This window comes from Protopterus annectens, chromosome 9.part0, assembly GCF_019279795.1.
Source record: "Protopterus annectens isolate FY-2018-M chromosome 9.part0, PAN1.0, whole genome shotgun sequence".
NCBI classification, from domain to species: Eukaryota; Metazoa; Chordata; order Ceratodontiformes; family Protopteridae; genus Protopterus; species Protopterus annectens.
Window position 1 is genome coordinate 135,064,669 of NC_056743.1, and position 72,089 is coordinate 135,136,757.

The window sequence follows — 72,089 nt, forward strand, 5'->3', positions numbered from 1 at the left end:
AAGGACAGTGGCCGACTTAGTAAGTGGCCCTTGGAGTGTAAGGGGGGGGGTGTTAAAAACTAATTTCCAACACAGGTAGTCACGTAACTGACTAGATGTACTTAATACACAGGAATGTTCTTCAAGTTAAATTTGCTTACATTGTACAAAGTCAAAATTTTCAGTGAAAGTGTTTGGAAGTTGGCCCTTGTGGCAGAGCTTCAGCAGTATCTGGGTTGAATTTACTGAGCCCAGGTTCTGATCTGTGTGGAAGTTGGAACTATATATATCTGTCTGTCTGTCTGTCTCTCTCTCTTTATATTTATATATATATATATATATATATATATATATATATATATATATATATATATATGACTGCTGAAATAGGTCAACTTTCTGTGTAGTTGATATTTGTTTTGTCAACTTGGTTTGTTTGACAAAACAGGAAAGCGACATTTGTGTGAGATCACTATATTACTAGGATGTGCATTTTTTTGAAGATTTTTTTTTTTTATCAATGGTATTCTGTCAACGTTAATGACATCAGCATTTAAGAGTTAGGTATTTTAAGTACATCTATTTATTAAAGTAGAGCATGTGGCTGTCTGAATCTATGTCCCATTTATAGTCATATTTCTAAGTATCTACTCCAGAAAGTACCAAATAGGCCTTTAGCAAACATTCACATCATAACTCCTACTAAGAAACATTTGAACCGATGATTTAGACTCATATAAAACATCAGTATGAACACTATGTAATTTTCTTAAAAACTTCACTTTGGATATGACTACATTAACATGGGGAGGATAATGGCTATTGCCCTTTAACAATTTAAAGTACTTTTCCTAAAATGTTTAGTCTTGATAGACAATCCTGGGACACCAGATAACGTAAGGTCCAAAAATGGGGTCTATATTACATTGTCAAACATTTACATGTTCGAACGTCATATGGTGGACACCATATGATCGAACATGTAAATAATTGAACATTAAAATGGAAATATCCGTACAGTGCGGAAATTTAAGTTTTCCATTGTCTGCACTGCAGTGCGATCTCAGAGTTGGTATATTTAAAGAGCGGGATGTGTGGGGGTGCAGGTAGTTTTTTTTCTGTTTTTTTTTTTTTTTTTGATTTTCAAACTTTTAAGAGTTCAAACATATGTTGTCGACCATTTGGTGTTCAACTTTTAAAAGTTTGATAATCTTATATAGACCCCAAAAATTAATAGTATTTTTTCATTACTTCACAGGACAACTTACTCCTAAACCTATTATTCCTTATTTCTTTTACACAAAACTATCAAATCATCAGTAAAGTGTTAATAAGAGATATTGATGCCAGCAGAATTCAAAACCACATCTTTCTGTCATACTGCATTAGAATTTTTCCCAACAAATCAAACAAATCACAAACATAAAATTGCAAACGCACTACATCCTTCCTCCTATATTTTCATATAAATAGCCTGCCCTTGAAACAATAGGCCTCCAGGGAAATGGGTAGCTATGATTTTTGGGAGGCAATAAAATATAGCAAAATGGGTATTAGGGTTAAAGAATATGTTAGGTGATCAAGAAGGAACTCTGAGATTTGTCAGAACGTAGATTTCAGCTAAACAACTAAAGCATGTAAAAGTCAGAACAAAGAGCTTAGCTGCAGCTTGTATATTCTCTGCATTTTGTTGTAATTGCTTTTTCTTATCGTTACAGTAAAATGTATTTGTCTGGTCATAATGGTTTTAAATTAAGTTTAATTTTGTAGAAATTAATAGTTTCAGTTAAATAAGACAATTCCACAGTTTTGTCATGCAGAATGTCTTTTTTGCAGGTTTCTCTGGTAAATTTTATTTTTTTTAGACTCAACTGTTTTATCAGAACACAGATTTATGATTCTAAATAAACAAAAGTTTCATTTTCATGCGATACCCATGATTTTTAAATATAATTTCTGACCTTCACCATTTATTTCATTATAATTTTCTACAGCATCTGTATTTTTCATCCTTTGGATGAGACATAAACCTGAAGTCTCTTCTGCTTGAGTTGGTGGTAGCTCAGGTGGATGTAAAAGATCCCATGGCACATATCAAAAATCAGGGTATGTTCCCCAATGTCCTGGCCAAATTTCCCCTAGTAGTACAAATACCACTTTGGGTCTCCACTGAAAAGAGGTCACTAGCCTAGTAGGGCTAACCTGGTCAACAATGGATAAATAAATAAATAAATAAATAAATAAATAAATAAATAAATGCACAAAGTAAAGTAGATAATGTGCACAGAACACCGAATAAGGTAAAATAACAATATTATAAAAAGGAAATAGGAAAAGAAATGCAGATCATTGTGAATGAGTGCACTAGCCTAAAATGACAAATTCCATTAAAATCATGTATTTTTCCAATACTCAGACAGTCCAAAATTGGGATTTATTTGTATTTTTCCAGAAAAATGGAAAATAGTTGTTCCTGCATTTTGTAATTTCTGCAAACTTCTTTCTCTTTTGAATAAACAGATTAGTGTAGTCATGCTCAAAACAGTTTCCTGTTTTTAAAGAATATGCCATTTTGGTCATCTTATTATTATTATTAGTATTATTAGTATTATAAATGTTTGTTGTCATCAAAATTGTTAACTCTTACAATCACTGCTGATGGCCTTGCACCTGTTTCTGTTGCCATTTCTATCAATGGCCAGTGAGCACTTGTGCTAAATTTGATGCAAAAAAGTCAGCGTAAAAGTTAGTCATGCTATCTTTTTCTGAAACTTATTGTATTATTTTACCTGGCTCTTTTCTCTTGACCATCTAGTTTTGGTTTTAGGAAGGCATTTTCTCCCTCAATTCATTAACTTTCATTTCTAGATTGGACAGTCTATTGGATACTGAAATTTGTATGGATTTTTTAGTAACAGTGCTATTCTTGTTTTGTTTTTCTTGCCTAGCGGCTCTGTAGTTTGAGTTTCCTCCTGTATTCATCCATGGATCACAGACCTGTACATACTGAAAGGGAATGTATATTTTATTTCATCGCTGATGGATCCAAGACAAAGATATGTCTGCTCTAACCCCGCCACAAACAGTATCATATAACAGTGATATGCGGTCCCTGGACCTCACATAATCAGTTTGCCTAACCAATAATAATTGAATGACTATTTCTCTATACCTGTTCTAATGTTCAGCATTTTTGCACTAAAATGCAATAGAAAACATGGGGTTCCTGACTTCATGAACCACTGCACAAGTGCAAATATACATCCAGTACTGCCCTAAGATAACATTACATTAGAAACACGGTACTAGAGTACATTTTGATTCACAATACATTATTATAACTTTCATACTTTGTAATAATATAATAAGACATCTACAAAATACACATTTCTTTGGGTGCCATTAGGAGAGTAAAAACAAGTTGTATTTGAAAATCTGAGAGAAAATGTTTTTCTTCCTCAAAAGAATGTAAATAAAGCTTTGAAAAAGTGAGTAATTTATGTTACAATACAGTGTGAAATGTACAGTATTCGTACTTAGGCTATTTAATTTACACCTCAGTGTACATGAATATACCAATGCCCTTTTAATTTCAATTTACACTTCATTGTACATGGATATGCTGGTGCCCTTCTTATTTTAATTTACCCTCCAGTATAAAAGAATATGCCAGTACCATTTTCGTAAGTGTGATGTGGTAGCCAGGGTTGTGATTAGTACAGATAGTGCTAAATTCAGGGAGATTTGTAAAGTAGTTTGTTTTTGAGGTTATGTATTACAACACCCCTAGGGATGTGGAGCTAGAGTAATAGAAGTATTATCTGTTTAAGTAATTTAACTTTTTTTTTCAGATAGCATAGTTTGCATGTGCAAGTTTTAAGTCATTTCAACATGTTTTGGGGCTTCACAGTTTGTACGACATTATGGCACACATTTGTCATTTTATCAGATTAGTGTATATGAGGGAACATCACTGTTAAGTCCACATTAATGTTAACTGATTTACAATAGCTAGCCAGTCAACTCTTCTACAGTATAGAATTTTCAGTCCGTTACAGTGTAACTACTGCCATCCTCTAACATATACACTAAAGACAAATATCATTCATTATACTTTAATATCATGAAATACAATGTGCTATGCTCTAATAAATCCTCCATTTATATCACCAATAACCAAATGTGCTTTGCCAAAAATCGCATGGAGTAGTTCCATCGTTATCACTAGAAATAACTTTATCCTTCTTCAGATCCTTATTTTTTTACAACTTTATAAACATTTGAAAATGACATTTCCTGATACAAGAAAAAATGACAGACATCCAACAAGCATCTATAGAAAGTGTACTTCAAAAGAGTATACATCAAAATATACACCATTTTGTAAAGTGTGGTATTTAAACCTGAATGATAACCACCATATGTATAATTCTATTTTCCTCAAATATACATTTTAAGCTTAACGCCATATATTTTCTGCATAAATTTCTTTCTCTCTGTTGTATATTTTGTAAACAGAAACATTTGTAGAGTTGAAATATGTTGATTACTGTGTAACAGTCATACATATTGTTGGGTTATATATTTTATTGTATTAGTTGTATGACTTTTGGATGGATCATAGTGAAATGGGGACTCTGGGGCCATGGTTGATGTCAAAAGAAAAACTTCAAAGACCAATACACGTAAGGTTCAGTTAAGGTATATTTATTTACTTGCCGCAAGGAGACAAAAACATGCAAATACAAGGATTTGTCTAACTAATAACAGGAAGTATGTTTATTCTTATACTGTTTTACAAGACAAGGCCTTCTATAGCTGACGTAATCGAACACAACTTTCAGTATTGTTCTACAGCAGATGTTACTCAGGTTTTCTGCTAACGTGACTAGATTTGTGAGAAACTTTTGAGAAAAACAACCTGGCCTTGGTGGGCACTAATTCGTTTGCAAGCTTCCATTGTACAGTGTTACATTTCAAGGTACTCTTCTAATTCAGATACAAGCAAATGCTGATTGCAGTTCATATTTTCAAACAGGCTTTGTCCTAATTATCTATAGCTTCTACAGCTATGTATTTTTTCACAGCACAAACAGAACTTCTTGTCTAAGCTTCATACAAGTAGTATTGTTCTATTCATTATTTTCCTAACATAAGCAGGAATCATCTGCTTCAAAGTAAATTTCCAAGGCACAAGCAAGATTTTAGCTAACACTACAAGGTCAGAAAGCGTCTGCAGTTTGTACAGATTTATGCAGTATGAAATAGAATAAATGTGTTAACCCTTTTCAAGCTCTAAATGCACTAAGCATATGACTAATACACACATTAATACATATTTTTCTGACATTTCCCCCCTTTTAATACTTTTATTCTACTTTTAAAATAAGCATAAACAGTTTGTTTTCTTCTCCTAACCTCTTCCTCTCAGGATTTGCAGTTAAGAGAGTCATTCAGTTTAAACTTATGAAAGCATTTTTAATCTTTTAACAGTTCTTCATACTCAGTACTTTGATATAAGGTTTCAGAAACTAACATGTCTATAAAATCTTTTATCAGTCTTTTCATGCAGGGGATGCCACAACAAACACATACTTCCTGTAGGAGCATTCCTACACAAATGGCAATCAGGATGTTCATTAGGATGGTACCCCACCCCCCAAACCATTTCTGGAAAAAGTCCATCAGTGGGTTTGGGCCTGGTTTGGTCATGGCCGACACTTGCTGAATTACCTCAAGATGATTGTCTCTCTCGTGTTTATGGTCAGGAATATATGAACAGCATTTTTCTTGGATTAAAGTGCAAGTACCACCTCTCACCGCTAGGGTGAAGTCGAGAGCCATGTGGTTCTGAAGCACTACAGTTCTCATAGCATTCAGTTCATTAGTCACCAATTCGAGAGCGGAAAAAGTTGCATTACTTATTACTTCGAGAAGTTTTGACAGTTTTCTCAGCTCCCAGATCGATTTCACTGCTCCATACGCCGGTAATATGCCTGCCCACGATATAACGCTATCACTCAAGTCCATATGTGTCAGTCCCTTGCCTATGGAATGATGGTCTTTTCAATGCGCATCAATTTGTCCCACTGGATTTACAGGTTTCTTGATGACCTCTCGGACATTTTGAATTTTTCCTTGAGGCAAAACTGCAGTGTGTCGTATGGCCGGAACCAAGTAACCCAAAAAACAACTGCCGGACCAATTCTCAGGTAACCATTTGTATGCCTTTCTGCCACACATAAAATAACAATCCTCTATATTAGTAGTAACCTTGCTATGAATATACACTCACCCTGCATGAAACATTTTTCTGTATATTATAGACAGTTGTTTATAAAGAACAGAATTATGTTTTACTTCATCAAGTGTTTTGTGCATCAATCCAAGAAATGAATCATAGTTTGTATTACAATAAAGATCTACATTGTTACCTTTAGTGTAACATTTATAAGGGACAGTCACATTGCAATTGCTCCAACCCACCTGAACAGTATCATTTTTATAAAAAAAAAAACAGTTCTCTTTTGCGGAACAGACAAGTGCAATGCTATTTTATCTTGTGATGTAATGGTTGAGGTATTATAAATCAAGTTCTCCCAGGTCTTATTGACCCCTAGGGGGACTGTAGTCATTAATAACCCCCCGTATGCTGTCGGCAAAGCTGTGCAAATCCAGCAATTCGAAACACTGAAAGTCTTAGCATACACATATTTAATTGCCTGGTAAGTGTTAAAGTTTGGATGCCAGTCGATGAGTAACCCTTCACGTTTATTTAATTCAGTCTGTGTGGCTGGGAAAAGGAAAGGCCACAACAAAAGGATTATTGTCACTAGTACAGTTAACAGGATGATTATGCAATACTTTTGAGGAAAGGGTTGTTTTGCATTCCTGTTTATTCTGGACTCTATCATTTTTACTCTTGGCATGTGACAAGATTTTTGTCCATTTCAAAGTTTTTTACTAATTTACAGTGCGTCAGGTGGATTCAGGAGGCACGCTCGCTATCTTGACTGGAGTAGGTGTCGACAGAAGCACTTGATATGGACCTTCCCACTTTGATGATGCCCAATTCTTTTTCTTTACTGTCTTCACCCAAATCCAAGTTCCAGGGGACACTTCCACTTTTGACGGTCTGGTTCATTCTTTATCTGAAACAGAATTTGACTGCAACAAATGTTTAGAATTTAACAAGTTTCGCATGTACTCAGCTAGTGTACTGTCAGCTTCCTGGTCTGTGGGCATGAGAGATTTCCACTGAGGTATATAATAAGCCCTTCCAAATAATTTTTCAAAAGGAGTCAATTCTTTTGCATTCAGAACAGTTCTCATGCTCAACAGTGTCAGGGGCAGACAGTACACCCAATTTCCCAGCGTTTCTACTATTAACTTCCTTAGCTTATTCTTTAAAATCCCATTATGCCTTTCTACTAGCCCTGCAGATTGTGGGTGATATGCACAATGATTTTTTAAAGAAATACCAAAATGTCTACTTAACTGTTGTATGGTCTGGTTTACGAAGTGTGTGCCATTGTCACTGTAGATCCTTTCTGGAATGCCGAATCTAGGGATGATTTCTTTAACAAGGACTTTGGCCACAGTTACTGCGTCTGGATTTTTAGTCGGAAAGGCTTTCACCCATTTGGAAAACATATCTACAATGACAAGACAATACTTCTTATTTTCACATTTATTCAACTCTATGAAATCCATACAGATAGTATGAAACAGATACAGTGGTGTAGGGAAACTCCCTTGCTTGGGCTTTAATGCCCCTTGTGCATGATGTTTATTACAAACATGGCACATCGAACAGAATTTTTTAGTGTAATTTAAGAATCCATATGTCGTGAACACTTGGTTCGCCAGCTGTACCATCCCCCCTGTTGGGACACGGCACTGCCCATGGCTCAACAAAGCTGCATATCTAAACAAATTAGATGGCAATATCGGTTTCCCTTCTTTAGAGATGTACAGCCCCTTTTTGAGAATTGCTCCTCGTTTTACCCATCTTTGTTTTTTAACTTGCGTAGTAAGTGTCTGCATTGTCTTTAACATTTCTAAGTCTAAAATCTTAGAGGGTTGTAATTCCTCATTTAAAAGAAATACTTTTGAAGCTGTCTGCTTTGCAGCTGTATCAGCTCTTGCATTACCTTTTGAAATCCTGTCCTGTTGCTTTGTATGAGCTGTGCATTTACAAATAGCTACTTTCTGAGGTAACTGAATAGATTCTAAAAGATTTAAAATAAACTGTGCATGATTGATTGGTTTGCCACTAGATGTTATCATTTCTCGATTTTTCCACTGTTGCGCAAAAACATGTACAGTAGAAAAAGCATACTGGCTGTCAGTAAAAATGTTCACACATTTACCCTTTGCTAAGGTACATGCCCATGTCAAGGCAATCAATTCTGCTGCCTGTGCAGATAAATTGTGTTGTAAAGATTTCGCTTTTATAATTTCAGTATCAGAAACTACTGCATATTCTACTAGGTTCTGTCCTGCAGGACCCCTTTTGCATGAGCCATCCACATAGTATGTCACCTCGGCATCATCCAAGGGAACATTCCTAAGGTCTTTTCTAGGCAGTGTCTTTTGCTCAATCACTTGCAGGCACCTGTGTGGTGTGCCATTTGCAGGGGTTGGGAGCAAGGTAGAAGGGTTCAAAGTCATACATCGTTCAATTGTCATATGAGGTTGACTCAACAATATAGTCATACAGGAAAGATGCCTAGCAGGGGAAAGATATGCTACCTTTTTTTGCAGTAAAATAATCGCGACTGCATGAGGCACTGTCAATGTGAGAGGGTGGAACAAAACTACCGAGGCCGAAGCCTGTACTGCCATTGCAGCTGCAACTACTGCTTGTACACAGTGGGGTAAAGACCGTGCCACTGGGTCCAGTTGTGATGAATAATAAGCAATAGGGCTTTGCTTGTCCCCCTGCTGCTATGTTAACACTGATGTCATATAACCTTGTTTACAATCTACGGTTTGGAAAAAATGTTTATGATAGTTTGGTAATTCCAAAACTAATGAGGATGGCATTAACTGTTTCAGTTTGCAGAAAGCAGATTCTGTTTCTGGTGTCCATTGTAACAAATTTTGTGTGCCATAGGCTTTTTATAAATCAGGTTAGTCAACGGTGCAGATTCCAAGACATAGTTTGGAATCTAACTCCAACAAAAATTAGTCATACCCAGGAAGGACATAATTTCCTTCTTGGTAGTGGGTTTCGGTGCTTGCAAAATCGCTACTTTTCTGTCCTCATTTAATGTCCTACCTTCCTTGGATATTACATATCCTAGGTATTTAACTTGTTTTTTCCAAAGCTGCAGTTTATTTTTGTTTACTTTATGTCCTTCAGTGGCTAAAAATTGTAATATCGCTATAGTATCTTCTTTACAATCTTGCTGGGTGGGGAACGCCAGCAGGATATCATTAACATAAAGCAAAATTTGGCTACCTCTTGGTGGGGTAAATCCCGCCAAGTTGCTTGCCATTTCTTGTGAGAACATTGCTGGACTTTCACAATATCCCTGTGGTAGTCGCGTATATGTATACCATTTCCCCTGAAATGTGAATGCAAACCATTACTGGCTGTCAGGGTGTATTGGTATCGAGAAGAACGCATTGCTGATATCTACCACCGAAAAATATTTCTGTTGAGGTTTTAAATAATTCAACAGGGTGTGTGGGTCTGGCACCGTAGGTGCCCTTGGTATTACTGCATCATTTACAGCTTGTAAATCTTGGACCATACGCCACTTTTCATTTGCTTTTTTAACAGGAAATAAGGGTGTGTTACATGGTGAATCAGGAGATTCCACCAGCACCCCTTCCTTAAGTAAAGCTGCTATAATAGCTTTGATTTCTACCTTTGCATCTTTTCTTAAGGGATACTGTCTTTTTTGTGGTCTAAATGCTGACTTTGGCATTATAGCAACTGGTCCCGCTGTACGAATAAGTCCTACATCTGATTTTCCTGTTGACCAGAGAGTTTCTGGTATATTTTGTAAGGCATTCTTTTCCTCCTTCAATAGGAGTGCTAATCAGCTGTCCTTGCTAGACTGCAAGTGTACGGCTGGGTGGGTCTGAGTTATCCAATTCAGCTTCTGCATTTGTATTCCCTGTTCTGACAGTTTTAACTCTGTCTGTTTTTTCCATCTTGTGACTTTTTCTCCTAAGTCTACCCATTTTACATTCTTGCCCTTAGTTAAGCTAATGTGTGGTAATCGATTAGATTTATAGAGTGCAAAGAACTCTTGGGACAATGAACAGCTGGCTACACTGTTCCCTTCTGTGTCCCAGTACAGATTACGTAATATCAATCTGTTTGCACTATTTCTAAATAATTCTTGCTCATATTCCTTATTAGGTCTTGGTGTGTTACAATAATACAGAGTACAGTGCAACAAATGCTGTTTATTAATGTCAAGGGAGGGGAACTTGCTGATGGCTACGTCCTGACTGTACCAATAAAACATTTTACCCTCAGTTTGCACTGCAAAGGTATCAATTTGTCGCTGTGCTTCCATACCCTGCATAGTCGGAACTACTGCTATACTAAATAGCTGCATAAGGTCTCTGCCCAAGAGGTTTACTGGGCATTTTGCAAAAACAACAATTTTGCTTTTCTGGGTTAATCCTGAAACAGGATCAGTTATCACAATATTATGGGAGAGGGGCTTCCGATACAGCTGTCCATTAGCTGCTTTCACTAATATGTAATCAGGTGACTTTGAGTTCTCTGGCAGTTTGGAGGGGATGTATCAGGGTCCGTGATGCCCCTGAGTCACACAAGAGTCTGACTTCCCTTCCTTCTACCAGGAGTGTAACTTCTGGTTTTGTGTCTGCTAAATAGTGCTCTAAGCTCAATAAAGCCAAATCTAATATTTCTTTTTCTTCACTATCTGTGACTTCCTGCACTTCTATTTCTTCTGTCACATTCTTTACTCCCTCTATCACATTTTCATTTGTCCCTTCTCTGCTATCCCCTTCTAGTGATTCCTGACTACCATATAGTCATTCCTCACCCTCCTTATCTTCGGTGGTTGCTTTCTTGTTTTTCTTGCAATCCCTTGCCAAGTGTCCCTTTTTAACCGCATTTAAAACATTCACCCCTTTTCTTTCGCCCTTCAAAGTCCTCTGATTGCTGTTCAGATTGTTTGTTTCCCTGGGCATTTCTCTTGCCTTTCTTCCTGGACTGTACTACATAAACTTCTGCTCCATATTCTACAGAAAATACTCGGGCTTTCTTTTTCTTTTTGCTATTAAAATGCCTTTCGGCATGCCTAGCATATTTAAGTAATGACTGTAACCTGCTTGTACGATGATCTACCATGTGCTTTGTAATAAAGCTGCTTATGGGTGCAATACTGCCTTTCAAAAATGCATTCTTTAACTGCTGCTCATATGGGGAATCGTGTGTCTGATCTTCAGGAACCTGCATTCCACAATGGTTATTAAAACATTCTAATAGTCTGGCATAATATCTGTCAATAGCTTCACCTTCCTGTTGGATGCATTGATTAATGCAAGTCCAGTCTGCCCTAGGCTTCCATTTCTCAGAGATGCGGTCTGTAAGACCTTTCACTCTGTTGTCTAATTTTGCGCTGCTATGTGGGAGGGGCCTGAGTGCAGCGTCACGGGGATTCCAGTCGCTACTAATTATGTGCCAATCTGGTCTCACAATTTGTCTGACTACTTTTTTTTACCTCTTCTCCGTTTAAATTATAACTTTGCCTCATTCCTTGCAAATCTAAAAACTTTCTAAAATTAACTTTTGGATGGGGAATTCCCTCAGTGGCTTTCCGGATGTTTTCCGGAGTCCAGGGTTTATACAATAGAATAGTTGGGTCCTGACCTTCTTGCCCTGCCTGAGGATTAGGCACTTCTATAAGTGGGCATATTTCTTCTTCACTCTTAAATCATGAATTTGTACCCATTTGATATAACTCAATGTCCCCTTTTGAGTTTCCTGCCCGTGCTCGAGACCTGGTCTCGACGGGATCTCTAATAAACGGTTTTGCTTTTGTAGTGTCTTTACTTACAGTGACAGCTGGATATCACAGGGGTGGACTAACTTGTTCACTTGCCTCATATTCTGGTAAGGGAGGCAGAGGGGCTGATGCTATTACTAAGTTATTGTTCTTCTTATTTAAAAACATTGCTTTTGAATTATTACTCTTTTGTTCCCTTCGGTTTACTTCCTCAATCTACCTGTGTGCCTGAGGAATTCCTAATTGACGTTGCTTTTTTACCCGACCTTTAGAACTGGTTTTAAGCTGTTTGACAAGTTTGACAAGCGAGGATTTTTCTAATTTACCATCAAATTCATACTTATTAACCCATTTTGAGTAGTATTTAATATTATCAGCACGCTGTGACTGCATGTATTTCGGGTCTTTGGTTAACGGCGGATTTTGGGATCTTTTTGTACAATTATTACCCATTTTATTCTACCCTTTTAATCGTTATGTAACTCCTTAAATGTGGTAATGTGGTACCACGGATTTTGTTATAGTCTCTTCAGAATGACTGCCTACCTGCTCTGTTTCCCTGATCTGTGACAAGACAGTAATCTTTTTGTCCCTGACTTGTATAAACAAAGTCTTAAAAAAATAAATACAAATCTAGTCCCTGATCTAAAACAGAAAAAAAAGTAGATTCACCTTACCTGAACCTTCATGACTGATCACCTGGTTCGAGTAAACCCGTCCTTTAGTCGCAGATCAGAAAGTGGCTGGCCTCTTTTGTACGACAATTCAGTCGGAGGGCTTTTCAACTAAGAAGAACCGATGTGGTTTCTTCCCCGTACAGTTTCAAGCCACCTGGCCTGTCTGATCCGAGGCGAAGTGAGGGTTTCTGGTCCGAAGGTCCAATCTGTCAAAGGAAAAACTTCAAAGACCAATACACGTAAGGTTCAGTTAAGGTATATTTATTTACTTGCCGCAAGGAGACAAAAAATGCAAATACAAGGATTTGTCTAACTACTAACAGGAAGTATGTTTATTCTTATACTGTTTTATAAGACATGACTTTCTATAGCTGACGTAATCAAACACAGCTTTCAGTATTGTTCTACAGCAAATGTTACTCAGATTTTCTGCTGACATGACTAGATTTGTGAGAAACTTTTGAGAAAAACAACCTGGCCTTAGTGGGCACTAATTCATTTACAAGCTTCCATTGTACAGTGTTACATTTCAAGGTACTCTTCTAATTCAGATACAAGCAAATGCTGATTGCAGTTCATATTTTCAAACAGGCTTTGTCCTAATTATCTATAGCTTCTACAGCTGTGTATTTTTTCACAGCACAAACGGAACTTCTTGTCTAAGCTTCATACAAGTAGTATTGTTCAATTCATTATTTTCCTAACATAAGCAGGAATCATCTGCTTCTCAGTAAATTTCCAAGGCACAAGCAAGATTTTAGCTAACAATACAAGGTCAGAAAGCGTCTGCAGTTTGTACAGATTTATGCAGTATGAAATAGAATAAATGTGTTAACCCTTTTCAAGCTCTAAATGCACTAAGCATATTACTAATACACACATTAATACATATTTTTCTGACAGTTGACGTTACCATGTTTACAACAAATCTGATTTTTGCCAACCTGGTCCTTTTGGAGTGGGAGTAAAAGTTTGTTTTTTTATTCAAAATTTTATCCTTCTATTAAGTTATAGCTGATATTCCTGGATGATATTTTTATTCCCTGGGATGGACCTGAAGATGAGATTTGTGAGTTCATTAATTACCCGAGTAACACCATTTTTTTTAATTTTACTTATAGTTACCACAAAACTGGTATTAACTACTGCAATACTAGAAACAAAATGAAATTTGTGGATGTACTTTCAAGTCAATGGTGTATAGAAAGCCCACATTCGGCAACTCATACCTGGTCTTTACCAGTGCCCATCCCATTAGTCAGAAAAAAAAGTCTGATGAAAGGGCAGTGTATTCTGGCTGCAAGAATGACCTCAAAGTTTGATGATTTAGTGAAAGAAATTGCTTTTATTTTGGGCTTGTTTATTGATAGAGGTTACTGCAGAGATTTAGTGATCGAAATATCACAGGATGTACTCAGTGGATGGGGTACAAAATATAAACCACTACTTGAGATGGAGTTTGTTGACCCCAAAATTAATTCTAATAATGATGACAAAAATGTTCAGAGGGTGATGGTAGTGGAATTCGATTATGCTTCAGCTATGATTAAGGAAATTATTACCAGTAATTGGAATATGTTAATATATAATTCAGATATGGTAGGAATTTTTGGAACAGACCCCAAATTTGTGTCTAAGACAGGCTGTAATTTAAAGAACTTATATGAAATGAATGCTTATTACAAGAAGAGAGAAACTATAGGTATTAGAAAATGTGGGAAATGTTGGGAATGGCGATACATTTTGGAAAGGGAGAATATTATTTTAGAGAACACAAGGTGGACTAATGTGATTCTTAAAAGAGGTAACTGTGCTAGTTAAGGGAAAATTTATTTAGCTATTTGTAAAAAATTTTCTTGTTTTTCCGCTGGAAAAAACTGAAAGGACCCTTAAAAATGAACATTTGAACATACTTATAGTATTAAAACTAAGAATGTGAATACTGCCCTCTAAAGGCATTCTTTACTCAAAACCTCTCATGATGGATTTTTATTCATATTTTGGAGCTGGTGGACATTGATCCCAGGGGAGGTGATTGGGAGAATGTGTCACAATACAAAGAACTGTTGTGGCATTTCATATTAAATGCTTTCACCTACCCTGGTTTAAACAACTATGCATCCATCAAACCTGTCCTAAAATGTAGAGCAGCCATGTTATACCATTACTACCTTGATTTCATATGGCTTCATAGACCCCAGCCAACTTCATTCCATTGCATTTTATTGCTTTTAACAATTTATTTTTGATTAACATAGCTGATATTTATCTTTAAAACAACTATCTTATACATATTTACTTGGTTTATTGACTGTCCATTCAACATTTTACAACATTTAACAACATTTATTCATATAAATGGTGATTTTTCCCCCCATTTAATACTTTTAGCTATTGAGATCATAGTTTATTGTTTTAACTTCATAGTGGCAATAGGACTTTTTTCTACTGAGTTCGAGCATACACATTCAAAAATCTAATCTGTCTCTTTAAATCTTCAGCTAGCATTCATTGACTTTGTTTATTCACATTACTGTGATCATATATATCTGCTGTCATTTGTGTTATTTTATTCTGATGAAGTCCTGATGACAGCAGGATGAAAGTGCTCAATCTCTAAATAAACTTTTAGATTCTACTTGGATGTCTACCTGTGTGTGTTGGTATCTCTGCACATTGTACCTGGTCACTGCTTTTACTGTATTTACAAACATATACATTAAACTGTAATCAATACAGCTAAAATAAATCCTCTTAGATTGTCAAAACTGGAATTATACTGAAAATGTAAACCAGTGACAGATCAGCAGTTTCAGCTGTGTTAATGGTGCAGGTAGCGCAATCACCTTTGGTGCAGAAAGCTGCAGGTTTTATTCCCACTCCAGGAAGATGGATTGCTGACATTGAAGTGCAGCATAAGGGGGGTGCTGAACTCTTTGAGTATGTTGTCCTTTGGCTGAGATGTTAAACCGGGTCTCATCTGCCTGAATTTGTGTTAGCTCAGGTTGATGTAAAAGATCAAATGGCAGCTATCAAAAAGAGTAAGGAAAGTTCCCTGAGCCCTGGCCAGATTTCCTTTAGTAGCATAAATACCACCATAAGCCTTTAGTAGCATAAATACCACCATAAGTCTTTAGTAGCATAAATACCACCATAAGTCTTTAGTAGCATAAATACCGCCATAAGTCTTTAGTAGCATAAATACCGCCATAAGTCTTTAGTAGCATAAATACCGCCATCAGTCTTTAGTAGCATAAATACCGCCATCAGTCTTTAGTAGCATAAAAACCACCATCAGTCTTTAGTAGCATAAATACCGCCATCAGTCTTTAGTAGCATAAATACCACCATAAGTCTTTAGTAGCATAAATACCACCATAAGTCTTTAGTAGCATAAATACCACCATAAGTCTTTAGTAGCATAAATACCGCCATAAGTCTTTAGTAGCATAAATACCGCCATCAGTCTTTAGTAGCATAAATACCGCCATCAGTCTTTAGTAGCATAAATACTGCCATCAGTCTTTTGTAGCATAAATACCACCATAAGTCTTTAGTAGTATAAATACCACCATAAGTCTTTAGTAGCATAAATACCACCATAAGTCTTTAGTAGTATAAATACCAGCATAAGTCTTTAGTAGCATAAATACCAGCATCAGTCTTTAGTAGCATAAATACCACCATAAGTCTTTAGTAGCATAAATACTACCATAAGTCTTTCCTGAAAAGAGGCCACTGATCTAGTGTGACTATCCTGATCAGCAAAGGATAAATAAAATAAATCTGTTGGCATGCAGGGATAAAGACCTGACTATGGGCAAAGTGACATGAGTTAGAGACTTGGTCACCTGATGGGGCTGGAATGAGGAATGAAAGGAGAGATGTAGATTTTTTAACTTGCCCCTACTTGGGGGGAAGACTGTGTAGGTGCCTGCCAAGGTTTCAGGTTATTGTGGTTGAATGCTCAACAAAGACTGGGCGCTCCACAGAAAGCACTGACTTCAAGTGGAGAAGGGTTGCACTTAGGGGCTACATCAGTTGTGGAGCAGACCAACACTCCCTCACTGACCCCCCACTGCATTCTGAACCCTGAGTGTGTTACTAGGCATGCTGAATGGAATTTCGGTTACATAAAGCAAAAAACTGAATGATCCCTGATGGCTGATTAAATGACAACCTCCTTTGGTCCATCCCAATGTATAGAGAACAAATGGATCAGTTAACTGAGAGAAAGTATGTTGGCTGGTAGGTAATGGGGTTCAGAAAGGCCCCATAAAAGAAAATTGGGATCACTATTCTTTAAAGGTACTGCTCCAGCCATACCTCTCAACCTCTTAGAGCAAGAAATCTGGACAAAATCATCAATAAAAGTGGGAAAAAGGCTCAAAAATGGGGACTTTTTTTAATATTGCTCTTACAAACTTAGAGAGTTTATAGAATAGCAGGTTTTATATTAGCATGACTTTTCAGAAGGACATGAAGTCTGAAACTCAAACATCTGTCATTATTTTCTAACTTTGATCTTTAATGATTTACCACTAATTTGACAGAAAACCACAATTTTATGAATAATGGATCAAAAATATGAGACCAAAATCTGGACATTCTATGAAAATCTGTACAGTTGAGAGATATGGCTCCAGCCTTCCACACAATGCTGAAAGGATGTGGTAGCTGTGATCAGCAAGGTCCAGTGCCTTCAGCATTTCTGGCAAGATCTCATTCACTCCACCTATCTTGCCATAGCAGAAATGTTTAATTATCTTGGTGACTTCACCTACTAAAATGGATCCAGCTCCAGCACCTGCTTCTGGCACAGCTTCCTCAAATGATGGTGTACATGCTGCATTTAGGGATTCCTCAGAGTGATCCTTCCACTTTTACACAATGTCTTCTCTCAAGGTCAGCATTTCCTAATCCTTGGTGGCCTTAGCATGGGCAATATATTGCCCTCCCTAACCTGAATTGCAGGAGATTTTGCTAGAACCACTTTGAGGCAGTCTGTAAGTCATTTTCCTAGTATTATCAAACTGCTCCCACATTCGTGTTTTCACTTTTGAGTGTGTTGCATCTATTCTCTCCTGGACTGTCAGTACCTTTAGTTCAACTCCAGAGACTCCACTGCTAGTATTGCATGCAAGACTTCTGTCTTTAGTGTGGCATGTTCCCTTACCTCTGGTGTCCATCAGCAAATCCTAGGGTTATATGCTTGGCAAGTGCCATCCACATTTTGGTCACAACTCCTTGCAACCACCTGTAGTTAATCAGTACTTGAACAGTGTATGTTTTGAGTCCACATCTCTGACCTCCCAGATGTATGGAAGTAGCTGTTCTACATATCAGCTTGTCATGTACTAAAGCATCAGGAAATTGTTCCTTGGATTCCCTCACTACAAGTTTTGGTTTCTTGCAGTCTAGCTGCTGCTCCAGCCTTCTGCTCCAACAAACCAACAAATGATTAGTTGACAGTTCAGCACCTCTCTTGACTTGGATGTGTAGAACACATGGCCTCACATCTGATGACATAACTACACATTTTATCATTGACCATTCGTACCTAGGTTCTCACTGGGCAAGTACTATACACAGTCCACTAGAAAGAGATACTAGGACAGACCCTGGATATGATGGAATGATTTCTACATGTAAATTCTGCAATATCTTTAACTATTGTAGTTAGAGGTATGCTCCAAAACAGCATAAACATACAGTGAAATTTAAATGCAAACCTTTGTGGTAAAACTACAGAATAAACAAGTTGCATAATAAAAAACAGAATATAATATTCTATAATATAATATTTTATATAATGAAATATAGCACCCAGAAAGTTAGGGTAGGTGGCTATACATTCACCAAAAGACCTGCCACTAGTCATGTAGCCCTGGATTCAGACATTTTGTCATTATTCTTTAGCATTTATTTATTGGATGTCAAAGCTGATGTTGAGAGTTTGTGGCTGACCATATTTGTGGATAACTGCAAACTTCTTGCTATCATGAACTCCTCAGAGGACACCAAGATCCTCCAAGAGGGCCTGTCCTAAAGAAATAGCTAGTGTCAAAACCATGGACTAAAACTAAATTCTAAGAAGTTTATAACCATATCCTTTAGCAAGCATGGCTTTTAATTATCAAATTTACAACACGCCCCTGAAAATTGATGCCACAGTTATGGATCTAAAACAAAGACTAAAAAGGTCACACAGCTAACCAAGTGGTTAAAAAAACAGAAAAAGAAAAATCTAGCAAAGCTAGACTTCTAACTGTGTGATACCTTAAACCTCTTTCATCAGAGGACTCATGGGATATATGCAAATCACCCTTTAGGGATATCAGGTGTTTCAGCTAAATGACAATTCTGAATGTACATGACTTTTTCTTTTACTTTCATTTTTAAGTCTGTTTATGGACAATTTCAGGCCATTAAAGCCAAACCCCTCTAACTGTGGACATGCATGTTTCTGCCTTCTTATGACATCATCAGCACAGCATAAGAGGAATCCTCAACACTAACCACACTGCACCACTGTGCCATCCCACAGAATGATAAGGTCATTTTCATCTGGAAGTATAGAGTTTGTTTCTGCTGTTAAATTCTGCAGTAATCCAATGGCACATTACAGTATATATATATATATATATATATATATATATATATATATATATATATATATATATATATATATATATATGTGTGTGTGTGTGTGTGTACTTTGATTCACTGAAAACTCATTTCACTGAATTTCAATCCACTCAAAAAAATTCGCTAAAAGCTCAAATCACTGAAAACTCATTTCACTGAATCACATTTCACTGAATGTATGTACTGTTGGGCAAATAAATCATATATGCCCTTTTCCCCACTGTAGTGTGATCCTGGAGTTAGTATATATAGTTGGGGGGGGGCTGTGAGGGGCACAGTTATATATAAATAAATAAATTTATGTCAAAACTAATTCAAATGCATAAAATTCATAAAAATGATTTTCATAAAAATAAACAAGAAACATATATACATATTAAACAAGTTGATAGCCTAAGAAATATATGTGTAATCATGCCACATATGATTTCAACTTTAAAATGCTAGCTATAGAGGTACTTTCATTCAAACCTTGGGGGGGAGTAGCATTGAGCCTCAGTTGCCACCTCAGCTCCTTGGTTTCTAATAGATCTTCCCAGGGTCCCCCCCGAGGTCTCTTTGTAAATGTTCCAAAACAAAGAAGCTGAAGCTGTGGTCCTTGTGCTCACTAATGTGCTTGGCCAGTGCATTTTTATATCCCCCTTCATGATGTCCAATCCATGCTCATACATACGCTCCTTGAACTTTCTCTTAGTTTTCCCCACATAGAAACACTCACATTTTTAGCATCTGGCGACATATATAACCCTCACTGAGTTACAGTTACTGTGAATCCTTGAAAAAATGTTAAAATGATTCAGTGTAACACAATCCCCTTCAAAGACCATTTTGAGAGTCCAGTTTATTGAGACAACTTTCTGGAAACAAACAATTGAGGGTTATGAAACCCGATGGGGGTGGGGTGGGGCGGTTATCATGAGTATGGTGGAATATGTATCAAAAATGACCTGTCATGTCAACAGTAGTGATATGTATAAAGAGACTTCCATCAACATTATTAACTTGGCATACAAACGTACTGATTTTTATCTCCAATATATGGTGGATGAGGGGGAAAGTACACCTGATATTTTTGATTATTTCCAGGTCAAGTACCCAGTGGTACCATGTATCTTTGGCATACCAAAAATACACTAGAGCACCACTGATCCACCAATGAGGCCCATTGTTAATGCAAATAAACTAAAACCCACCCCCTGGGCAAATATGTGGATACTATTTTAAAGGACTGTTTAGGGTCCTTTGACCACATTTGCAGAGATTCCTGGTATTTTCTCATGAAAATGAAAAATGTTGAATTTAATGAACATTGTGTTTTTGTTACAATTGATGTGGTTGAACTGTTCAATACCATCCCACATGATGTGGGATTAGAATGGATTCATGACTTCTTGTGTGAGTGTACTAGCCTGGATAATAACACTGCTAATGTTCTTGTTCTGTGCATGGAATTGGTATTAAAGTATAACTTTGTCTATCTGGAAGGTCAGTACTATAGACAAAGAAAAGGGGTAGCAATGGGGGCTTCTTGTGCCCCCATTTTCTCAAATATTGTATTGTTACAATGGGGGAGACACATTTTATTCCCACATTTTGAGAGAACACCTTGGAATTTGTATCTCCGATTTTTGGATGACATTTTTATTGTGTGGGACAGTGAAGTGAGTGAAATTGAGGGGTTTATTAAGTTTATAAATGCATCTACCCCTTTTTTGAGTTTCACTTATAGATGCAACCCCTTTAGTATGAATTATTTAGATGTTATCATGTCAAAGGATATACAGAACAAGAGATGGGTTAGCACCATATATTGGAAACCAACCTACAGCAACAGTCTATTACATTTTGAAAGTAACCAAATCCCCACTAAAAATTTGGTATGATTAACGGGTAATACATTCGTCTAGCCCGTATGGTTTCAAGCTGGGAAACCTTTAACACGGAATGTATGAAAATGGGCCACATGTTTTCTAGCAGAGGGTACCCTACTGAGATGGTCACGCAGGTGTGTAGGGATATAACAGTCAAAAGGCAAATGGGAGAGATTATTCCCCTCATTTGTTCCCATGAAGTTTCAGGGAGCAATTCTTTCAGAAGAGGTGGTACAAATAGTAGGTAGGATTTACAAGGAGCTTTTATTACACAATATTGTAATGAGGCTGCCCACATTAGAAGCATTATTTAGAAATATTGGCACATTTTTTCCCATTTTAAGAAAATGAGCACGGTGGCTAACCAAAAACCTCAAATCATGTTTAGGAGAGGGAAAACCTTGAAGAATCATTTGGAGCAAGGCACCTTTTACCATGGATTGGAGTTTACAAACAAAAAAATGGGGAATTTATATGTGTGGCAATTGTGCCCAATGCAAAATGGTCTTTGAAGGAGATTGTGTTACATTGAATCATTTTAACATTTTTTCAAGGATTCACAGTAATTGTAACGCAGTGAGGGTTATATAGGTTTCCAGATGCTCTAAATGTGAGTGTTTCTATGTGGGGAAAACTAAGAGAAAGTTCAAGGAGCATATGTATGAGCATGGATTTGACATCAGGAAGGGGGATATAAGAAAATGCATTGGCCAAGCACATTAGTGAGCACAAGGACCACAGTTTCAGCTTCTTTGTTTTGGAACATTTACAAAGTGACTTTAGGGGGGGACCCTGGGAAGATCTATTAGAAACCAAAGAGCTGAGGTGGCAACTGAGGCTCATTGCTACTCCCCCCCAGGTTTAAATGAAAGTACCTCTATAGCTAGCATTTTAAAATTTAAATCATATGTGGCATGATTCCACATATATTTCTTAGGCTATCAACCTGTTTTAATATGTATATATGTTTCTTGTTTATTTTTATGAAAATAATTTTTATGAATTTTATGCATTTGAATATGGTGGCATATATTATTAACAGCAAATGTTTAAATGCATTGTGAGGCTCTAGTGTTTGCTGGGTCATATTTCACATCACTTTTTTAACAGTCATAGCATGGGTTAATGTATTTGTTATTTTCATTGGTTCAAGGTTTTAAGGGTGAGGTATTTAAGAGTGCTGGATGTGTTTAGTGTTGTGATTCTGATGAAGTACTTATACAAAAGTGCTTAATCTCTGTTCTTGTGGACAAATAAATTCTTTGGATATTTACTACAGTGTTGCTGTTTTCTGTTCCTGGATCCATTCTGCTCCTGTGTGGTTTATGCTTGCAAGCTAATTATCAGTTAAGTTAGAGGCATATTGATTACATAAGAGGTTTTTAGCTCCTCAACTATTAATAAATAGGTTAATAGCTTAGTACTAGACTAACCGCACTTGTGAGCCATTTTAAGTCTAGCCAATTAACCCATATGAGAATCAAACCCTGCACCTTATCTTAACCATTACACCAACCTCCCTCTGTTGGTGGATCACCATGTGGCACCACTAGTCTAACTAATTTCAAAAGTTGCAGTCAGCAATAGTGGGCATGTAGAATGCACATAAGTATGTGTGTGTGGAAGTACACTGTTGCAACACTAAGACAACTGCTGACAGTTATAATATGTGGCTCCCACCAAATTCCTTAGCAGTATTATTTGTTTAAATAGGGAGGAAATTGGAGCAGTGAGAAGTCAGAAAAGGGGAAGAGGAAGCAGAAAAAATAACGGATACAGGGGAGGGAAGTTATGGGATTGAAGAAGGGGAAGGGTATAGTTTTAGGTGAGAGTTGCACTTTTTTTTTTTGTTTTTCGATAAGGATAGATGGGGAAGGATGTATGGGTATAGTGGCAGAATGAAAGTGGGTATAGAGATGGAAACAGTGGCAGCCAAACAGGCAAAAAACACAGACAAAGATAAGGTGAGGAATTGACACAAAGGGTAAGATACAGTGGAAAGACATATAATGACAGAATTTTATTATTTTTTATTTATTTGCAGTTGGTTTGCCAGGATGGTCCATTGGGCCAATAAGAACCCGTTTTCAGTGGAGTCTTGGGGAGAAAAGCTCCATTAAAGACAATGCTATCATCAAAGTTATAGGTTAAATAGTAATGCAGAAGTACAGATTAAATCATAGCATTTAAAGATACAGTTCATGAAATTTCACAATAAATGTTATAAACATAAGTAAATATTTACGAATATATATGTTCCTACTATAGAAATATGACAGCAGGACAATGAATACATGGGATACTAGAGGGTGCAAGTAGGGAAGAGAGATAGGGGAGAAATGAACCTAGAGTGGAAAAGTTGGGAGAAAGAAGAGAGAAGAAAGGAGGAGAGGAGGTGGATGGATGAGGAAGAGATGGAAGAGGAGAATAGGGAGGGAGGAGGAGAAGAGCAAGGAGGGAAGAGTAGGCAGAAAAAGTTATGTGGGGTGGGAGCAGGAGCATTCCCAGAGGGATATTAGATATGAGAGAAGTAAGGTTTTAAAGGTAGAGTGGCTAGCGGGCCAGAAGGAAGACAATAGATGATCAGAAAGACTGGACTACAAGTGGGCTGGGGGGAGTGAAGCACAAGGAAGGGGATAGGGTGGGGACCCACTTTCATGCTGCTTCAGGCAAGATCAAGGTAGAGTTCAGTCTTCTCTTTGACTGCCCTGTCTGCTGGGTTCTGTCTCTAGTGGCACATTTGTCAGTGCCAGGTAGCAAGTGCAATTGTGCAAGTCACATGGGGAGCTTCACCAGGCAACCAATGCAGATGTCAAGCAGCTGGTCCAACAACTCCATCAGCACCTCCTCCCACTTCTGCTGGGTAACATAATGGAACATACTAGACGAGTGGTATCACCTGGTAATATACCACCAGAGGTCTCCAAAGAACCTTTCCTGTCACACCTTGCTGCATGACCTATATCACCTGGTGGAATGATAGGCCTGGCAACAGAAACAGAGACTGCAGGGAAAGGCAGGACAGGATGACAGAACTGGAACTGCTGCTGCACCACAGACATGGGTGTGGCAGACACTGCATAAAACAGTAACACAAATGGAGAAAAATACAACAACAAACAGGAACAGCGAGAAAGAGCGTAACAGAAAAAGAAAGAAAACAAAAGCACATTTGTATCATGTCTGTGTCTCACTATCAGACATACAGGTAGCTACTGAACAACTAAACACATCTGCTATGTATGCAGTGCTGCCAGAGGATGCAATGATGAGTATGTACTACAGGATCACCTAATGACAAAATGGCTTGGGTATGGCTAGTCATAAATGGCACATGCATGAGCATTTTTTGAGGTGATGCATTGCATGCATGGGGAGATGTGCATGTTGTTTGTTGTAGGACTGCCAGGACTGTGGCAAAGCCCGTAGCATGGTAATGTGCCATCAACCTTGGATGTGTAGCACTGCACTGCTGTATGCCTGTTATGCCAAGCACATCTTTGAGTTCTTGAATCATACTAACATATCCTGTGTGTGTCTCAAGTCTTTTGTCTGCATAAACAGAGAAGGTTTGTCCAGCAGTATGTATTGCTGCTGCCTATGGGTGTTACATTTGCCACAACATAATTATAACATAGGTTAATATACTGCTATGATGTTCAATTCCTGTCTGTAGTATGACAGTAATCCTACTTATTCCTGAGTCTGAAGACACTGGAGAGACGCTCCATATGTCTTCAAAAGGGGAGCTAGTTCTCCACTAAGAGGCTGATGAAAGATTGGAAACTTAAAAAATAAAAGCATTTAGACTACATTTTGTATGTATTAAAGCTATTAATTCAAAGGATTTTGTAGTCCTTAGTATTTTTTGTGGTTTCCCTGCTGGGCCCTCAGTTTATTGAATTTTCTGAATTTGATCCCCACCCACCCATGCTATCCCTGTTGTGCTTCTATATTTGGAGGCTTTTAAGCTGCCTGCCCCTACTTTATATCTAGCCTTGGAACCTCCTCCCAGTCTCATCTTCTGTATAGATGGCCCTATAAGCTCCTCCCAGGTTTATCTCCTCTCCTCATCTTACTGGTTACTGACAGACGAAAGTAGAAAGGCCTTACCTTAGACTGTTCATGCACTTAGAAATTGTTTTAAAGTGTGTGTGTTCCTCATTCCTGGCTTGTGTGCCTTTGAAATGATTTGTAGCTAGTTAAATTTGTTTTAGTACTTTTATACTTGCAGCTAACTAAGGTGGGTTTTCACATTAAGAAGACTGGGACTGCATTTCTGGTGACATAAGAAGGATAGCTGGGTGTGTGAGTTGTGATACACACAGGTAAGCTTAAATGAGAATTACTTGTTGCAGCTAGTTGCTTGACTTATTTCTGATGTCTTTCCCTTTTGGCTAACTAAAGTTTGTGTTAAGTGGAACTGCAATTCTAGTAGGAGTAGAAAGGTAGTTTTGCCTGTGCTAATTGGAAAACACACAGGGATGCTTAAAGCAAGAATTACTTGCTGTAGTTAGTTATTTGATTTGTTTCTGATACACAGTAGCATAACTAAGGTAGGATGACAGAGGCAATAGCCTCAAGTACAAAGTGTTGGGGGCCTAATCAGCTGATCCTGATTGCTCTTTAATATAACACTGGCTTTTTAAAGCCAGTATTGCATTTTTGGTCAAACCTGAGTGCTATAGTGCCCTGTAAATGGGCTAAACTGTAGCAATTATACATTTTTTTTTTTTGGTTTTTAACTTTTAAACTGTAGCAAACAATTTTTTTAACTAAAACCTGAGTGCTGCAGGGCTCAGGGTATAAATTGTATCAACTGTTTGTTACAGTTTAAAAATAAATATTTTTCTTTTTTAAACTGAAACATGAGCGCTGAAGCATTTGTAGTAAACAGTTTGTTACAATTTTTTTTTTGAATAAAATATGGGATCAGGGCACAGAAATTGCACCCGAATGCCTGTTGCTGGAGGGAAGTGTGTGTCATGCATTTGGCCATCTGATTGGTGGTCCAATAGAAGGAACTTTTTTTTTTTTTGCTGGGGTTGGGGGGTACGTAGATCTAACTGTAGTAAGCTGATTGCTTACAACTTATTACTATGAAGTGCTTTTTTTTTTTTTTTCTGTTTGCCCTTCACTTGAAGAGCTGAGGGGATGGACACTAGTTCATAATGCCAGTAGAGGATGCTAATTGAACCAGCTATGCTTCTGCTTTTGGCTAACTTCTTCTTTTGGCTTTTTCCCGGTTAGGGGTTGCCACAGTGGATCACATGTCCGCTCATGATTGGCAGTGGCACCCAACCTTCCACAGAAGGCACAGACACACACTCATGCCTAGGGCCAATTTAGAGTATCCAGTCCACCTACAGCATGTCTTTGGGATGTGGGAGGAAACTAGAGCACCCGGAGGAAACCCACACGACCACAGGTTAGACATTTAGACTCCGCACAGAAGGCACCCCAGCCAAGGATCTAACTGGAGAACCTCTTGCTGTGAGGTGGCACCACCGTGGCCGCCCTTTGCTTTTGGCTAACTAATGTTTGTTTTTACATTAAGAAGAGTGGGCCTGCAATTCTAGTGGAAGCAGAAAGGTAGCCTTGTTCTCTCTAAGTTGGGAAACACACACAGGATCTTAAAGGGACAATTGCTTATTGTAGCTAGTTGCTTGATTTTGTTTCTAATGTCTTTCCATTTTGGCTAACTAAAGTGTGTGCAATTCTAGTGGGAGTAGAATGGCGGCACCTTGTTCTATCAAACAGCATTAATATTAGACTATAGCACTGCCTTACATTTAGCCTTAACCTTAGACACCACTCGGGTGACCCCTATAAAGCCAAGTCCCTTAACCATAATAACCCAACCCTAATACAGGTTCTGACAACATGGATGTGCTTGGTAGATACAGGCAACTGTCTCAGGTACTCAGACAACCTTTTAATCCTTTAAGAAACTAACATAGTATACAAAAGGTGTACATGCATTACTTTCTTGGAGGTAAAAATCTTGCTTAAAAACAAAGCTATCCCTACCCCCCCCCACACACACACACACACTACACACTATACACACGCACTACACACTATACACACACACACACACACACACCCTGCACACACACACACACACACACACACACACACACACACACACACACACACACACACACACACACACACCCTGCACACACACACACACCTACACACACACACACACACACACACACGCACACACACACCCACCCTACACACACACACCCACCCTACACACACACACACACACACACACCCTGCACACACACACACACCCTGCACACACACACACACCCTGCACACACACACACACCCTGCACACACACACACACCCTGCACACACACACACGCACACACACACACACACACACGCACCCCCACACACACACACTCACCCCACACACACACACACTCACCCCACACACACACACACTCACACACACACACACACACACACTGCACACACACACCACACGCACACACTGCACACCTACACACACACTGCACACCTACACACACCCCCACACACATACACACTGCACACCTACACCCCCCCACACACACACTGCACACCTACACACACACCCCCACACACACACACACGGGTGCACACACACACCTACACACACACACACCTCACACACCTACACACACCTCACACACCTACACACACCTACACACACCTCACACACCCCACACACCCCACACACACCTCACACACCCCACACCCACCTCAGACACACACATTCCACACACACCCTATACACCAAAAGCAACACCTAATACTCCACATAAGCGTGCACCCAATGATCCCCCAAGAACAAAGCCGATAAGGCAAGCTAACACTTTACCTGGTACACTTGGCATAGGGTATTCTGTTCATCTACACACAGATTCCCATCTCATCAGGCTGGACAGGAAGATAATGGATAATTGTTTATCTGAAATATCATGCATGAAGTCAAATAACTGCACCATGGGTACAAATATGATTCTATCATAGTCCATGTGGGTGTAAATGACATAAGAGATACCTCACTGGACTATATGAAAAGAGACATTATGGATCTGTCTCAGTATGAGTAACAGACAGGTACATGCCTTGCACTGAAAAGCATTCAACCTTCACCAAGGATGATGCCACAGTATGAACAGAAAATGATATTTTGAATGTAATAAATGGGCTAGTTTCTGGTGTCATACCAGGAAATCCAATATCTATCGGTGTGGAAGGACAAGTTTAACAGACCACATTGCTTTACCAAGGATGGTCTGCACCTGTCGACCCTGGGCTTTTGGATATTGGCTAAAACTTTATCCACCCCCTTAGAGTCTTTTCAGGCCAAAAAAAAAAAAAAAAACAAAACCTCAAAGCAATGTTAAGGTGCCACTGCTCAATGCTCGGAGCCTAAATAAGAACCTCCACACCCTGCAAGCTCTCCTCACTCTGGAGAATGTAGATAGCTGTGCTGTCAATGAGACTTGGTTTAACTCTGCAGAAAGCACTCTGTCAGTGGAAGGCTCCACTGCCTTCCACACTTTAGATGACCCACATCAGCACAGACAGACACTAAATGGGAGGGGTCTCAGTCTACATTAGCAACAAATATAACTCCAGGTTGATTAAACAGGATGATGCCCTGGATTTCATCCATGTTCAAGTCTCCATAGGCAAGGTTCCACACCATGTCCTGGCCAGCTACAACTCACCCTGTATGATCCACAAAGCTCACAGCTCTTACCTAGGCCTACTAGAGGTACTCACCATCCAACCAAATACACTATTCATTGGATACTTTAACTACCCCTCTATAGAGTACAAAACATACACTGCCTGCAACTCACAGGCATAATGTTTCCTGGACTTTATCAACAAAAACACCCTGAGCCAGATAGTGCACACTCCAATCAGAGGACCAAACATTTTGGGCCTAGTACTCCTCAATATGGGAGAGTGTTGCCTCCCTTGTCACATCCTCACTGGTGACGTCTGACCACAAACCTATCTCCTTCAAAATAAAAATCAACCCAGAAAATGCAACTAAATCTGTAACAGTTAATAACTATTCTAAAATAAATTACATCATATTAAGTCACAGTTTGTCAAAATTCATGCCACCCCCCCCCCCGCCCAAACCATGAAAACACAGGTACCTATGCAGAACTATTTATAGAAACCCTGTACAAACATGTAAATGGCTGCATTTAGGCTTCCATACCCACCAGAAGTAAGACCAGATGAAACACCAAAAACAAACCCCACTAGTGGAATCCTTACCTTAACAGGGCATATAACAAAAGAAAAAAAAGTCATGGCCAAAATCAAAAAGAGCATCTCTCATAGGGACAAGAGCTCTCTGATTCAATTAAACAAGAAACTAAAAGGTCTAATAAAGTCCAACAAGGCCAGTTATAGGTTCTTAGGTAGGTACTAGGATATCTGCCCAAGGGCATTTATAAGCCTAGCCAGATTGTGTCGGCTATCGCCATTGATAAATTAACTGATCCTCTGTCAAGCAGAGCCAATGACGTGATCCCAGGGGTGTATTTTCTGTTACCCATCCACTCGTCAAGGTTTCTCTTGAGTGTTAGTGAGGGGCTCTGCCTGATGTAATTTGTAACTTTGTTCCAAAGCATGGGGAGTCTCTGTGACAGGAATCTATCCCTCCAGCATGTTCTATTTATTGTTGTGGTGAGGTTTAGCTCACTAGAGCACGTGGCTCGTAGTGACTTGGATTTCTTTAGGTGGAGCATGTCCATCAATTTTGAGTTGGACTTGGCTTTATAAGTTAGGCAGAGATCACCTTTGAGTGAGTAAGCGATATGCCACTGAGTACAGCCAGAGTTTTTTCAGTTGGGCTGCATAGGACATATGTTTGAGGCCAGTAATCCTCTTGGTGAGGTACTTTTGTGGTCTTTCCAGCTGTTGGAAGTGTCTTGTGAGGTACATCCCAAATGGGGCATTGTACTCTATGATGGGTCTAATGAGTGACGAGTAGAGGGGCAATATAACCCCTTTATTTCTAAAAGCAAACCCTTTAGTAATTAGATGGGCCACATAGAAGGATTTCCTAACTACTTTGGCAATATGATTGCCAAAGGAGAGATTACTGTCTACCTGGGTCCCCAGATCTCATATTACCTCTTCTGTATTAAGGGGGCTGCCACCTATGTGGTAATTCGTGGGTGTTTTGTTTTTTCCCAAATGGGATGGCTATGCATTTTTTGGCATTTAGCTTGCAGCCATGACTTTGACACTAGGTATTTGTCGCAGTCGGGCCCTTTTGGAGGATGTTGGTGTCAGCCGGAGAGTCGGTTATAGCTCCCAGTTTGCAGTCATCATTGAACTTGGTTAGCCATAGTCCTCCTGTGTTTGCCTGTACTTCTGAAAAGTATATGCCAAACAGTAGGGGTCCCAGGATCGAGCCTTGCGGGACACCACTTGTGACTGGATTAGAGTCGGACCTGGAACCCGCTATTCTTACCGTGTGAGTTTTGTCTGTAAGCCAGCTGGCAAGCCATCTTGTGACGTAGGGGTTTATGTTCAGGCTGGTGAGTGTTTCTGTAATACCTGAGTGGGGAATGGTGTCGAAAGCCTTGGGGAGGTCAAGGTAGGCTGTGTGAACCACCTTTCCCTCATCTGTGGCCTTGGTGACTGTCTCGAAGAAGTCAACCAGGTTTAGTAGGCATGATCTGCCCTTAACAAAGCTGAACTGGGTTGGGTCAAGTGTTTGGAGGTTCCCAATGTCTTTGTTAATGAGTTCCATGATGATGCACTTCATAGCCTTGCAGACCACGCTAGTCAGGCTTATGGGGCGATAGTTACCAGGGTCAGTTGTGGCCCCTCCTTTGTGGAGAGAAATAACCATTGCTGTGCGCCATTCTATGGGCACGTAGCCTGTGGAGAGGCTGAGGTTGAACAGCGTGTTTAGGTGGGGGGGTTAGTTTGTACTGTAGTTCATGCAAGACGCAGCCTGGGGCACCATCTGGTCCCATTGTTGCTCTGTTTTTGGCTTTTGAAAGGGCTGTTTTCACCTGTGTGTCTGTGATTTTTGAGACACTACACTTTTCCGGTATTGTTGTGGGCCCTTTTGGAGGTGAGAGGGGGGTGAAGTTTGCACTGAATCTGTCTGCCAGGATGTTGGCAATATCAGTAGGTTCAGTATATTTTGTTATGCAGTCAGAATAGCCTCCCTGGCTAAGGACAGTCACAAGGCCTTCTTCAGCTATATCAGGAACCTTAAATGTAATGCTCAGCAGAGTACAGAACTGGTGGTAAATGGCAGAACATTCACTGACCAGGGTGACACAGTGAATTTACCGGATGATAAATTTATATCTAACTTCAGCTCCCACTTCCCCTTCGATATCCCCTGTGATATCTCTTCTAGCGTAACTCCCAACGTTAAACAGTGGGAAGGTCCTGGTGGCTCTCATTAAGGCAAAAAGCACAGCTTCAGTGGGGCCTGACAATATTCCTGGTTGTCTCCTAAATAGCCTAGAACAAGACCTAGCAGTACTACTTGAGACACACTTCAACTACAGCCTCAAAACAGGTTATGTACCAGGTGAATGGAAGACCACAATGGTCATCCTTCTTCATAAGAATGGGCCATTAACTGACCCTGGGAACTACAGAACCATCAGTCTGATAAGTCTGACATACAAAGCCATGGCACAAATTATTATGGAAATGATCGATGAGGACAACCTACAGACTCATCCCAGTTTTGCTTTGTTAAGGTATGGTCTTGCCTACTCAACCTGGTAGACTTCTTCAGGAGGGTCACCAAGGCTGTGAATGAGGGGAAAACAGCATATAGACCCTTGTTCTGGCCAACTCATTCAATATAATAAACCACTCTAGTATTGCTGACAGACTCAGAAATAGGCATAAATCCCTAAAAAACTCACTGGATTGCCGGCTGGCTCACAGATAGGACCCAAGAGGTTAGGACTGATGAGACTACCTCTACCAGGAGACCAGTAACCAGGGGAGTACCCCAGGGACTCCATGTTGGGCCCACTCCTGTTTGGCATCTACATCTCAGATGTAACTGCTAATGTCAAAGTCCTCTGGCTCACCAAGTTCGCAGATGATGGTAAATTGTGAGCTATCATAGATTCCCCTCATGACAGCAACATCCTACAACAGGGTCTAATATAAACAAATTAGTGGTACCAGAGCAACAGATTAAAAGAATGCAAAAAAGTGCATTATAGTTATCTTTGGGAAACCATCCATCCAAGCTAATTACTTCATTGATAAAACACTCCTAAGAGTTGACCGGATAATTAGGAATTTGGGAACATATGTAGACAGTAATCTGGCATTCCACCAACATGCAGCCAAGATGGTAAGAAAACCATTCTATGTCACCCAACTCATAGGCAAGGGTATGGCATTCAGGTCAAGAAAGTTATCGTACCACTTTACACAGCCCTTATTAGATCTATGAATGAGTATGATGTCCCCTTTGTCATGTACCTAACCAGGCACCTGCAAAAGTTGGAATGCCCTCAAAGGTTCCTCACCAGGGTAATCCAGGGGTATGATTACCCTGTCCTACACAGATCACCTTAAGGCCCTATCTCTGTACTCCATCTCCTATAGGTTACTGAAAGGCGATCTATGCTTAGCATATAAGCCATTCTCACATCCAGCTCTGATAGATCTCTCTCACATCATAAAACAAACCGCACCAGAAACACTAGATCCAAGGACCTGGACTTTGGCTCTGACATAAATAGAACATGTTGGATAGACCAATATGTGTCTCAAAGGATCCTCATGCTGTGGAATAAGCTCCTGATCTATGTGAAGCAGAGTTCATTCCTGACCCTATTCAAAAGAAACTTGATTATTGGATGAGAAATCCCAAATTCACGCCCAGTCTGGCTCCCATGTCTGTGATGGACAAAGGTCAATCATAATTAAATTAACACCCAACTAATATATCCCCTACATATTATTTTTTTATTTTATTTAACATTTGTTTATTGGGAAAGTTCGACTTGGAATGAAGCTGATTTTCAGTGGAGGCCCAGGGAGAAACGCTCCAGATACATGTCTTTATAATGTGGGAGGAAACTGGAGCACCCGGAGAAAACCCACATGAATGCAAGGAGGACATGCAGATTGTGGACAGAAGGCACCCCAGCAGAGAATCGAACTGGAGAACCTGTTGCTCTGAGGCAACAAGGCTACCGCTGTACCACTGCACCGTCCAACCCATAACCTAACCCTAAGCTACCTTGTTACTAACATACCCCACAATATAGGAATCCAAGGAACTCTAGGACAAAACTGTGTTGGATTGCACAGCTAGGCTTGTAAAGGTCCTGGTGTTATTAGCCTAGTATACACCTATGAACTAACAAAAATGAAAAATGACATGAATTATATGTCCTGCAAATGCCCTTGTACTTATGAATAAAATATGGGAAAAGCAACCTGTTATGCAAACATACTGTAACTCTCTGGAGCACTCTGTCTAAGTTCTTCTTTTTAAGGTTGAGGTAGCATCGCTTAAGTTCACTGTAGTAGTACCTACACTGCTGATCAAAACTGTTTATCAATAACATCTGTCACTAGCTTGCTAACCAAACATCTGTCTTATACTGACTCCCTCTTATACATCTCTAAACAAGCACTCCCACTGGTTTCTCTGCATAAAGTACAGAAATATTTTTAAGAGCACCACCTGGGAGATTTGCATCCCCCAATGGCTTTTGAAGCCACCACTACTTAATAAGTCACAGTTTAGAGGAATATGGCAGCAAATTTGTGTTGACACATTGCTGATGTCAATAACTGAAACTCGGCATTGTGCGCTTAGAATAACATCTTGCAGAGCTCCCATATTATTGCATGTATATACCTGGTGTGGCAGTACGATGTTTGGGTGTGAACAGTACCATATCAGGAGTGTCATAACAGTACAGTAATCATCTCACTACAGAATTTGTTTCATTCAGAATACAGCCACAGAGTGAACCTTACTGGATACAGATTTCCACATTTGGGCTTTTATTCACATTACAAGTGAGTGCAAATGTTATGATACTGCTTTTGTACATCAGTTGTATTTTTGTGGAGTTTGAGTCACAGGTGGTGTTTCCCTGAGGAGTGGGGCTGCGCTGGCAATAAATGACTGTTAACGTGTGGGAGAGGTACATAGACAGGGGTTTGCTACATGGTCTGAAATATGCTGCTCCTGTCATTTAAGAAAGTATCACTGCAAAGGATTTGAGGTGTGTTTTAGGAAGATGACTACATAGACACTATGGTTAGACTGGGGAATATGGATGTCACAATGCTGAGCTCCCTTTGTTAGTGGACAGTATGGTTGTACATAACTGCCATATGTTTTCCTCGTATCATGCAATGTACGTGAAGAAGAAGGAATGCTTTTGAAGAGGACATTCTTCATTCTGAGACTTTTGTGTGGTAGATATTTGTCTGATGAGTGGCCAGATATGCAATATCACTAGTTATTGTTGGAAGGAGGAAGCATTGTATTCTGTGTTACGAGGAGTTTGCTTGGAATGGCCATGTATTGCACAGCCTTCTCTGACTTCCTCTGTGTCATGGGTGCAGCCACCATTCTTTTCCAGTTACCTTCTGTGATACGCTGTAGCTGTAGGAGAGATTGTGTGTGCGTCTTGCCTGTGTGGGTTTTTATGTTGAACATCATTAGCTAACCATGCTGGTCTGGTATTGCTCCATGGGTGTTTGAGCCAAACATTTTTCTTTTTCAGGCATTGCTTTTGGAGAGTTTGTTGATAAAATCTATGTTGTATTTATTGACTGATTTATATACTTGGGATGGGGGTTCCATCAGGCATGCATGTGGAGGAAGCCATATGCAAGTCGTACTAGGGATGGCACTGATATGCCCATGGATGGCCAGCCTTAAGCCGTATCACGTTGTTGTGATGTATACATAATGAGGACAGGGTTTGTGGAACAGGCATACTTTGCTGGCATTCACACTGTAATGGCAGCGGCAGGGAGGGTGATATACGATTGTTTGCAGTCAGATGCACTGGTGGGGCCTGTAGCACCTCAACACTTTGAGACACACAGGGTACATGAAAACACAACTTTGTACTGTTGTGGGCCCTAGATAGATGAAACACATTTCATGTTCCAAATATTACTGTGTCTTTGCAGAGTTATCCTAGCAGGTTAATGCTGTTGCTGCATGCAGTAGATCAGGTGTTAGAAAAATATATAATAGTAATATGCATGCGTAGTGCATTCGAGGTTTAAAAGGGTTAATACATTCATTCTGTTCACACTGCATGAATCTGCACAGCTATTGGAAACTTAACAAGAGACATTTCATTTCTGCTAATGTCATGAAACTTAACAGATATTTAATTTCTGCTTATGCCATTAGACAATATGCAGCTGCTAGAAGCTTTGATAAAGAAAACAATAGATGCTTGAAAGTATAAACCATAGTCAGCATTAATTGTACCAAAGCTAGAAATGTACCTTGAATCTAGACAAAATGTAACACGTGTATTAGAACTGTACAATTGAAGAATTGAAAAGTTAAGGTGGGCTAAAATAACCCCAAGGCCAGGTTGTTTTTCTCAAAAGGTTTTTGCAATACAGCAAATAATCTGACTATGTCAGCAATAAGTCTGGTAACATTTTCTGTGAAACATACAGAAAGCTGTGTCCAACTACGTCGGCAATAGAATAGTAACATTTTCTGTATGACATGAAGAGAACTGTATAAGAATAATATACTGATCACCAAAGAGCCAGACAGATCCTGTACCTACATGCTTTGTCTCCTTGCTGCAAGTAATAAAGGGTGCCTTGCTTGAACCTAACGTGCATTGGTCTTTGAAGTTTTTTCCTTTTACAGATTGGTCCTTCGGACTGGAACCCTCTCTTCACCGTGGATCAGACGGCCGGGTGGTTGAAACCGTACGGGGAAGAAACCAAATCGGTTCTTATATGAAAAGTCCTCTGACTGAATTGTCGTTCAAAAGAGGCCAGCCACTTTCTGATCTGTGACTGAAGGACGGGTCTCCGCGAATCGGTGATCAATCACGTAGGCTCAGGTAAGGTGAATCTACTTTTTTCTGTTTTAGATCAGGGACTAGATGTGTTTTGTCAGACTGTATTTTTGCAAGTCAGGGACAAAAAAGATTACTGTCTTGTCATAGATCAGGAGAAACAGAATAAGTAGGCAGTTATTCTGAAGAGACTATAACAAAATCCGTGGTACCACGTTAAAAATTAAGAGAAGTTACGTAACGATCAAAGGGTAAAACAAAATGGGTAATAATTGCACAAAAAGACCCCAAAACCTGCCATTAATGGAAGACGCAAAATATATGCAGTCGCAGCACACCAACCATATTAGATATTATTCAAAATGGGTTAATAAATACGAATTAGACAGAAAATTAGAAAAATCCTCGCTTCAAACTTATCAAACAGCTCAAAAACCATTGCAAGGGTTGGGTAAAAAAGCAACGTCGATTAGGAATTCCTCAGGCACGCAGGTGGCTGGAGGAAATAAACCATAGGGAACAAAAAAAACAAAGATTCAAAAGCAATGTTTTTAGAGAAGGAGGATAATAACTTAGTAACAGCATCAGCACTTCAGCCTCCCTTACCTGAATATGAAGCAAGTGAACAGATTAGTCCACCCCCACTATATCCTGTGGTCCCTGAAGATAGAGATATTGTGAAATTAAAACTGACTAAAATTAGAGATCCCATCAGGACCAGGTCCCGAACAAAGGCAGGTAATTCAGAAGAAGGTATCTAGTTATGGCAAATAGTTAAGAATTCACGATCTATAGGTGAAGAAGAAATATGCCTGCTTATAGAAGTACCCAATCCTCAGGCAGGTCAAGACAATCAGGACCCAACTATCTTAGTGTATAGACCTTGGACTCCGGAAGATATCCGGAAAGCCACTGAGGGAATTCCCTATCCAAAGGTTAATTTTAGAAAATTATCAGAAGATTTACAAGGAATGAGGTTGAGTTATAACCTAAACAGAGAAGAAATAGAAAAAGTAGTTGGACAAATTGTAGGGCCAGATTGGTACATGATTAGTGGGAACTGGAATCCCCGTGATGCTGCACAAAGACCCCTCCCACATAGCAGCGCAGAATTAGACACCAGAGTAAAAGGTCTTAGAGACCGCATCTCTGAAAAATGGAAACCTAGGACAGACTGGACTTGCATTAATCAATGCATCCAACAAGAAGGTGAAACAATTGATCGGTATTATGCCAGATTGTTAGAATGTTTTAATAACCACTGTGGAATGCAGGTTCCTGAAGATCAAACACAAGATTCCCCATATGAACAGCAGTTAAAGAATGCATTTTTAAAAGGCAGTAGCATGCCTATAAGCAGTTTTATTACAAAACACATGGTAGACCATCGTACGAGCAGGTTACAATCATTACTTGAATAGGTTAGGCATGCCGAAAGGCATTTTAATAGCAAAAAGAAAAAGAAAACTCAAGTATTTTCTGTAGAAGATGGAGCAGAAGTTTATGTAGTACAGTCTGGGAAAAAGGGCAAGAAAAACGTGCAGGGAAACAAACAATCTGATCAGAGGACTTTGAAGGGTGGAAAAAAAGGGGAGAATGTTTGTTTTAAATGCGGTAAAAAGGGACATTTGGCAAGGGATTGCAAGAAAAACAAGAAGGCAACAACGGAAGACAAGGAGGGTGAGGACTGACTATATGGTAGTCAAGAATCACTAGAAGGGGCTAGTGAAGAAAGGACAAATGAAAATGTGATAGAGGGAGTAGAGGAAGTGCAGGAAGTTAGTGACAATAAAGAAAATGAAATATTAGATGTAGCTTTATTGAGCTTGGAGCTCTATTTAGCAGACACTAAACCAGAAGTTACACTCTTGGTAGAAGGGAGGGAGGTCAGATTTTTGTGTGACTCAGGGGCATCACAAACCCTGATACACCCCTCCAAACTGCCAGAAAACACAGTCACCTGATTACATACTGGTCAAAGCAGCTAATGGACAACTGTATCGGGAGCCTCTTTCCCGTAACATTGCAATAACTGATCCAGTTTCAGGATTGACACAAAGAAGCAAAATTGTAGTTTTTGCAAAGTGCCCAATAAACCTCTTGGGCAGAGACCTTGTGCAGCTATTTGGTATAGCAGTAGTCCCAACCATGCAGGGTATGGAAGCACAGTGACAAATTAACACCTTTGTAGTGCAATTGGAGGGTGAAATGTTTTATTGGTACAGCCAGGACTTGGTTACGACTGGTCCAGGGACTGTGACCAAAGAGTTAATGAACCTAGTCATCAGCAAGTTTCCCTCCCTTGACATTGATAAGCAACACCTGTTGCACTGTACCCTGTATTATTGCAACACACCAGGACCTGATAAGGAATATGAGCAAGAATCATGCAAACAGATCGATACTGCGTAACCTGTACTGGGACACAGAAGGGAACAGTGTAGCCAGCTGTTCATTGCCCTAGGAGTTCTTTGCACTTTATAAGTCTAATAGATTACCACATGTTAGCTTAATCAAAAACAGAAATATAGAATGGGCAGACCTAGGAGAAAAAGTCACGCGATGGGAGAAACAGACAGAACTAGAACTGTCAGAACAAGGAATACAAGTACAAAAGTTGAATTGGATAACTCAGACCAACCCAGCTGTGCACTTGCAGGCTAGCGAGGACAGCTGATTGACACTCCTATTAAAGGAGGAAGAGAATGCCTTACGAGACGTACCAGAGACTCTCTGGTCAACAGGGAAATCAGATGTAGGACTCATTCGTACAGCGGGACCAGTTACTATCATACCAAAGTCAGCATTCAGACCACAAAAAAGACAGTATCCCTTAAAAAAAAGATGCAGAAGCAGGGATAAAGCCTATTATAGCAGCCTTACAGCCGAGTGACGTCTCCAGGCGTTTCTGCAGTTGCACCCTACTGCTCCTCTAGGCGCCAAATATTGCCTGTTCATATTTGCATTAATAATTCCAAAACCATGTTACATACAAGGTATCGGAAAATTTTATCTTTAAGCATACACGATAGCAAACACAATTGTATTAATATATGACCGCTGTCAATGGGTATTTGTTAAAAATGTAAGGTGATGACTTCAATTTTTAAATGCTGAAGCCACGCCCACTAGGAGTTAAAGGTACACACTCAAAAGAGCTCTACTGGAGGGGAATGAGTTAGAGGAGGGATACTAGTAGAATCTCCTGATTCACCATGTAACACACTCTTATTTCCAGTTAAAAAGGCCAATGGAGAATGGCGTATGGTCCAGGATTTACAAGCCGTAAATGATGCAGTAATACCAAGGGCACCCACGGTGCCAGACCTACACACCCTGTTGAATGATTTGAAACCTCAACAAAAGTATTTTTCCATGGTAGACATCAGCAATGCGTTCTTTTCCATACCAATACACCTTGATAGCCAGTATTGGTTTGCATTTACATTTCAGGGGAAAAGGTATACATATACGTGACTACCACAGGGATATTGTGAAAGTCCAACGATATTCTCACAAGAAATGGAAGCAACTTGGCGGGATTCACCCCTCCAAGAGGCAGTCAGATTTTACTTTATGTTAATGACATCTTGCTGGCGGCCCCCACCAGCAGGATTGTAGAGAAGATACCATAGCACTTCTACGATTTTTAGCTGCTGAGGGACATAAGGTAAATAAAAATAAACTGCAGCTTTGGAAAAAAACAGGTCAAATACCTAGGATATGTAATATCCAAGGAAGGTAGTACATTAGAAGATGACAGAAAAATAGCAATTTTGCAAGCACCAAAACTCACTACCAAGAAGGAAATTATGTCCTTCCTGGGTACAACTAATTTTTGCTGGAGCTGGATTCCAAACTATGCCTTGGAATCTGCACCTCTGACTGACCTTATATATAAGAAGCCTATGGCAGCGCAGGATTTGTTACAATGGACACCAGAGGCAGAATCTGCCTTCTGTAAACTAAAGCAGTTAATAGCGTCCTCATTAGTTCTGGGATTGCCAAACTACCATAAACATTTTTTTCCAAACTGTAGATTGTAAGCAGGGTTACATGACATCAGTATTTAACACAACAGCATGGGGATAAGCAACTCCCCATTGCTTGCTACTCATCACAACTAGACCCAGTGGCACGGTCCTTACCCCACTGTGTACAAGCAGTAGTTGCAGCTGCAATGGCAGTACAGGCTTCAGCCTCAGTAGTCTTGTTCCACCCTCTCACTTTGAGAGTACCTCATGCAGTCGTGATTATTTTACTACAAGAAAAGGTGGTATATCTTTCTCCTGCTAGGCATCTTTCCTGTATGACTATATTATTGAGCCAACCTCATATGACAATTGAACGGTGCACGACTTTAAACCCTTCTACTCTGTTCCTGACCCCTGCAGACGGCACACCGCACTGCTGCCTGCAGGTAATTGGGCAAAAGACACTACCTAGAAAAGATCTCACGGATGTTCCCTTGGATGATGCCGAGGTGACATACTACGTGGATGGTTCATGCAAAAGGGGTCCTGCAGGACAGAACCTAGTAGGATATGCAGTAGTCTCTGATACTGGGATTATAGAAGCAAAACCTTTACCACACAACTTATCTGCACAGGCAGCAGAATTGATTGCCCTGACACGGGCATTTACCTTAGCAAAGGGTAAATGTGTAAACATTTTTACTGATAGCCAGTACGCTTTTTCTACTGTATATGTTTTTGCGCAACAGTGGAAAAAACTGGGAATGATAACATCTACTGGCAAACCTATAAATCATGCACAGTTTATTTTAGATCTTTTAGAATTTATTCAGTTACCTCAGAAAGTAGCCATTTGTAAATGCACAGCTCACACCAAGCAACAAGATAGGATTTCAAAAGGTAATGCGAGAGCTGATACAGCTGCAAAACAAGCAGCCACAGAAGTAATTCTTTTAAATGAGGAATTACAACCCTCTGAAACTTTAGATCTAGATATGTTAAAAACAATGCAGACACTCACTATGCAAGCTGAAAAACAGCGATGGATAAAACAAGGAGCAATCCTCGAAGGGGCTGTACATCTCTTGAGAGGGAAAACCGATACTACCCTCTAATTTGTTTCGCTATGCAGCATTGTTGAGCCATGGGCAGTGCCATGTCTCAACAGGGGGGATGGTACAGCTGGTGAACCAGGTGTTCACAACGTATGGATTTATAAACTACTCTAAAAAATGTTGTTTGTGTCAGATTTGTAACAAACATCATGCACAGGGGGCGATAAAGCCCAAGCAAGGGAGTTTCCCCACACCACCATATCCGTTTCACACTATTTGTATGGATTTCATAGAATTGAACAAATGTGAAAATAAGAAGTATTGTCTTGTCATTAAAGATATGTTTTCCAGATGGGTGGAAGCCTTTCCAACCAAAAATCCAGATGCAGCTAAGGTGGCAAAAGTACTTGTCAAGGAAATCATTCCTAGGTTTGGTATTCCGGAAAGAATCTACAGTGACAATGGTACACTCTTTTTGTAAATCAAACCATACAGCAGTTGAGTAAGCATTTTGGTATTTCTTTAAAAAAAATCATTGTGCATACCATCCGCAATCTGCAGGGCTAGTTGAAAGGCATAATGGTATGCTAAAAAACAAATTGAGAAAATTAATAGCTGAGACAGGAAAAACTTGGTTGTACTGTTTACCCCGGCACTGTTGAGCATAAGAACTGTCCCTACAGCAAAAGGATTGACTCCTTTTGAAAAGCTATTTGGAAGGGCTTATTATACACCCCAGTGGAAACTTCTCATGTCATCAGATCAGGAAGCTGATTTTACACTAGCTGAATATATGAAAAAGTTGTTGAGTTCTAAACATCTGTTGCAGTCAAATTCTGTCTCAGATAGAAACCAAACCGAAACATCAGAAGAGGCAGTGATGCCAGGAGACTGGGTGTGGATCAAAATCGTCAAGTGAAAAAACTGGGCATCGCCAAGGTGGGAAGGTCCCTCTTTTGACACCCACTGCAGTCAAGATAGCAGAACAAGCTTCGTGGATACACCTGACACACTGCAAGCTGGTTAAGAACTTTGAGTTGGACAAAAATCTTACCTCTCCATCGGGGCCCTCAGCACAAAGTCTGGCTACAAAGGTGGGGGGGGTCAGATCAATAGGACTGATCCGTCTCAACCCCAGTGAAGAAACCATCGGTGCTGAAGGTCATATTAGGGCAGAGAGTAAGAGCATGTGTCCAAAGTAAAAATGACGGAATCCAGTAAGATCCAAATACACCTACTTGGAAGAGCCGGAGAAAACAGAAAGGCAGAACAACCATTTCCACAAAAGTATTGCATAACCATCCTGTTGACTATACTAGTGACAATAATCTTTTTGTTGTGGCCATTCCTTTTCTCAGCCACACAAAGTGAACTGAACAAGCATGCATAGTGGCACCCAAACTTTAACACTTACCAGGCAATCAAATATGTGTATGATGAAACCTTCAATGTTTTGAATTGCTGGATTTGCACAGCTTTACCAACAGCATATGGGGGGTTACTGTTAACTTCAGTTCCCCTAGGAGCCAACAAGACCTGGGAAAACCTAATTCATGATACATCAGATGTCACATCATAAGATAACGTAGCATTGCACTTGTCTGTTCGACAGAAGGGAACTGTGTGTTTTTATAAGAATTATACAGTCAAGGTGGGTTGGAGCAATTGCAATGTGACTGTTCCCTATAGATGCTACACTAAACCTGATAACATCAGATCCTATTGCAACATGAGCTATGATACATTTGTTGAACTGATGCATAGGACAATTGAAGAAGTAAAACATAATGCTGACCTCTATAAGCAACTGTCCATAATCGACAAAAAATTGTTTCATGCAGAGTCAGGGTATAGTAAAGTTACTACTAAAGTAGAAGATTGTTACTTTATATGCAGTAGAAAAGCATATAAATGGCTACCTGAGAATTGGTCCGGCAGTTGTCTTTTGGGGTACCTGGTTCTGGCCATACAACACACAGCAGTTTTACCTCAAGGGAAAATTCAGAATGTTCAAGAAATCAAGAAGCCTTTCAATCCAGTGGGGCAAATCAATGCACGCTGGAAAAACCATCATGCTGTGGGCTTGGAGAACAATGGCTTGTCACACATGGACTTGAGTGATACTGTTATATCGTGGGCAGGTGTACTGCCAGCATATGGAGCAACAAAATCAATCTGGGAACTGAGAAAATTGTCAAAGCTTCTCGAAATAATGAGCAATGCAACCTTTTCTGCACTAGAATTGGTGACTGATGAAGTGACTGCCATGAGAACAGTGGTACTTCAAAATCGCATGGCTCTTGACTTCACCCTAGTGGCAAGCGGAGGTACGTGTGCTTTAATCCAGGAGGAGTGCTGTTTGCATATTCCTAACCACAAACACGAGATAGACAACCATCTTGAGGTGATTCAGCAGGTGTCAGCCATGACCAAACTAGGACCAAATCCATTGACGGACTTTTTCCAGAAATTGTTTGGGGGTTGGGGCAACATCCTGATGAACATTCTGATTGCCATCTGTGTAGGAATATTCCTACTGGTGGTATGTGTGTGCTGCTGCATCCCCTGCATAAAAAGACTGATTAAAAATTTTGTAAACATTTCAGTTTCAGAAACCTTACACCAAGATGCTGAACTTGAAGAATTGCTAAAAAAACTGAAAATGCTTTCATGAGCTTAAACTGCATGACTCTTTTAACTGCAAATCCTGAGCAGGAAGAGGTTAGGGGAAGAAAAAACTGTTTATGCTTATCTTGAAAATAGAATAAAAGTATTAAAAGGGGGGAAATGTTAGAAAAATATATAATAGTAATATGCATGCTTAGTGCATTTGAGGTTTAAAAGGGTTAATACATTTATTCTGTTCACACTGCATGAATCTGCACAGCTATTAGAAACATAACAAGAGACATTTCATTTCTGCTAATGTCATGAAACTTAACAAAGAGATATTTCATTTCTGCTTATGCCATTAGAAAATATGCAGCTGCTAGAAGCTTTGATAAAGAAAACAATAGATGCTTGAAAGTATAAACCATCGTCAGCATTAATTGTACCAAAGCTAGAAATGTACCTTGAATCTAGCCAAAATATAATACATGTATTAGAACTGTACAATTGAAGAATTGAAAGTTAAGGTGGGCTAAAATAAGCCCAAGGCCAGGTTGTTTTTCTCAAAAAGTTTTTGCAAGACAGCAAATAATCTGACCATGTCAGCAATGTCTGGTAACATTTTCTGTGAAACATACAGAAAGCTGTGTCCAATTACGTCAGCAATAGAATAGTAACATTTTCTGTATGACATGAAGAGAACTGTATAAGAATAATATACTGATCACCAAAGAGCCAGACAAATCCTGTACCTACATGCTTTGTCTCCTTGCTGCAAGTAATAAAGGGTGCCTTGCTTGAACCTAACGTGCATTGGTCTTTGAAGTTTTTTCCTTTTACATCAGGATAAAACATTTTGCCATCTCACATAAAGGCAGTCACCTGAACAGGTGGCATATGCCTCCTGTTGGGTGAGAACTGGCACATTCCGAGCTACCACTTAGGTTAACCACCCCTTATTGTTGTTAAGCTCTAGTGGTACACGAGCAAAAACAGCAGCCGTCATCTGCCTCCACAGATGAGTGGCAAGTGTAAAGAGCTTTAAAATGTGTGCCCTTCTAATTATGAATTTTAGTAGACTGATGATTTTGCAATAATGTTTACATTCCCTTTTTACTGGAGAACTGAAACCTTTGGAAAGAGAATTTCAGCAGTCCTCATTTATTCATTAAGGCACTTGTTTCAGTCAGTGTTCTAGAATGTAAGACTTACTTTCTGTTAATGAGACTTCTCAGTTCATTACCACGTCCTTTTGTTCCGATCACTTGTAGTTTCACTCTCATTGCACTCTGAACCAGCCGGCATCCTCATTTTCTTAAATTAATCTACATAGATCTATTGTAAGGCTTCTCCAGGACCTCAGCGACATCGTGTGGTCAATTCTGTAGATAAATATTTGGTGGTAGTCAGTTAGTATCTCTGAGGTGCACATGATAGGTTTCCCATTTCCATTTTAAATCATGAGACAAATACCTCTTCAAACTTTATACTTCTCAGATTTGTTGTCACCAGTGTGGTCATTTTAACTCTAATCCATCTGTAAAATCTTAATAGTCTTATCAGCAAATGTTACTGTGTACATCTCTCTGTTTGAAATAGCTGTCAGTCCATTATATATCAGAACCTATTTTGTTTATTTTCATGCTGTAACAAACATTTAAAATGTCAGATAACTGACAAACCTGAGGATTCATAAACTTCTCCCTTGCAGGCAGTGCAGTCAGTGGTCAATAGGCCCTGTGGTCATGACGTGGCATTTTGTGATTCACAGACAAATCAGTCAGAATAAAGAAAGACCTTATTATGGGCTAGTTTGCATGTTGCTAAATTGTGTTACCTACTGCAATCTACAAATCGGCACTTACTGTGGTGAGTAACTGTGTTGGAGACCGCATCATGGAATTAGGACCTCCACCCATTCTCACTCTCTCACGCGTACACACTCACATGCCCTTCACATACACACCTCGTAACACTACCTTACTCTAAACTGCCCACCACTTACCTCTCCTGAGATGGATGAACATGGCCTTTTGGCTGTATTCACTACTGCGGCTTGGTAGGAGTGGCTATGCTAATCTGCATGTCCCATTGATTCCATAAGTGTGTGTGTATAGATGCTTTCCTGGATCTAGTTCTGGGGGTGGGAGCTCATGCCTAATTAGCATATGCCTCTTTCAATGACAACCTCATTAGCATACAGCATGGCTGCTGAACCTACCCTTATGTGATGCTACATGACTTCATACAGAAGCACTGTGCAGCATATTTTCATAAGGAAACACTGTACAGCACAGAGTTGGGGCTTTCTGTGAATTCCAAAAGATCACTGCTTCTCGAGGAAACCTTTATGAATTTGACCCATAGTCCTTCAAATGTGCAGAGTTGTTCATAAATCTGTAAGATGTGTTTCTGTGCTGTTCAGTCACTTGGATTTGTAAACCTCGCTGAACGTCAAAATCTGTCTGAAACATTTGTTGTATAAAACCTTTGTGTAGCTACTAAATGTTTTCTGCTGTTTAATATAATTCTTTCTTTGACCTTTGGTATTAATAGCGGTAGGATTATTGTGAAAAATAAATTAAGAAAGAATACTTCCTCTATCCTCAAACAAAACTAGGTGGAATGAGTTCCACTATTTTTGCATTGACCTTTTTCCTGCCGTACTACATTTTAAATGTCACGTCATTATAAGTTTTATTGTACTTTAAATATAGAATTTTAGTTATGAAAAAATAACAGTGCTATATAAGCTGGCTCTTTTTTTGAAGCAGTGTGTCGTATTGCAGCATATTCTGGATGCAGTTCTGGGGAAGGAAGCTCATGGCTAATTAGCAAATGCCTCTTTCCCCAACTGCCTCATTAGCATACAGCACAGCCTTGGGGCCAACCCTATGTGATGCTGGATATTTAGCTTCTAAAGAATTTTCGGTACTTAAGTATGATCGCAACCACATTACTTTCTTGACTTTTACTCAAACAACAAGGGAGTGTAATCCGGAAGGGTAGACTGGTAAAAACTCTTCTGGGATATTGGTGGCGGCTTTGTAAAATGAGTAAGAGTTCAAATTTGAGAATTTCTGGCTAGCGTGCTTGAAAGACGTCAAGCATTGAATTCAGCGATCGTCACAGTGGCTGCGCGTATATACGTACGTTTGCCTGAAAGGAGTGTGGGCAACTTATAGTGTATGATGTTTACACACACATGCACACTTCCAACGGATTAGCTACCTTCGAGCTCACTAGCCACAAATCCTCACATTTGCAAACCCTTAATCATTTTTACAAACCCACCACCCAAACCAACCACCCACAAGAGAGTGCTTTAACAGTCTATTCTTCCTGATTACTTTGTAAGAAGTTAGACAGGGTACTGCTTTGCTTCTCTTTTCTGATGGCTTTCTGTTCTCAGGGCAAAGGCTGAGAAAAAGGAACGCGTTTTAAGTGGAAAGAGGGACCTGCTTAACTGACATCTTGAGATGCTGGCAGTAAATGGGGAAACCTATTTTTCAAACCTTATTTCTTCAGCCATTGAAGTGAGAAACCTTCCTAAAAACAAGAACACATTAAAGAAAACATGTCTCTGAGGTTTTTTCATACTTCATTGGTCCCAGGTGACACAAGGAGAAGCAACCTGCATTAGCATGAAAATGTGGTTGCAATAATACACAAGTACTGAATTTTCATTCTCAGAATTTTGACAGTCCCTTTCTCTGAGGCCATAAAGGTGTTATTTTGTGTGAAACTCAAATATTGAGCAAAGGCTGAAAACTGCTGCCCATTGAAAAGGGGTCTTTTGCCAGCTCTAAGTGCATCTGGCGATTCACAGAGTTAAAAAAAAAAATCTTATCTGATGAATGCCATTTGCAGTAGATGTGTTTTCAGTAAGAGTGCAGAGTGCTGGTCTTTACAGTACGTAGGAAGAGCATTGTGGTTATTTGTAAACCCTGAGAAGCTTAAAAGTCTGGTGCAAAAGAAGTCCTTTCTCCAGTATTAATGCCCTCCGTCCTCATTCTCTATGAAATAAAATAAATAAAAAAAAAAAAAGTCCCTTCTCTAAGGAGGGTCTCCAGGTCCTAATGCTCTCATGTTCTACCGTATCTCCATCATGTTTATTTACGAAAAGTCCCTTCTCTAAGGAGGGGCTCCAGGTCCTAATGCTCTCATGTTCTACCGTATCTCCATCATGTTTATTTATGTGATGAGTGGTGGGGGGGGGGGACATCTGCTGATTTTTTTTTTTTTTTTTTTTTTTTTTTTTCCCCCCTGACAATCTGTCCCATCCTAGATACACTTCTGTTTTTGGACTTCACAAAGAGACAGGAAAACTCATTTTATGCACTTTTTTTTACTGCACTTAAATTCATTTTGCTGTTTGTAAACTGTTTTATTTGAGTTTCACTTCATATTCTGTGTCTAATTTTTGTTTGGTTTCAGCCTTTTCGAGACTAGTGTGATTTTAATGCTATTCTCCTGATTTTAAAATGCTTTTATCTGAGTTTCTCTTATTTCTCAAATTTGATTTTATCCTGTTCTGACGATGTGTTTTCAATGCCATTCTGATGATTTTAGACTCCTTTTTCAACTGAGATTCACTTAGGTTCACAGGTGTGTACTAGGCTAACGACCACAAGGGCCTTTTTAAGCTAGCCAGGCATCGCATATCTCTGACAAATTGTGGTACCCTTGGTATGTGTAAGTAGGATCTCGGGAAGTGAACCATTTACAGGCTGCCTGTGTCCATTAGACATATAAATGCTAAACCAGGGATGCATTTCCTGTTCCCCATCCAACTGTCCAGGTTACACTTGAATTGTGTTAGGGAGGAACTCTGCTTCACATCTATGAGGAGCCTGTTCCAGAGAAGAGGTAGTCTCTGGGATACATACCTCTCTCTCCAGCAGGCTCTATTTATATTACAGGCAAGGGTTTTCGTATTTGGAACACACAATTCTGGTGCTGTTTGTTTTGTGGATATGCAGAAAGCCTGTCAGAGCGTGGTCTGACAATGTCTTGTATGCCAGGCATAGATTTTCCCTCAACAGCCTGTAGAAGACAAAACACAGAGATAGGGCCTTGAGGCAGTCTGCATAAGACATGTTGCTTACACTCTCTGTATACTTTTAGTGAGGAACCTTTATTGGTGCTCCAGTTGTTGAATATGCCTGGTTAGGTACTTATCAAATGGGCCATGGTATTCAGTGATAGGTCTGATGAATGATTATTTTTTCAGTGTTCAACTTTAGTTTGCTTTCAGCCTCTTCTGAACTAGGGCAGATTTCAGGAAGGTTATCATAAGGGGTAAAACAGGCTTTCTGATTCAGAGACAGCCTTACCACAGTGGCAATTAAGGTATTCTGGGGGAACAGCCTATGCTAATTAGCCATGTACACTCCTGGAAATGCCTGTGATATGGCATTTATGCAGTTTTAAGCTATTTTTGATGGATGTGTTATTTATTTATTTATTTCCAGTTTGATGACTGGGGAGGTCCACTGGGCTCAGAGAGCCCATTTTCAGTGGAGGCCCGGGAAGAAAAGCTCCGCATTACATGGTTTAGTTACATATACAATCATAGTAAAGAAGACACAATTACAATTTCATTCCATGCTAGAGAACAGGAATACATTTTTTGGTTACATAGTACCTAAATATTTAGGATGGCAGTGGTAACTTAATTGAAAGGGAGAATAAAGACTTAGAAGGAAAAGAGAGAAAAAAAAGGTGGGTTGGGTTATTTATAATATTTACAATTATGTTATTTACAATATGTACATTTATGTTGGGTTAGCTTGTACTCAGAGTTAGTCAGGAGTTTAAGGGGTGGAGTGATTATTAGACTAGGTGGGGAGAGTGCAGTTGCATTTCCTGTTAGAAGAAAGGTGGGAATGTAGCTGAGTTTTAAAGTTTTCATAGATTTCACAAGTCCTTAGAGAGGAAGTCAGAGAATTCCATTTTTTAGCTATGGAAAAGGCTAGAAGAAGCTGACCAGCAGGACGATTGGGTTTGTGGACAGTGTTTAGGTTTTGGTGAGTAGATCTTAGAGTTCTGTGAGGGGTGTAAGGTTGAAGGATGTTGGTTAGTGCTGGGCACTCAGTAGGTAGAAAAATTAGTCTGTGGTAATTTGGAGATAGTCTAGATGGTTGGAGAGTTCAAGCCAATTTAACAAATGCAGAGCAGTACAATGATGGGAGGAGAATTTGGCTTTGGTTACAAATTTAGAAATCTTATTATAACAGACTTCCAATTTGGAGGAGAGAGAGGCAGATATGTTTGTTAGTAGAGGAGCACCATACATCAGTGAGAGGAGTAGATAGGTAGCGGTGAGAGTTTGTCTGGTGGAAGGAGAGAGAAAGTGGATGCTTCTGTATAGCATACCAAGTTTTATATGGATTTTCTTAATGTTTTGCTGGATGCGAGTGTCGAATTTTAGGTGTTCATCAATAGTAACCCCAAGTAGTTTAGTGAAGGAAAACACCTCTATAATAGAATTGTTTTGGCTAATAATTTGGAATGAGTTTTTATCAAGAGGGGAAGCTTTTGAGGGAGACAATAATAGTATTTTGAATTTAGTGTTAAAGAATACAGCCAAAAGTTTGCATTTACTCAGTATTTCCAATAGGTGAGATCATATTAGAGGTAACTGCCAGGGAGAGTAGAGGCAAAGTAGTGGGGTGGGGGTGTGTGAATGTGTCTGTGTGTGGCTGCTTGTGTGAATAAGTGGGATAAATGGCCTCAGGACCATGTGTGTGCATATGTGTGTCCCTGGATAGTTGCAGTAGGGAGGTTAGTTATGGGATAGGCAAGGCAGGTGAGTGTGTGGGTGAATATGTGAGTGTGTCTCTGGGTGCAATCATGTGGGTGGTCTGTGTGTGGGGGAGGTCTACCATATCTACTAATAAGCAACTCCTTCAATACTGGGCGGGCACTAGATACCAGAGTTGTAATGTTTATCATGCTCTAAATGTACTTAAAAGTTTTGCAGGACAAGAGACATGGGCCCTGGTGAGCACCTACTAGACACCTTGGGCACTCTTTACATCATGCTGAACAGGCACTTAAAAAAACTTAAACCTGAAACTCACAAGCATCTCTTTAGCAGAGATATACTACTCTGCAGTGCTGCTATTCACCAAGGATACTCTTGCATATTAACTTAAGCCTCTGGGGAAAAAAAAAATTAAACTACAAGGGAAGGGGAGTTTCAAGCCCTATTCCCTCAACACACAGCCCAGCTTCTTATCAGATGATTAGTACACTACTGTACCACTAATCACCAGGTGTGTTTTTAACATAATACCTTAAGTCTTTGAAAAAAACAAATGAGATAAAAGTAAAGGGTTGGGGGTGTAGTGAACTCTACACCGTGGGCACAGAAAAACAGCTTGTCAAGCCAGTGCCGTAACTGTTAATGCTGAGTTGATCTTGTTATAGTGTATTTTGTAGTCTATAAGAAGTATCCATCTTTAATGTCTGGCATTATTACTTGGGCTCACTTAAAATTTTAATAGTGCAACAGGTCTAGCATCACAATGCACTTTGCGAATAATAACAAGACTGAAACTCTAATGTCTGGCATTTAGAGACTGACTGTAAGTATCTATGATTTAAGAGGCATAAAAATAAGAAGACACAGCAGGAATATTCTATCAGCTTTTGAAGAAAGAAGTGGTATGTCAGTGTGGGTGTGTGTTTGAATTTGTGCATGTGTATAGAAGAGTTAATGGGGTACCTGTGGCAATGCCATGCATAGACCACCCAAGGTGCTTTATTTAATTTCTCCAAGTTTGGGTTTCTAATACCATGATGGGAATGGACCCCATTCCTAAGTCAAAGTATGATTAAAGTTCATGAGATTAGCATGGTTTCAATCTTTGATGTCAGCCAAAAGTGCTCTTCGCAGCATCCACAGTGTGCCCAGTAATGACTCCTCCTGCAGTTCATCTGGGGTTACATGTATTGGTGACATATCTAAATAAGATTGTAGATTCCTTTTTTATAATACTCGTTACCCAGACAATTCCAATAGTAGTATGTGCATCTTTCTTCCATGTTGCTCTCATTTCTGCCTGCAGATCCTGATATTTTATGACTTTGTCTCTCTCTCTACGCAAGACACTGCAGTCACTGATTGTGTCAATTTCAATGAGCAATGCTACTTTTGTCTTCTTCATGGACCACTATATCCATTTTTCTAGCATCTATCTTTTGAACTGTTGGTAATGGATGATCCCATGTGATGTATACTTCATCTTTTTCTATGATGCTTTGTGGCTCATGTTTCCAGTCTTTTTCAGCCATTTCAATACCATAATGTTTGCACAATTCCCAGTGCAACAGCCTTGCCACATTATCATGTCTTTCAGTGTACAGTCCTTTTGCCATTAGTATATCACAACCAGCAATGACGTGTGCAACTGTTTCCAATTCGATTTTACAAAACCTACATTTGTCTTTCTCCCACATGTGCAATGAGCTTTGTAAACCAGCATGTACGTAGCTCACTATCTTGGGCCACCGATATTAACCTTTAATCTCTTGGTTTGAATTCACCTCTCCTTAACCATTCCTGATCAACATGAGGTTCTTCCAGAAGTTACTTGCAACTATATTTATGCATTTTCCACATTTCTTGCCTTCTCATCTGGTCCTCCACCTTATATTCTTTCTTTTGTTGTTTAGCACATTCAGTTGCTGCCTGATTTTTTATCTACTTCTGGTTTGATTTCCATTCCCACTTGCTGCTGATATGCTAGTGCTAGATTAAGCAGAGAAGTCATCTTAGATTTATTCTCCTCATGTTTCAAAACTTTTACTACGTTTGGATCTTGTCAGGTCAGCAGATATGTGTGGAGTCCCACGATTGCAGATCTATACATGTAATCAATTTCAAGGAGGCCCATCCCTCCTTCGGAACGGGGAATATATAATTTTGGTATGCACTGATTTTTATAAATCATTTGGTAAGCATGAAGCAACCTTCCTGTTTTCCTATCTAATCTATCCAACACATTTTGGGCCCAGTCAGTCACTCCAAAACTGTAAGTTAGGGGCAGGAAAAGCAAACTGGTTTATAGCTTGGATTTTGTTCCTAGATGTCAACACTGTTTTCAGGATTAATTTATCTTCTAAAGTATTCCTTACTAAGTTAATTCACATTTGTTTATGTTTTATTGTTGATCCTTCATCAATTCCCAAATATTTAAACACTCCTTCTTGCACAAGTTCTTTTATACCACATTTTTGTCCCAAACTGATGTTTTTCTGGTGCTGCAGTTTTCCTGTTTTAAAGGTTGCTTTTGCACATTTATCAAAATCGGATAACATTCTTGTATCTGAAAAAGTTTTGACTACTTGTAGTTGTGCTTTCAGTTCCTCATCTGATGAGTTATACAGTTTTAAATCATTGACAAAGAGAAGATGAGAAGTCTTTACATTTTGTTGTTTTCTAGGAGCCAAATTATATCCATGGCCTAAGCTGTTAAGTCAACATCTTAATGGGTTAAGGGCAAGGCAGAATAACAGCGGTAACAGTCAACCTGGAATATCCCCCTTTGAATTTTTATCCCTGGAATAATAATTTGTCCTTTATCATGGCTTAACTGCAGAGTGGTCTGCCACTGTTTCATGGTAACTGTAATGTAGTCTATCAGTGTAGGGTTTATCTTAGACATTTTTAAGTACTCTTTTATCCATGAATGTGGAATACTATTAAATGCTTTTTTGTAGTCGATCCACACCATACTTAGATTCTTCCCCTTTTTACAGTTCTCCACTGTGACTTTAACAGCAAATGGTCCTTTGTTCCATATGACTTTGTTTTACTGCCCTTTTGTGCTACTGCCATAATTGAGTTTTCTTCTGAGTGACTATAAGCTCTGTCGGCATCACTTCCCGTATATAGATTATATGTCATTGGAAGGCAAGTTATTGGCCTATAATTTTTAGCTTAGCTTGCAGGTTCACTCTTACGTAGGAGCATTGTTTGTCCTGTTGTTAGCCAGGCTGGTGTCTGTTCAGGCTGCGCATATAAATAGTTCTTACTTGCGGCTAAATCTTTATGCAAAGATGTTAACACTTTTAACCAAAAGGCCATGTGTGGTAAATAACTTGGCATGCAAACTCCTCAGGTCCATGCAGAAAGATACGTTGGAGCTTATCACGCTACCTTTAGCTAGGGATAAGTTACTAGCTCTGAGTACTGTAGAATCCCCCTTCACTTAGAATGATGCCTAGATTCAAGGTAAAGATAAATGGGTTCTCCAGCTGGCCAAGTTACTTGTATCATTCCAAGGGGATCCAGTATGTATCATCCTAGAATGAGATAATCTTAACCTACTGCGCAAAAGATGGTCTACATCTCTTATTGAAGGGCTTCCACATATTGGCTAAACCCATTGCTACCCCCAGATTGCCTTTTGTAGACCGCGTTTAGCTAATAACAAACACCACAATTGCTAAATTAGATGATACCAAGGTCACTGTACTCATTGCCAGGAGTCTTAACAATAAAGTGCATGACCTTGAGACACTTGTGCATCTGAAATGCATCCATGTATATGTTGTTACAAGACATGGTCGGAATCTTTAGAGCACACCCCTTCTGTGCCTGGGTTTTGCACCAACCACAACTTCACATCTTCTGTTATGTTGTAGAGTTCCTGCGTTCATCAAGGTAATATCCCTTAAAAATGATTTACATCGATTACCTCTAGTGAGCTTACTGAAGTTCAACTCGCCTCAGGGAACTCAAATGTCAAACTTATAAGCTGGTATCACTCCCCCTTCATAGCTACAGATGATCATAACTTCCTGACTTCAGAGGGCCTCCATTATAGGAGGTTTAATCTATTGCACAGTGAAGTCTAGCTTGGTTGGGTCTTTCTTGCAGCTTTTACTAAATGGTTTATTTGTGTGATTGTTTCTCTTTTGATTCAAAGTTATTTAGGATATTTTGTATGCACCCTATTATTTATGGATATTAGACTTACTTTTTTAAGCTCTGTGTTTCTAAAGTATAGACAAACAATCTATATTTATGTTGTACTGGTCACGTAATAAAAGGCCAAAACATGCATGTCTGCTGCTAGTGGGGTTTGTCTTTATTGGCATGAATGTACCAATAAAACTTAAAGTGAAATGTCATGGGTATTCAGAAACCATGAAGCTGAAACACTGTTATGCCCTGAATGGTTCCTTTGCATATATTCCATGGGACTAAACTAAATGAGTTTTAACATATTACACAGTAAAGACTCTAGCTTGGCTGGGTTTTTCTTGCAGTTTTTTTTCTCAGATTATATGAGGGGATTTTTGAGGTACGTTTAGCAGTGAGGGGTGAAATGGTTTCTGCTTATAGTAGTTTAAACCACTGTGATCCTAGCAAGAGGTGAGTTATTTAATTGTTAGATATTCTGATTGTCAAGCAGTGTTGTTCTTGCCTAAGAGAAATACCAGTAAAGCCATATATTTTCTGGAGATTTTCTTTAATGCTTTGATATTTTTAATACAGACTAAAGCCTGTAAGGGAAGGTCATATTCTAGCTGTGCAAAAAGAATTGTATTTCTACTTGTACTATTACAGTTAGTTTTCACATAACGGTACTTTAATCTGATATAATTTTTTTACATTATGAAAAGTGTAATTAGTGTTTGTTTTATTTAGTATCAGAACTTTGTAAACTACACTCTGTTCTTCAAAATTAGCATATATTTCAGCTGCACTCTGTTCTTCAAAATTAGCATATATTTCAGCTGCATTAAACAATCATTTTAATGTTAATTGCTACTGATGGCAGGATTTCTGGACATAAAAAATCGATTTCTTTCCTTTTTTTTTATATAAAGAATTGTAAGAAATGAAGGCTGTAGATTTAAATACATTTTATTTCTCATTAATTGTAGCTTTGATTTTTGTTCAGTCTAAATATTTCCAGTACTTGTGATCCTTTATAGTGCTAAATATGTGATCACAAAATGGAAGTTGAAATGTTCTTACTTCCATATCATTGCTAATGTTTTTTTTTTTTTTTTTCTGTTTTTGAATCCCTTTTCTCAAAGTTTTATTAGTGATTGATCATATGCAGTAAGGCTTAGGTTATCTCTATTCAAAAGAACTTACTAAAAAAATCACCAGAAGCAAGCTTCCTTCAAAGTAAAACTTGATATCAGGTTGTTACAATAACATCTTTCACAACTACATCTGAAAAATGAAGGGGAAGAAGCAAGAATGTTATGTTCTAAAACTAAATGGATTCAATGGTACTTGCCTATTATCGCAACCACATTTGTCACTGGCGGCTGGTTCCCTGTTCCTGAAATATGTCCCATAATGGTTTTATAAAGTGATGTGGTGTGTTTGTTTTTTTTAAAACTGTACAGACTCTTTTCTGGACTGTTATCGAAATCATGTCCAAAACCCCCTACTGTCGCCATTTGTTTAGGCGGTGTACTGAGAGTATGTCTGTTATTGTAATTCCGCTTGATGAACATTCCTTTTCTTCCTGCTAGCAAATGCAGGTGAAGTAACAGTTTACACTGACATTTGGCCATCAAAGTTGTGTCATTATTGTAGTGTGACTGGTACAACACACTGTTGTACTTACGTTTCACTCTACATGTCTGTTAAAAGTAACATTCCCATAAATTAAAAAATAAAGAAAAAAAAAAAGAAAACACTGGTTAGAAGAGGTAGAGTGACTTTGCTTCTGGCTGAGCAATTCCCACCGCAGAGAAACAGAAAGACATAGTGACAACGATCAAGATCGTTGCAACAGTAATCCATGAAGAAGTACTATGTGGTTTTCCCTGAACATGCCAGAGCCAGAAATCACAGCCTGCACTGTAAAAAGAAAATCACACCATGTCACATTTTATCATGACATTAACCCAATTGGTTGTAGGGTACCGAACCTGTTCAGTTCATTTCAGTTTCAGTAACCGGGAAGATGGCATGACATGCTGCCGCCGGAGGGGAGGTGCAACATGCATTGACAGCTTCAGTATTTTTTCTAATTTTTATTCATAACCCTGCATAAAAGACCCTACCTTTTTAAAGCAAACGCATCGTCTCCCATTTTTTAAAACATTACCAGTCACATTTAAGTATCGGAAGCAACCGTTATGATTGCAAAAATGTGGTTGCGATAATATGCAAGTACTGATTCAACTTGTATATCCAGCATATATATATAGATGGCACACTCCCAAACTGATTTGGAGAAAATCTCAGGATTCACATGAGAACCTTCCTCCTTGGAACATAATCCCACCTGAATGTATATTCAAAATGCTCACTTCTATCTGTGTATCTTTATTGTGGCTCCCTTTTTCTGTCAGTACCTCTCTTCAGTCTTGTATATACATTTTTTGTGCCTTGCCCAACTTGGCACCCTTATATTCTCCTTCCTAATGCTTTTTCCCCCACTACACTTCTTATAAAAAATGTACCTGTCCTATATCCTTTCCCCCAATCCCATACAATTCTTCCCTTTGCATTGTCCTTCTATGCATTCCATTGCTTGTTCTTTCCACTTTGACTATATATCACCCCCTTTCCTTTCCATTTAGAAAACAAAACTATTTGGCACTTTGCTATGTAGCCATTGTTTGGACTTTCAGCTGAGCCTGTGTTGCAGATAAATCATGTTTTAGTGTGCATGTAAACATTTATGGTGCTGGCTGTGGCATCACTTATGTATGCCAAATCCTCTTTGAACCTCATTATGCTACCACCCCCCCCCCCCCGCCCCGATATGTCAAAGTATGATTTTTTTTTTCATTTTGTATCTACTGTTGCACTGAAGAATGCACATGAAGTACAAATATATTTGTCTGGAAAGAAGTACAAGGCAGCAGAGGCTCCAGAGTTGTGTTACACCTGAGTGTTCCAAGTCTGGCCCTCACTCCCTGGAGGAGAGCTTGGACAAACTGCTTACATTTAAGTATTTGTAAACAGTGCAGAAGCCAACGGATCACTGATAATTCTGCCTTCAGATTAGATTCATACTCTGGGGCCTTACCTGCCAGAAGGAGAAATCTCTACCAGCAAGTTTCCACTATCTTGGAAGAGTTCTGTTTGATGACTGTAGCAAAGAGATGGGCATGTGTGCAGCTGAATATACAGGGAGCTGTTAAGAGTAGGTTTAGAGACTATTATTTTCATTTATAAAGGCACAATAGCTTATTTTAACAGTTTATGCCTTTTTTTAGTGCTCTTATGTAGAAGAAAGATTTTCTTGCAGTGATGAAATTGTTTTACAATCGGAAAGAGCAGTTTAATTGTATAGAAAGCTTGGTTATATGTAAGTAAATGTTTGAAACCTTGTTCACTGTTACCACTGTTCCAGATACCACTGCCTTCTTGATATGCTGGAATGAAGTTTTGTATCTGACAGAACTTATTAGTTACTCAAACAATGATTTTATGTAAAAACAGTTTGAAATATGTTTGGTGGCTTCCTAGCTGCAACTGCAATTTATGTAAATGTTTTGAGGAACACTAGTTTCTTGGTCTACAACACTAGTTTCTTGGTCTACTATTATCTCCAGAAGCCTACCTTCCCAAAACACTGCATATCAAAATTGTCATACTAAATGCAGAAAACGCACATAATTAACCAAGCAAAACTGCATATACACAAACCTATAAAGGTGCATACAAAAATAGAAACGACATACTCATTACGTGGGGGGGGGGGGTGTCCCAAAAAGTCTTATTTCGAGGTCAAGCCACTCACATCCCTTAAATCCATATAGAGAGTCTAAAGATATAACACCAAAGGAAGGATATATAATATTATTAAGGAAATATTACAACACACAAATCGCCTCATTGTCTTTATCGCAGGCATTAAGGAAATATTATATCACATAAATCATCCCTTGCTTTTATCTCAAGCATTAGTGAATTTTGGCAAATCACAGTCTAGTTCCGCTAAGTTCATCAAACCAGTATTCAGGAAAATGGGCATTAGGGAAACTAAATGATAGCCATAGTGCTCAGTTTTACCATTCACACCATTCAGTCGTTTATGAAATGTGTTTAGAAAAACAGACTTCCTGCACTATTCTTATAAGCTCCGACCAGCTGAAGTCCCACTACCAAATGAATGTGGAGTATTCATGCATGAAAGACATCATCAAAACAGTAGTGGAGTGTGTAGGTGCTGTACTTGGGAGCGGGTGTTTCCCTCATCAATCACTGGAACACATTCTGAGTTTAATAAATGTTATTTCACGTGTGATTTTTAGGTACTGATGTGCATAGGTTGTGTAAATGCTTCATGCTGAATAAAACTAAGAAAAAAAGTTACATATGATGCAATGAAGGATGAATTTGGCAATGTGACAGAATCCTAGCCTAGGAGTGATAATGAAATAAAGTAGGGATCAAAAGGATCTTACCTAGAGATAGTGGAGGATTAAGTGTACCTTGCACCATGCTTGATTTTCAAAGCATTAGCCACATTTTTAGGACCATGCATAAAAGCACATGTTTGTCTTCATTATTTTTAATGTATACTTGTCTGCCAGATAGCTTTCAACTATATGTCCTGTTTAATATAATACTATATCATTTGATAAAGAAATTTGTGTGAGTGTTTTAGATAGGTAGTCTAGAAAATTTTCCAGAATGAAGTGCAACAAAATTTAATAACTAATAATACATTTACCCCTTTCAAAATAATTCAACCATAAAAGACCACTCAGCCTGCTGTCATTGTAATTCACCAATGTCCAGAGTCATCAATTACAATTACATGATGTACACCTTACATGTTTGATTGTGATGAATACCACAGTAAAGTATTCTAAATTACTTTTTTTTTTTTTTATAAATGCAAAGCCAGACTGACTGCTAACTCAATAATGATAGCAGATCATTCATTTTCTTACAGTTACAGACCCACACCTAGTAAATGTAGCCACACTTCAGACATTTGATCAGATGTCTGTGGTAAAATATAACCCAACATGATGCTATGCAAGTAGGTAGATGCGCGGCCAAACCAAACCAAATAAACAACGAGAGGCCAGCAATAGTCGATCCTGAAGTACAAAATAATTAGGTCCAATGTATATGAATGGCTAAAAATAGTCCTTTATTAAACAGACCAGTTTCGGCAACCAATGCCTTCTTCAGTGTATCCACTATTGCTGGCCTCTCATTGTTTATGTGGTAAATATAATCATAATAATAACTACAGTAATCTATTTTAACTGTTTCAGTCAAATGCACAGTAATCAGTGAAGGTATTAAAAATTACTGCACACAAATGTTGACTAATCCTGAAAGGCCATGTTAATGACGGTTTAAAATCAGCAGATAACAAGAGGAAGTTTATTTCATTCAGACAGGCCTCACTCCTACAAAGCAGTTATAACCACTTTGCTAGTGAAGTACATCTCAGATGTCTAATAGTGCTATACATATTGGACACAGTAATGCATTTCAGTTTTTTTCTCACAAATACAGTGGCTGCTATAAAGTATTGCATCTTAATTCCCACAAATGCACAGTAGTCCTACAATGCCATATTGAAGAAAGTTTAAAATGAGAAGATGACATGACAATTCATTTCTTTCATTAATAGACAGCACCCAACTCCCACTCAGCAGTTATAGCCACTCCATGGGGAAGTATAGAGGAAGAGGTTGAAAAGGAGAAAAGCACAAGGAGAATAAGGGCAATCACTGAGAAAAGGTGTCAAAAGTTGTGACTAATCTGCCTTGGTTACATGATGAAAAGGAAGATAGAACACAGGGAGTGGGAAGGAGAGAGGGGGCAAAATATGGGTTTTAACTGAAAATCCAGACCTTGTAAGCCCAAGGAACAAGGATAAAGAGGCCTGCCCACCACAGACCAGCAGGTTGTGTGCAGCTGGGAAAAGGCACTGCCTGATAGCGCAGTGGACGTAAAGACAAGCTTTGCATGACTGAGAAGAAAGAGGATGAGCAGTGGTAGATGAGGGCAAAATGGAGAGCAGAATTTGGCTCCCACTGGGTGGGGGTCATAATGGTGATGAGGGACTCTGTTACAATGGATATTAGAACCAGAGAAAATGACAGCGAATGAGACTTGAAGCCTATAAGTACATTAGCAAAGCTAACATTATGACAGATAAATGTGGAGTTGTCAGCTGAAGTGACAAGGAGCAGGAAGCACCATGATGTCATTGCGCATCTAAGTTCAAGTTACCTGTCTGGAAAGACCATGGAAGATATAACAAGGAGGGCAACAGAAGTTGTTAAAGAACATATGTGACAAGAATGCCTGTAACATAAACAGAAATTCTTCCCTTTTTGTCAGATGGTGTAGAAAGCAAGTCGAGAATTAGGAAATACAAAGACCGAAAGATTGAACTGATAAGGAAGAAGGAAGTAGAAACAGAATGCTAAGAGTACATCAATTTCTTTTTTAAGTATTTCCATATTTTTGGTATTCAGTTTTATCATTTCTTTTAGAACTGCCAGCCCACAGTCATTTAAAATGTCACAAATAATTTAAAAAAATTGGAAGAACCCAGGAGATCAGAGAGGCTGTGGAACCGAATGCAACAACCCACCTATGCACAGGTGATAGAGAACAACAATATCCAACATGTGGCGAGATCACACAGATAACATATGATAATTTAGCTTTTAGCACTAGTATAGGTGATACTTGTATAGATGTTCAAATAGATGAGATAAAGGAAAATATTATTTGTACTCGTAGAAATTTCAATATTTTCAATTATACTGACATACAGATTACTGACGATTATTTTAACTTATTTATAAAAGGGTTTACCTTTGTACCCACTAACATTCCAAAAATTGAAAACATTCTGTTAGACATAAAATTGTTTACGAGAAAATTAAATTTTACACATATGTTTAAGGATAGAAACACTGGAAGTAAGGAAAGTACACTAAAGAGAGCAAGTATATTTAATCCCCCAATACAAAACGAAGTTATGAATTTTGAGAGATGTGTAAATAGGAGGATACGTATGATGAACTTGTATAATACAGAACCAGTCAAACACCTAACTGAAGTTGAAATTAAATTATTAAAAGAGCTGAGTAATGATGACAAAATAAGAGTCATGAAACCTGACAAGGGTGGGGGCGTGGTATTTATGGATAAATGGGACTACACGACCAGAATGATGGATATTTTAGATAATGAGAAAGAATATAGTAGAGTATCCAGAAATGAAATCAATATATCCTATATATTTGACATATTATTAGAGGACAACTTATTGCAGGGTTTGATTGATATGGATCTTTACAATTTCCTTCGAGTTTCAAAACCAGTTATACCAGCTATGTTTGGAATACCGAAAGTCCATAAATCTGTATATGACCCACCTATGAGACCTATTGTCTCGTCCCAGGGATCCAAGACCCAACCTTTGGCAATATATGTGGATTCTAAACTGAAGCAGTTCCATAAAAAATATAGTCATATCTTGGTTGATTCCTGGGATTTTTTGATGAAGATGGGTGAGTGTCCATACAATAATGATAGTGTTTTCATCACAATTGATGTGAGAGATTTGTTCTCCATCATACCACAAGAAATGGGTATGATATGGTTTGAAGATATTTTAACTGAAATGAAATTAGTAACGAGTGATGAATTTAGGTTGGTACTAGAAAACATGGAGTTGGTTTTGAAATACAATTATGTGTACTTTCAGGGTGAATATTTTCACCAGAAAGAAGGAGTGGCAATGGGCTCAGCCTGTGCCCCTATATATGCAAACATTATTATGCTATATTGGGAAAGTAAGTTCGTGTTTTTATCTGACTATTATAGGTACATTGGTAAATACTATAAATTTTAGACGATATTTTTGTTGTATGGAATGGGCCACTTGACAAGATAGATGAATTTATTGTATACATTAATAAAACTACGTCATTTTTACAATTTACTCATGATATTGGAATAGATTTTATACATTTTCTGGATGTGAGGTTAGATAAGGATTACATAAATAAGTGTTACAAATCTAATATATACAGAAAGGAGCATTTTTCCAATGCCTACTTACACTTTGATAGTGACCATTCATATATACTAAAAAAGAACATTATAAAGGGACAAATGATTAGGATGGCGAGGATGATTTCAGATGATTCTGAATTCCTAAAAGAAATTGAATTTGTTGGTAATTTGTTTCAGGAGAGAGGATATCGATTAGATTTGATACACGGTGTTAAGTATCAGGTTCAAAATGGTAGAAGTAACCACATATATACTCCTTTATTAGTTAAAAGTAATCACGTCTATACAGTAAATGAAGAAGTGGATGGTAGTGTCCGTGATATGGTGGCGGGTAATCGCAACCATCAAAAGAACAAAGTTTCTAGTACACCCCTTACATATTATCAAGGGATAGGACAGCTTAGAAAATGTATCAATGAGACCTGGGAAATGTTTAGGGAAATGGCCATTAAGACTGATGTATTTAAAAACAATATAAGTTATAGTTATAGGAGAAATAGGAATATTAAGAACATCTTGGAGAAAAAGACCAACAATATACATGGGGCTAATAAAAAATGTGGGACTTTTAAGTGTGGTAGATGCGTGCAGTGTGCATTTATAGCAGGACAAAAGGAGATAAGAATACCCAGTCTTAAAACAACACTGGTGGCCAAAACTTATAGTAGTTGCTATACGAGAGGGGTGGTATACCTTGCTTTTTGTAAGGTCTGCTGGAGCTACTATGTTGGGAAGACCGAACGACACCTACAATCCAGAATATATGAACATGTGAGGGACATTAACAAACATAATGAAAATAATGTTATGTACAGACATGCTTTGGTCTGTAAGGATGCAGATTTCAAATTCTGGGTAATAGAGGAAGTAAATGCCTTGAGAGGGGTGGTGATTGGGAGACCCAACTGGAGTTAAAAGAAATGATGTGGCAACTTAGACTGGACTCTTGTTGTGGCAAGGGGCTTAATGACCACATTTCCATCACCCCAGCATTGAAAATGCTTGCAGCTGATCCCAAGAAACACAAGTTATGACTACCATCACCAATATATAATTGAACTATGTTGGACCTATTCCTAGGGTAGATTAGATGTATCCAGAATATAAACACTCCTTGTTATATTGTATTCCCTGATCTTGACTTTTGATTGTATTGGTGTATATCTCTCTATATATTTATATATCTATATATATTTTTACACACACTATTTTTTAATGTCATTAATTTATTGGAATTTTAAACATTTTTAAATATTTTATATATTTATTGTGTTTGAACATATTTCTAAATAGTACAATATGTATCTATACATTATGTTACTTCCCCTAGTATATTTGTTTTTGTATTTGTATTTATATCAGCATTTATATTTACAGAATTTTATATATTTATATATTTATATTTATATTAGTATTTTATTGAGTGGTTTTTATATACATGTAAATATTGTAGTATATACATACACTTATATACTCATATATATTCATCATAACTATTATATATTTGTTCATCACTATGCCTATTATATATATATATATATATATATATATATATATATATATTCCCTATATTCATATTTATTGTGTGTTTAATACCTATGTACTGTGTGTATTTTAATCTGTAAATTACGTATTTATACAGATTTCTAAATGCTCTTTAAAGTATTTTTTGGTAAGGTTTTACTTTAAGAAAATGAAATCAATTCATTAATTAACCATTTAATTAGATGCCAGCTGGGTAGTATAAAATGGGGCTAGTATTGTTAATCCTTGGATTCTGATGAAGTCTCCGATTGTAGACGAAAGCGCTTAATCTAAGGCTCTGATTGCATACAGGACTATCGTTTATACTGTGGATCGTTTTGTGTAATAAACTTTTTTGTTGTATTTCTGGCTGCATTTGATTGAACTACAGAAGATATCCTTTATTATTGACTGGGACCGCAATCTGTTTGGTGTTTTGTGACCAAGTGTTTTGGTTACAAGAATTAAAGACTGATCAAATAAATAAGTACTTGGGCTGGCAAGAGTACTGATTTATAGGGATTTCAACTTTTAGGAGGCTGACTGGAGAATAAATGGCTCCTGTATAGAATCAGAAAGAAATGACAGAAATTCTGGGTGGTCCAGATTTACCTAACTTAGGCAAGATTACACTAGCAATAATAAGATACAAAATAAAAAGCTACATAGGATGTCAGAATCTTAAAATGAAATACAGATCAGGCAAGGAACTATACTTTGGATATAAGATGAGTAGAGCACATTTACAAGCAGTGCATACATGGTTGTTGAAACAAAGAATTGGGGATTATTTTGTGTACAGCTACATTTAGCCTGTTAAAAAGTAAAAGAATTCTAGAAATGTGATGATGCTGCGATTTTTGTATAATACTACACTCAAGTAGTAAAAAAAGTAAATGAAAGAGATGTTTAGCCTGACTTAAAGATGCAGTTATCAATAGCATTGCAATAATGGAGCTGGCCTTAGCACAAATTGTCCGTCAGTAAAGGAAGAAATATTGTCTGTTTTTCTTTCAAGGAAGAAATGAGATGTAATAAATCCAGCTGTAGGCTGTGTAGGAAAGGAAACTCATGCACCAAACTAGCGCTTTTGTTCAAATCCAAAATGAATGCACCCATTCAAAAAACATTTTAACTATGAAATTCAAACAATCACATGATAAACAGCTCCAATAAAAAGTACAGATGAATTTTAAAAGCACATGAAAACCTTGAGTTACTAAAAGCAAAAGTGCAATACATAATAAAATGCATAAAAAACACATAATTACATACAACCAGATGATTGTATTAAAACATGTGAATGAATCTTGAATACTATGAATGTGTCATAATCTTTGTGCTTGTAAAAAGCACTTAATATTAACCATCTCATTGAGACCTGGGGGCTGGTCTGCCACCAACAAAATGTGCCAAAGACTTTCACGACATTCTAAAATTATTTTGTAATCACCACTAAACAAACTTGCATCAACCTGCTCCATAACGAAGAAATAAAATTTCTTAAAGTCAGTACATACTGTTGAATGTCTAGCTAATGCATTGGAAATGGTTTACAATCACATAGTCGATCACACTGTGTGCAATCAACGTATGTGCGTAAATTGGGTAGCAGCACCATTAGCGTGAGTACTATATTGTCGAACATTACAATAGGGAACAGCCGCTATAGCAAGGTTTGATAGTGTAGTGCAGATCGCACTATAGTGGGGATTGGGAAATGTACCCTTTCCTCAGTGTAGTGCGATCTCTGAGTTTGTATATATAAGTATGGGGGGTGCAGGGGGGCTTGCCCCCCTGCAAAACATGTTAAAATATGTTTAGTAGCTAAGAGAATTTCAGTGAAGTTGAAATGTTTGACATTTGACTTCACTGAAATGCTCAGTTCGGCATTTACTGTGGTTGGTGTTGTGATTTCCAAACATTTTCTTCGGATATATGCACTTTCAGCCACAGTAATGTCAAACGTGATAGTAAACCATTGGAAACATCTTTTTTTCCTTATCGCCAGTGTGTGCTCAGAGGCTTTTGTTTAAGGCTCTAATTGTTTTGCCTACATAAAAATTTGCACATGAATTACAAACAGCTGTATACACTACATTTATTGTTTCACAATTGTAGTGTTCCCTAGCCCAAAATGTCCTGTTGATGTTTGAACTCAATAGAGGATGAACGCATGATGAATCTACACTGTCGGCACTGACCACATCAGTAAGTGTGAGGATTGTTGACCTCTCTATGATCAATACTTATGCCCCTTTACAAAATTGTCCTAATGTTCACTGTCTTTTTATAAGTAATTAATGGCCTGTTTCCTAAGGCTTTAACCAATTCTACATTCCCTAGAATGACTTTCCAATTGTCTAAAAGAAAGGACCTCATCTTACCCATCTCATTAGCAACGGGAATAGGGAAAGCCTATCTGTAATTAGCTGAACCATCTATGTCCAGACTAGGGAAAGTAGTACTCGCCACTAAATCAGAAGTGCAAAAGTTTGAAAAATCACTACCCAAAATAGGATGTGCAGTGTTGTTCCTAAGACCCATAACCTCAGAGATAATAGTGTCCAACCAATAACCCCTCTGTAAAAAGAAATGAGAGCATTTCCTGACCTCAGCTAAAAAAACTACTTGTTCACTAGTCAGTCAACTCAGTCGAATGAACTGTCTCTTGACTATTCCCCAGTTCATATGATTTATCATGTAATTCTGACTGTGAATTATATATCTGCTGATTGGTTTTAGAATCTGGCAAACAGTAATTTATTGCTGCACGAGTATTGTAAAATTACTTAATTTATGGATAAATGAGCAGCTGGCATTTAACAACATTAACTGCATTAAAGATTGCTATAGAAAACTACCAACAGTTTCCATGTTTTTTATTTTAGTGTTAATTTTGGAAAATTGTGACTTTATATAATCATCAACTAAAAAATATATTTGCACTAGTAAAATGAATGTTTTATGAGATTAAGGGCAAAATATTGGAAAGTAAGTTGATGACAATCACCTATGTGTAAATTCTGTTACCCATGCTTGTTTTTTATGAATGTGACCTGTCCGGGTGTTGGTTTCACTTCTTTGTTATCTGATATTTAATACCCTAGAGGGATTCCTCTGTACTTAAAGTGCTAGCCACAAAGTTTGAGAAATCATTTTATGCTCAACTCCTGAGAGACTTGCTTGGCTACAAACATCTGTATTACAAGCTGAAGCTAAGTGAAACTTGCAGTAGTGAATTTTAGTCTTCTGTTAAGTACAAACTTGCAGTTTTAAAAGTACTGTATTTACATTTTTTCTGTTTCCTAATTGTGTGTTTCTGAACAGTGTGCTGTGTGCCTCACTGCAGTTAGTTCCCCACCCTCCCTGTTCCTGTGTTGGTATTAGTGTTGGTGGCTCTGGAACTGCCCGCCCCTCCTGTAAGTCTGTATTAGAACACTCCTCCTGAGTCCATCTCATTTGCTCACTTAACTGAGTACAGTTCGATAATATTCTGAGTCTAGTGTTCACTCTACTTAATACAGAGAGAAGATTTGAGAAGGCCAGCCCACTTAGGTTCTTCCTTCCTCTCTTCTTGCACTAAAAAAAAAAAAAGAAATAAAAAACGTTTGCACTTTATTCATTTGCTTTTATTGTGTTAGTGTTTCCTCCTACTTTATTTTGCTTTTTCTTAAAAGTACTCAATTTTATTTATTCTGCTGCATTTATTACTGCTTGGTCATAGCCTGATTAAATTGTAACTGTTATTCTAAGTCTTTAGGTTATTGCACTTGGGCTTCATACAGGCTGTTTTACATTAATAAGGTTTGTGTTCTGCACTCTTGTGGGAGGAGAGGCTGGAGTCTGCCCTTCTGAGCTGGGAATTTCTGGTCACAGGCTTATTGTGACTGCTTATTTGAACTGTTTCTTTCTGAAATTGGTGTGCCTTGTTGCTGTAGCATAGACCAGATTTAGGCCTGCTGAATCTAGCTTTGTTTGTATAACTTCAGCACTGATTCAGGCCATCTTTTTGGAGAAGGTTCCTCTGCACCCTAGTAAGCAGGGGTGTACAGTTAGAACTTGTTTGAAGACTTATGGAACAGGGCTAAGTTTTGAGCTTTTCTGTGGTTAATTGGGTAACTTGTTTAAATCAGTTTGTTCATTTTCTATTGTTTTATATTTATATATATTTATATATATATATGTGTGTGTGTGTGTATACATATATATATATATATATATATATATATATATATATATATATATATATATATATATATATATATATAATGTATAAAAATTGCACTTTATTCATCTGCTTTTACTATGTTTGTGTTTCTTCCTACTTTATTACTGGGGGCATTGACTACAACTCTGATCTGCGATATATAACAATCAGTATCCTTTTATGTGCTTTTAAGCTGTTTTTTGAGTGTATCTGCTTTATTTTCTGAAAAAAAAAGAAATGTATATATTATTGTTTCCTGCAATTCTAAGCTAGTGTAGTCCAGTTTTCAGGTTAGTGCTGAATTCAGGGCTGTGTTACAAATCTCTGTCTTTGCCCATACCTTACTTGGATAGAAGGAAGTTTCTCAGTTCACCTGTGAGAGAGGGGAGCTTTGAGCAGCCTATCTGTAGCTTTGAGCAGCCTATCTGTCCCTGGAGGAGTGGTTTCAGCCCAGAAATTAGTAGTTTATTGGCCATTTGGGATAATTACTATCTGTTTCATTTCCCCTGCTATAAATACCGTATTTGCCTGGTTTTGCGTGCCGGGCAGCGGCGGTTAGCTAGGGTAAAACTATTCCTGGCTCCACAAAGTTGTCTCTTCAATTTTTCCCTTGGAACTAGACAAACTTTCAACTTAAGCAGTCAAACCATTCATTTCTCAGCCCAGCATTTGCTCAAAACTTATAGCACTTATAAACCCTAGCACTAGACCCTCCTGTACTGTACAGAAGGACAAGGCTCTCTATTTGACCTCATCAGCCATCCAGTAAAACAGTTCACTGTACCTATCCAGGCATGTCCAAAGGGCAGTTTCAGGTGTACTCTCCAGTCCAACTGGTGAATCTGGGCATTTTGGGGCAATGTTACAACTGCCTCATGTACACAGACAACCCCCTCCTACCACCAAACACTAATACATGCGAGAGATGCAGTTATAGAGGCTAAGCTGTCTCAACCCAAGACTGGATCAGACAGTCAAGAGAAGAAGAGAAATACTTGCATCACATCACCAGTCTTACATAGGCCCATTAAATCAGCACAGGCAAAAAACACACATAAATACATGAAAACATACTCTGAGGCTCTAAATAAAAATCTGCAAAACCAACTGAGACCTCCAAAGCAAACATTCAAGCAACCACCACCCCTTAACACAAACCATGAAATACATACTTCACAAAACCAGTGTGCCATGCAATCGCAGCCCTTAAGGCAAAATAACATACTAGTAATAGGTGACTCTATAGGCAGGCACAGTGACGTCCCACTCACTAGGCTGAATAAGGAGAAGGTTACTGTTAGCTGCCTGTCAGGTGCCAGGATCTGCCACATAACACAAGCACTTGGGTCACTCCAGAACAAATACAAATATGACTCTGTCATTGTACATGTTGGTGTGAATGACCTGAGCCGTACTTCCCTGGACTACACGAAAAAGAGACATGGAAGAGCTCTCTGATCACATAGCCCAGGCCAGTATGACCCTGACCCTGAGTAGAATCCTGCCCTCACCAAGAATGATACCACGGTATAAGGAAAAAATTCTCGATTTCAACAACTGGCTAAGTTTCTCATGTCGTTCAAAGGGGATTTAGTGTCTGTCCACCTGGGATGACATGCTCGACAAGCCACGCTGCTTCACTAGAGATGGCTTGCAGCTGTCACCCTTAGGCTTTCAAATACTGGCCAAGGCTCTTGCCACCCCATAGTGCCTTTTTTAGACTAGGCTCAAAAAACAAACCTACCACCATAAATAGCACAAGTAACAAAAAACTGAGGGTAATGCTACTCAATGCCAGAAGTCTAAACCTCAAAATGCACGCACTCAAGGCACTCATCAGTATGGAGAAAATTGATATATGTGCAGTAACAGAAACCTGCTTTAAGGCTCCACAGAGAGCACCCCAGCACTACCAGGCTACAACTCATACCATACATTTCGGCCACAGAACCCAAACCGAAATACAAAAGGTGGGGGCGTATCCATATTCATCAAGGATACCACACCTCCAGGTTAGTGGCACAGCACAATGCTTCAGAGATCATCCACGTGCAACTAACAATGGGCAAAACTGCAATTCAAATTGTAGCTTGCTACAGATCACCCACCATGTCCCAGGACCCCCATTCCATGTTTCTGGAAACACTGGGAAACATAAAAGTCCTACCAAACACCCTAATATTGGGTGATTTCAATTACCCAAACATTAACTGGGAGAACTACTCAAATACTAACTCCCTTGCCCAAACACCCTGGTTCAACTGGTCAACACTCCCACCAGAGGTGACAACATATTGGACCTGGTCATCACCAACATGGGTGACTGGTGTTCCACACGAGAGGTCAACCTCTCGCTGGTTAGATCTGACCATAAACAAATCACTTTGGATATCCGTATTCCGCCCCCACCTCCAGACAAGAAAGCCACCATGAAAAACTTTATAAAAGCAAACTTCACTTTACTTAACACCGAGGTAGAACATGTCAAAGCCCTCATGCTGAAGGATAACACTGTCCAAGCTGCAAAATCCTTTATTAATGCATTCTACGGGCAGCTACAAGAATGCATGGATCGTGCCATCCCAAGCAAAACCAAGACTCACTCCTCCAAGAAAAGGAAACCAGTCTAGTGGACTCCTGCCATAAACAAGCTATACAATAGAAGGAGGAAACTAGTACAGAAAAGAGTAAAATCCCAAGAAGGGAAGACATCCCTGATCAGAATCATCCCAAGAAGGGAAGACATCCCTGATCAGAATCAGCAAGAAACTACGATCCCTCATAAAATCATCCAAGGCGAGCTTTGAAAGAAAAATTGCCAAGGACTCCAAAGATAACCACAAGGCATTATTTAGCTATGTCAAGAATCTAAGTTGCAATGCTCGGATCTGCTCGGAGTTACTGCAGAATGGCACAAAATACACTGAACTTACCGATATCACCAACATCCTGGCAGACAGGTTCAGCGCAAACTTCACCCCCCTCTCACCCCCAAAAGAGCCCATAACCATACCAGAAGAATGTAGAGTACCTGAAATCACAGACACTCAGGTTAAAATAGCCCTCTCCAAAGCCAAAAACACAGCATCAATGGGACCGGATGGTGTCCCAGGCTGTGTCCTACATGAGCTCAAAGACGAACTAACTCCATCACCTAAACACTGTTCAAACTCAGCCTCTCCACAGGCTACATACCCATAGAGTGGCGCACAGCAATGGTTATTCTGCTCCACAAAGGTGGAGCCACAACAGACCCTGGGAACTATCGCCCTATAAGCCTGACTAACTTGGTCTGCAAGGCTATGGAGCACATCATCATGGAAGTCATTAACAGAGGCATTGGGAACCTCCAAACACTGGACCCTACCCAGTTTGGCTTTAAGGGCACAGATCATGCCTCCTAAACCTGGTGGACTTCTTTGAGACTGTTACCAAGGCTATAGACGAGGGAAAGATGGTACACACAG